Source organism: Phyllobates terribilis, unplaced genomic scaffold, assembly GCF_046119375.1.
Source record: "Phyllobates terribilis strain yellow unplaced genomic scaffold, ASM4611937v1 Scaffold_29__1_contigs__length_15306474, whole genome shotgun sequence".
NCBI classification, from domain to species: domain Eukaryota; kingdom Metazoa; phylum Chordata; class Amphibia; order Anura; family Dendrobatidae; genus Phyllobates; species Phyllobates terribilis.
The window spans coordinates 4,538,438-4,610,526 of NW_027362789.1; the positions used below are offsets into that span (position 1 = coordinate 4,538,438).

The 72,089-nt window shown below is 46.1% G+C and overlaps 2 protein-coding genes across 3 annotated transcripts; one reads left to right on the top strand and one right to left on the bottom strand.

Annotated features, from left to right (window-relative positions):
* Window positions 1–7,708: 7,708 nt before the first annotated feature.
* LOC141178684 (uncharacterized) lies at window positions 7,709–34,304 on the bottom strand. The gene is made up of 6 exons (XM_073660571.1): window positions 34,223–34,304; window positions 18,905–19,351; window positions 18,700–18,823; window positions 17,473–17,504; window positions 17,338–17,428; window positions 7,709–9,295 (listed from the first exon to the last, which is right to left on the bottom strand). Exons 2-6 carry the CDS (start codon window positions 19,145–19,147, stop codon window positions 7,767–7,769), a joined length of 2,019 nt encoding a protein of 672 aa, XP_073516672.1. The 5' UTR covers window positions 19,148–19,351; window positions 34,223–34,304; the 3' UTR covers window positions 7,709–7,766.
* Window positions 34,305–45,236: 10,932 nt separating this feature from the next.
* On the top strand, window positions 45,237–55,398 carry LOC141178657 (uncharacterized). 2 transcript variants are annotated; one of them, XM_073660547.1, is made up of 7 exons: window positions 45,237–45,323; window positions 50,802–50,957; window positions 51,087–51,188; window positions 51,263–51,386; window positions 51,470–51,558; window positions 51,755–51,845; window positions 54,397–55,398. In XM_073660547.1, exons 2-7 carry the CDS (start codon window positions 50,874–50,876, stop codon window positions 55,146–55,148), a joined length of 1,242 nt encoding a protein of 413 aa, XP_073516648.1. In that variant the 5' UTR covers window positions 45,237–45,323; window positions 50,802–50,873; the 3' UTR covers window positions 55,149–55,398. The 2 variants fall into 2 exon arrangements, with proteins under 2 accessions (XP_073516648.1, XP_073516649.1); XM_073660548.1 differs by lacking the exons at window positions 45,237–45,323; window positions 50,802–50,957 and having other exon boundaries at window positions 51,096–51,188; window positions 51,274–51,386.
* Window positions 55,399–72,089: the final 16,691 nt, after the last annotated feature.

The window sequence follows — 72,089 nt, forward strand, 5'->3', positions numbered from 1 at the left end:
AAAGTTTGAAAATTGTGAAACTTTCTCCAAATTTCTGATATTTTCACAAATAAAAGCAAAAAATATCGTCCTAAATTTACCACCACCAATTTGTCAAGAAAACTCAATCTCAGAATCAATGGGATCCGCTGAAGCTCCAGAGTTATTACCTCATAAAGTGATACTGCTCAGGAAGGTGAACAAACAGGCTCTGGGGAGAAAGGGTTAATAGGACTTACAGGAGGAACCGGTCCAGAAAGCAGAAGATCCATTAAGTACCTGCCACATACAGGATTCTGTGATAGAACTAGGAGATGAATAATGGCGTTGTGTGAGGACTTCTCTGGGCTTCTGTCCTTCATCCTGCAGTCGTCTGAATGGATCTAATGTGGACGGGAACCAGCTAAGCCGCATTCTGTCCACAGCTGTTACCTCACTGTTCACACCACACAGAGACCCCAAAAGAGTCTCCGTGCTGAAGGGGTTAATGCCCCCCCTGCGCCCAGTAATGGGGAATCTCCACATACCTCCACCTGCAGAACCGGTGGAGAAACTTCTCCGCAGTCAGTGACATTTCCGGCATTATTTGCCCCTCACTACTGACACAATTACCTAGTTTTATGTGCGGATTGTAACGTGGGATTTTCCTGCTTGGAGACAAACAGATGACACATGAGGTGATTATTACCAGTTACCGGATGTCTACTATATGGCGGCATATGATTGTGCTATCGACTTCATACCAGGAGCTAAAAGGCAAAAATATCATTTGTTTAACCTCTTCCAGGGAGGGAGGCCTTGAAAAACTATATTCAGAAGAGTCCGGCTAAGGGCTCATACCCATATGTGTGAAAAAAAAATTCTGTATTCTGGACCGATATACGCAGCAATACGCAGTATGCTGCGATTTTTTTCTCAGTCCGATTTCAGCTGAGAAAAAAAACACAGATGAGATGTACCTCACAGATTAACATTGGTCAGAGTGCAATCCGATTTATTATCGGATTGCTCTCGTCCGTTTTTCTTGCATAGGGCTCATACTCATCTCGTGAAAAATGGATGAGTGAAATCCGATAAAAAATCGGATTGCACTCTGACCAATGTTAATCTACGAGTCCCTGCTCATCTATGATTTTTTTCTCAGCTGGAATCTGGATGAGAAATAAATCGAAGCATGCTGCGTTTTGCCACATATATCGGACAAGACTCGCCAATGCAAGTCAATGAGTGCGAGAAAAAAAAAATGGCACACGGACCATCCATATGGCATCCAATTTTTACGGATACATTACCATTCTGTACCATAGAACACTGTAAATGGTCCTGTAAATGATTGTAGAATAATAGTTGCAGAGAAATAAAATGCATTGCATACGGATGTCATACGGATGCTAGGTGTGAAAAATCGCATTGTCCTCTCATGAAAATCGCATGACACATCCTATTTTTCGGTCCAGATATCGAAACGTTTTTTTCACACATATGGGTATGAGCCCTAAGGGTCATATACGGCCATCCACCTCTCCAGTCACAGAGGGGTGGGTGAAGATCTTAGGCAGCGCATTCAGGATGCTCAGGAAGGTTTACCTATGAACAAGCTTTATTTACTGCCCTCTTTACGTGTAGATCTTCTTAATGAAGAACAGGATTCTGTTTTAGCTGGGCACGCGGGTTCGTCTGCCACTTGGAGATCTCTTTCTAGGTCCTTTCGGTGGCAGAATGCTCTTAAGAATATTGGAGAGTATGTTTGGAAATGCAAAGTCTGTTCCAAGGCTAAAGCCTCTCATCAAGCTCAGTAGGTTATCTCTTCCCTAACGATGTTTCGTTGCAGCCCTGGACCCACTTGTCCATGGACTTTGTCAATGATTTGCTTAACTCTGGTGGTATTACTGTCGTGTGGGTGGTGGTGGAACGTTTGAGCAAAAAGGTTCTTTTGGTCCCGCTTCAAAAGTTGCCAACTGCTAGGATCTTAGCAACTTTGTTCATTTCTCATATCGTTAAATTTCATGGTGTTCCCAAAAACATAATTTTGGATTGAGGGGTTCAGTTTCTGGCTAGTTTTTGCTCCAGATTTGATAGCATGCTGTTTTTTTCTCTCAGTCTATCATACCGAGACTAATGGTCAACCAGAAGGATGAACCAGGAAATAGAGCAGTATTAGTGATGTTTTGTCTCCTCTAATCAGGAAGACTGGGTGGAATTTCTGCCCCTTATAGAGTGTGCTCTAAATAACCGTTCCTCAAAAGCTACCGGGACCTTGCCCTTTTTTTTTAGCTGCTGTAGTTTTAATCCAGTGTTTGGGAATATTTCAGGATTACAATAATCCCTGGCAGAGGAGGAGAGATTTTGTCCCCAACTAATTAAGGTCTGGAGGGAAGACAAAGGGTATTTTTTGGTAGCTAGTGGCCAGGCCAAAAGTGGTGCTAACCACAGACGTAGGAATGCTTCTATCTTTAGGGTGGGGGATTTTGTGTGGTTGTCCTCAAAATATCTGCGCTTAAAGTTCACATCTAGAAAGTTTGAACTTAAATTTCTGAGGTTCTTATAAAATTATTACAAATTTAAATCCTGTGACAGTTAAGTTGCAACTTCTTATTACCTGAAAAATCATAATTCTTTCCACTCTTCTCTTTTAAAAAAAATTGAGGAGACCTCAAGACATAAATGAGGTTGATTTGGAAGGGTGTCAGGAGTATGAGGTAGAGCGAGTTCTTAGTTCCAGGTGGGTCAGGCGCTGTCTGCACTATCTCGTTAAGTGAAAAGATTATGGTCCTTACGGTTGCTCCCACATTAATATAGGGGATCTTCCTGCGATCAGATAAACAGATTATTGGGTGGGGCTGGGGAAAACCCAGCAGTCATGGTACACATTGGTTCCAATGACAAACTTAGAGGAAGGTGGAAGGTCACAGGGAATTAGGAGAGAAGCTGAAGTACAGGACCTCTAAGGTAGTGTTTGCAGAAATACAGCCGATTCCATTAGCGTCACTAGAAAGTTAGCGGGAACTTAAGGAGATAAATAAGTGGCAAGATAAAGGGTTTGGGTTCATGGAGAACTGGGCCTACTTCTGTCGGCTACAGGCTCTACGATAGGGACAGGCTTCACCTCAACTGGGAGGGTGCAGATGTGCTGCAGTGAAAAAATGGTCAGATGGATGGAGGAGCTTTTAAACTAGGATCTGGGGGGAGGGAGGGCAGTTGTGCAAATAAGGGGATAGACTAGACAGAAAGAGAGAGACAGTAGGGGTCAATGAGGATTTAGGGGGCTGGGACATTCAAGGAAAGTAAGGAGGCAAGTAGGAGTAATAAATAGTTAATAGTATTAATAGTATTAAATGTCTGCTGGCAAATGCAAGAGGTCTTGCAAACAAAATTAATGAATTAAGAGACTCTAATGTCAGCCACAGATTACGATGTGGTGGGCATTATGGAAACCTGGCTGGAAAGCCATGACTGAGTGACAAACATAGAGGATTACACTACATTCAAAAGGTTAGGAAAGAAAAAAAGGTAGAGGGGTGGGTATTTTCATTAAATCCAACTTAAGACCTCAAACTCAATGATGACATGGGGGGGAGCTTAGACAATGTAGAGTCAGTATGGGTAAATGTACATGGAAATGCCAATAATGTAACGCTGCTAATTGGAGTTTGCTACAAGCCTTCTAATATAGCTGAACATGTAGAGGATGAAATGCTGCAACAAAAACAAGTCATGGTCAAAGTGTTGGCTCCCTTGAAATTGATCCAGAAAATGAAGTAATTCTCCCAGAAAATTATTGCAATTACACATATTTTGTTATACATGTTTATTTCCTTTATATGTATGGGAACAACACAAAAAAAAACAGATAAAAAAAAGGCTAAGTGAACATAATTTCACACAAAACCACCAAAACTGGGCCGGTCAAAATTGTTGGCACCTTTTGTCAAAATTGTGGGGTGTGGGTAAACAACTTCATTTCAAGCATGTGAAACTCGTTCAAACTCAATTGTGGCAAGTAACAGGTGTGGGCAACATGAAAATCATACCTGAAACCAGATAAAAAGGGAGAAGCTGATTCAATCTTTGCATTGTGTTCATGCTTGTGCCACACTAAGCATGGAGAACAGAAAGAGAAGAGAACTGTTTGAGGACTTGAGAACTAAAATTGTTCTAATCTTGAAATTCTTGATATTTTTCAAGTCCATCTCCAGAGATCCGGATGTTTCTTTGGCCATGGTGCACAACATAATCAATACATTTACAACCCATGTCACTGTAGCTAATCTCCCTGGATGTGGACAGAAGAGAAAAATTGACGAAAGGTTGCAATGCAGGATAGTCCAGATGGTGAATAAGTAGCCCCACCAAAGTTCCAAAAAAATTCAAGCTGTCTTGCATGCTCAGGGTGCATCAGTACCAACATGAACTAACCGCTAACATTTGAATTAAATGAAACGCTATGGCAGGAGAATAAGGAGGACCCCACTGCTGACACAGAGGCATAAAAAAGCTACACTGCAGTTTGCCAAAATGTACATGAGTAAGCCGAAACCCTTCTGGGGAAGCGTCTTGTGGACAGAGGAGACCAATATAGAGCTTTTCGGTAAAGCACATCGTTCTACTGTTTAAACAGAATGAAGCATACAAAGAAAAGATCACAGTAACTACAGTGGAATATGGTGGAGGTTCAAAGATGTTTTGGAGTTGTTTTGCTGCCTCTGGCATTGGGTGCCTTCACTGTGTGCAAGTCATCATGAAATCTGAAGATTACCAAAGGATTTTGTGTGGCAATGTAGTGCCTAGTGTCAGAAAGCTGGGTTTGCGTTCTAGGTCATGGGTTGCCAGCATGGCAATGACCCCAAACATACATCAAGAAGCACCCAGAAATGGATGGAAACAAAGTGCTGGAGAGTTGTGAAGTGACCGCAAATGAGCTTGGATCTAAATCCCATTGAACACCTGTGGAGAGATCTTAAAATTGCTGTTTGGAGAAAAATATTAAAATTTGAGAGTCTCCAGTAGTTGATACCTTTGGCTAACTGAAAAGATGGTAACAAACTGCAAAATTTCAAGACTACTCAGGTCTCTTCTTCAGACATAGTATAACACATCATCTGAAGTGTCACATATTTATACACAACAGGGCACAGGAATAATGCAATAGATAAGACAAGTGGCGTGAAGCAGAACTATTAGTATGGGAGAGGGAGAAGCAGTTGTGGCCATGAATATTGGAACAGTTCATTGATAAGGAGTGTGAAAGTTTTATTGTCCTGTGATTGAGGTCTGGTCCATGATTGCGATGCCCCAAAACGGTCTGAGGAGCACATTCCTTAGTTAATGTAGAAAGACATAAATCCATGCGACACATTAACTCCTGATCTGTGAGTGTGTCAAAGATTGTCATAAGTTTGTAATTCCACATTTTTCTGTCTCTCTGAGATTTGAAGTTACCTTTTAATACAAGTAATTTCATGTCCATGATGCTGTGATCAGGGATAAAAAATGTTTGGCCACAGGTAGATCTAATCTTTTTTCTTTTATTATGTGGCGATGAGAATTCATCCTTGTTCTAAGTTTTAGCCCTGTCTCCCCTACATACAGACCCCAAGCTGGACATTTGGTACATATAATTAAGTAACTACATTAGATGTGATGCAGCTGAAAGTACCTGGGATCTTGTGGTTGTCTCCTGATTTGAGTTGGGAATCCTTATCTTGTCAGTGGTCATTATAAATAGACAGGTTTTACATTTTTTCTGGCTGCAGGGAAAAGTTCCTGTAGCTGTTGGAAAGGACAGGGAGTTTCTGATAATGATGCTTCTTAGATTTGTGGGCTGCCTAAATCACAGAAGTGGGGGGTCTGGAAATACAGATTGTAATCGGCATCTTTTTGTAATAATGGTTGTAATTTCCATGCAGCTCCCATTAGCATCTCCAGATTTGGATTGTAGGTGACTACTAGAGACTCCAGATTGCTTTCTTGTTTAGTTTTGAAATGTAGGAGATGATTCCATAATATTATGGTGGCTCTTGCAATCTGGTTTACAATTGTTCTTGTATGGTAGTCATTCAAAAAGGCCTTTCTGAGGCCACCAAGGTGTTAATTTCAGTACAGGAGTAGTTGAGTGTTAAGTTGATGGTGAGATGAAATTGATTAAAGTGTTCATGGAACGTCTTAAGCTGTTGCTGAGATTCTGTCCAGATGATTAAAATATCGTCAATGTAACGGTAGTAGGCAAGAGGCCTGATGGGACATGAGGACAAGAAGTCACTATAAAGCTTGGCCACAAAAAGATTTGCGTACTGTGGAGCCATTTTACTTCCCATTTCTGTACCAGTCTCCTATAGATAAATGTTATCAAATTCAAATAATTGTGGGTGAGGATGAATTTTGTAAGTTTCACCACAAAGGTGAAACAATCCTCCTTGTCTGTTTTCTTTCCCTCCCAGTACCTTTTCTTTCTTCCACGGTTAGGTTTCTGGGAAGTTATACTTATTACTTTTATTTTTGGTCCTCATTAGCTTGCCTTCTTTGCCCTATATGAAACATTCCAGGATTTGGGAATGTTTAGCTTGCAAAAAAGAAGACTGAGAGGAGACTTAATAGCTGTCTACAAATATGTCAAGGGCTGTCACATTGTAGAAGGATCATCTTTATTCTCATTTGCACAAGGAAAGACTAGAAGCAATGGGATGAAACTAAATGGGAGGAGACACAGATTAGATATTAGAAATAACTTTTTGACAGTTAGGGTGATTAATGAGTGGAACAGGCTGCCACGAGAGGTGGTGAGTTCCCCTTCAATGGACGTCTTCAAACAGAGGCTGGACAAACATCTGTCTGAGATGATCTAGTGAATCCTGCTTTGAGCAGGGGGTTGGACCAGATGACCCAGGAGGTCCCTTCCAACTCTACCATTCTATGATTCTATGATTCTCTTAGTTTCTCACTCAGGGTTTTCATATCTTCACACTTTTCTTTCCCCTTGTTGACAGTGTGTTGCTGCTCCCCCCCCCCCCCTCTGATTCCTCAGGAGGTAAGAGAAACTCCTCAACCGCCTATTAGGGATTTAGGTCTGAGGTGTTATTTTTAGTTGTGCAGCTAGGGCCTGTCTGCACAGAGACCAATTGGGTGTAGTTGCTGCATTCTTCCCTGTATGGGTTCTCTGGCGGCTATCAAGATGCGCTTTCTGGTTAAAAGATTTCCCAAATTTTGAACATGAAAAATGCTTCTCTGGCCGACTCTCCTAAATCTCTTTTGCTCTTTATGATCCCAACTAGTCTCACCAAATACAAAAGGTCTTTAGTAAGCTACCTTATACAGGCTGCTAAGAATATCATTCCTCGTCACTGGAAAAGTACTTCTCCACCTACTCTGGAGGAGTGGTTCTGTGACATAGCTCTTCTAAATAGGATGGAACATTTGATTGCCCGATCCCCCACTGATTGTGATAGATACTGTGAGACTTGGAGAGACTGGATTGAATTCCAGTAATCCAATGCCTACAGTCTTACATCACACTGATGTGACCCAACCTTTTCTCTGGTGCGTTTCTTCTCTGTCCGGATTGTGCTCTGCATTGCTTCGGGCCTGGCTGCACTATGTATAGTTTCCATTGGATTTTAGTAACTTCATAATTGTAATACTGTTGGCGTAAAATGTTCCCTTCCTTCCTTTTTCTTCCTATAACTTGATGTTTTATTGGACCTTATACTTATATTCTATGATATACTGATGCTGATATTGTCCTGGTTATTCTTTTTTTTTTTTTTTTTTGTTATTGAAAATTATTTAACCTTTCAATAAAAATTGAATTTTGAAAAAGGCTTCTCCCCTGTGTGACTTCTCTGATGTTTATTAAGAGTTGCTTTCCGTGTAAAATATTTCCCACATTCTGAACATGAAAATGGCTTCTCCTCTGTATGAGTTCTCTGGTGTCTAACAAGACTGCACTTCTGTTTAAAATGTTTACCACATTCCGAACATGAAAAAGGCTTCTCCCCTGTGTGAGTTCTGTAGTGTTCAACAAGATGGCATTTCTGTTTAAAATATTTCCCACATTCTGAACATGAAAAAGGCTTCTCCCCTGTGTGAGTTCTGTAGTGTTCAACAAGATGGCGTTTCCGTTTAAAACGTTTACCACATTCTGAACATGAAAAAGGCTTCTCCTCTGTATGAGTTCTCTGGTGTATAACAAGATTGTATTTCCATTTAAAATGTTTACCACATTCTGAACATAAAAAAGGCTTCTCCTCTGTATGAGTTCTCTGGTGTATAACAAGACTGTATTTCCATTTAAAATGTTTACCACATTCTGAACATAAAAAAGGCTTCTCCTCTGTATGAGTTCTCTGGTGTATAACAAGACTGTATTTCCATTTAAAATGTTTACCACATTCTGAACATAAAAAAGGCTTCTCCTCTGTATGAGTTCTCTGGTGTATAACAAGACTGTATTTCTGTTTAAAATGTTTACCACATTCTGAACATGAAAATGGCTTCTTCCCTGTGTGAGTTCTGTGGTGTTTAACAAGATGGCATTTCCGTTTAAAATGTTTACCACATTCTGAACATAAAAAAGGCTTCACCCCTGTGTGAGTTCTCTGGTGTATAACAAGACTGTATTTCCATTTAAAACATTTCCCACATTCTGAACATAAAAAAGGCTTCTCCTCTGTATGAGTTCTCTGGTGTATAACAAGACTGTATTTCCATTTAAAATGTTTACCACATTCTGAACATAAAAAAGGCTTCTCCTCTGTATGAGTTCTCTGGTGTATAACAAGACTGTATTTCTGTTTAAAATGTTTACCACATTCTGAACATGAAAATGGCTTCTCCCCTGTGTGAGTTCTGTGGTGTTTAACAAGATGGCATTTCTGTTTAAAATATTTCCCACATTCTGGACATGAAAAAGGCTTCACCCCTGTGTGAGTTCTCTGGTGTGTAACAAGATCTGATTTCTTGTTAAAATATTTCCCACACTTGGAACAAGAAAATCTATTCTCGGCGGTGTGAATTTTTTGATGTTTAGGAAGAGATTTTTTGAGAGGAAAACTATTTCCATATTCTAAAAAGGTCTTCTTTTCTTTAGGAGCAGTTTGTTTTTTAATGCTTAATTTGTGACTATGATTTTCCTTAGTAGTCGGTAATGAATCAGAAGACAGGACCTGTTTCAAAGGATCAGGTGACAGATCTTTGCTGTGAAGGGATGATGGTATATCTGGAGTAATGGCATTCACTTCAATTGTATCCTGTGGGATCTCAAGATCTTCTGATTTAAAGATTGAAGATGTCGGCCGTCCCTCTGATCTCCAGGTACAGTCATCTGCCAAGATAAAAATCTATTATTTTTCAATAAAATATCCTTGGATTTTATATTTTTTAAAATTTCTACTGTACTTAAACTGTCTATAATAATGGCAAGTTATGTAAATATATTGAATTAATTATTCACCAAGACACTGACATTTCACAATCTAATAGAAAACCTCATAGGATGAACCAGTAGAGTGTGGTTTTCAACTGTTTGTTCATTCTGCCTCCCAAATATGGAATAAAAAGCCAGCAAGTTATGTAGGCAACAATAATACCAATAAAAACTTCTACTCATCTCACAAACAACAAGCCCCACTCAGGTCCATCGTCTGTAAATAGAAAAAAATCATAGTTACCGGTAACAGGATTTTACAGAGCCCATGATAGCACCATCTGAGAGATGGTATCCGCCCACCAAGGACAGGAAACCTGCTTAATAAAAAAGGCGGTACCTCTCCTCCGCATCAGTTTTGTTTTAGAGGACCTCCAGACAGTATGCTAGTACACAACAACCACCAATAAAACATTTCTGACTATACACCCATATATAGAGAACACCATAAGTGATCAAAAAAGGGGGGGGGATATACAAGGGTGCTGTCATGGGCTCTGTAAAATCCCGTTACTGGTAGGTAACTATGATTTTTTTCCCCTTCTCCTATGACAGCACCACCTGAGATTTATATAGAACAGACACCTTAGGAATGGATCACCGCTTGCAACACCTTTCTCCCAAAGGATAGATCAGCAGATGAAGAAAGATCAAGCCGGTAATGGTAAGGTAAAAGGAGATTACCATGTTGCTGCCTTACATATGTTATCAATGGACACTTCCGCCTTCTCAGCCCAGGAGGCTGCACCAGCTCTGTGGAATGGCCCTTCAGGTTCTCTGAAACCGGCACATTACTAGGGGAATATGCTAAGCTAACGGCGTCCCTGATCCATCTAGCTATAGTTCCCCTTGTAACTTTAAGTCCCTTACTAGCTCCCTGGAAGGAGACAAATAAGGCATCACTTCTCCTCCAAGGCCTTGTTACCTCCAAATACTGAACCAAAACCAGTCTAACATCTAGAGTATGAAGCCTCTGTTCCTCTAAATCTTTTGGGTTAGGATACAATGAGGGGAGAATGATCTCCTGTGTTCTATGGAATTTGGAGGCCACCTTCGGAAAATAGGCAGGGTCTGGTATTAATGTAACTCCATCTACAGTGACCTGTGTAAAAGGATGATTTACTGACAGAGCTTGTAAGTCACTAACTCTACGGGCTGATGTTAGCGCTATCAGTATCACTGTGTTCAGAGTGAGAGTTCTTTCTGTCACGCTTCCTAAGTGCTCAAAAAGGAGACTTAGTCAGGGCTTCCAGGACCAGGTTTAGATCCCAGGGAGGCATTCTCGGGGTAGCAATAGGTCTGGATCTATTGCACGCCTTTTTAAACCTGATAACCCATCTATCTGCTGCCAAATTATAGTTATATAAAGCTCCAAGCGCTAATACTTGCACCTAAAGGGTACTGGTAGCCAACCCCATATCTAAGACTCTTTGAAGAAATTCCAGAATAGCTTTATAGGAATTTTAACCTTAGCTGACAAACGAAATAGATAGGAATTTTGACCATGTCCTACAATAGATCTTAGTCGTCACACTGCTTTTGAGCAGAGTAGTTACTAGACCTAGGGAAAATCCTTCCTGGATTAGTAACCACCTTTCAAACTCCAGGCCATCAAATGCCCAACCTCTGAAGATCGAAGCCTGGGCCTTGCTTGAGGAGATCTGGAGTATCTGGAAGGACCCATGGATCTGACTGGGACATCCTCTTTTTCCAGGTGAACCAGGGTCTCTTGGGCCAGAATGGGGCGATTAGTATGACCCTTGCCTGCTCCTCTCAGATCTTCCTCAAAATTGTTGGCAATAACATTAGTGGGGGGAAAGCATAGGCTAGGCCAAAGCTCCAGGGTATCTGTAATGCAACCAATGTTGCATTACAAATACTTTCTTTTGGATTTAAGGAGCAGAAGATCCTTGTTTTTCTGTTTCGTTTGTTTGCGAAAAGATCTATTTCTGATTGACCCCAGCGATCCACAATTTGCTGGAATACTGTTGGATTCAGCTCCCATTCGCCCTGCTTCAGTATATTCTGACTCAGAAAATCTGATCTTTAGTTTTCTTTGCCTCTTATTTGCAGAGCCGAGAGCATAAATTGATGTTGTTCTGCAAACTGTAGAATCTGCTCTTTCACGAACAGGAGAGGTCAGGATCTCGTGCCCCCTGATGATTGACATAGGCGACTGTTGTCCTGTTGTCTGACATAATTCGGATGTGTTGTCCCTGTAGTTGGGAACTGAACTTCATTACTGCATTCTTTACCGCCGACAGCTCCTTCATGTTTTGAGAAGGCTTTCTCGCTGTCCGACCAGATTCCTTGTATTACACGATCTCCCAGATGTGCTCCCAGCCATCTGAGCTGGAGTCCGCTGTAATTATGTCCCTGACCTGATACGACCAGGGAACTCTCTGTGACAGGTTCTCCCGATCCAGCCACCATGCGATTGAGCTGATGGCTGTATTGGAAAGTGTCATCTTCCTGTCCAAGTGTCCCCTGAGTTGTTTCTCCGCTGCTAGGATATCTTGCTGCAGATATCGGGAGTGTATCTGAGCCCACTGGACTGCTGGGATACATGATGTCATTGTACCTAAAAGAGACATTGCTTTCCTTAGGGTCATGGATGGATTCCTGACTACTCCTGAGGCTAGGGACGTAATTTTGTTTTTCTTGTCTTCCGGTAGCAGACAAGTCTATCCCTCGGAATCCAAGATAAGCCCTATAAAAGACGGAACCTTCCGAGGCTCCAGGCTTGACTTCTCTAGATTCAGTATCCATCCAAGATTGATCAGGCTGGCTCTGACTCTTGTCAATGCGAGTTTTCAATGCTCTCTTGATCTGCATACTACCAGGAAGTCGTCCAGATAAGGGACAACTAGAGTATCTTGTTCTCTCAAATGCGCCATGACCTCCAGAAAGATCTTCGTAAAGATTCTCGGAGCCATGGAGAGGCCGAAGGGCAGAGCTGTGAACTGAAATTGCCTCACACGATTGATGATATACACAGCTACTCTCAGATACTGCTGGTATCCTGTATGGATTGGTACGTGGTAATAGGCGTCCTTCAGGTCGAGGACACTCATAACAACCCGGGAACAACACCTTTATGGCTAATATTATAGATTCCATTTTGAAGGGTCTGTAGATTAGAAAGTTGTTTAGGCCCTTCAAGTTGATTATGGTTCTAAAGGAGCCATCCGGCTTCTTTATCAGAAACAGGGGCGAATAGAATCCTTTCCCCTGCTCGCTTATTAGTCTCTCTCAGAACCTTCTTTTCCACTAGGTTTAATACCTCTTGCTCCAGGGATGTTTGCTCTCTGGGCCTCCTGGGAGACGAAATCCTGAAGGTCTGCAGGGGAATGGATCTGAATTCCAGTCTCAGTCCTGTCTTTATATTCCCTAATATCCAGGCACTGGATGTAATTTTTTCCCAGGTAGGCAGGAAGTGGGACAGTCTTCCTCCTACCTGGGGAGGCCCATCACTTAGGGGTTTTTCTGTTCTCAAAGGAAGGACCTCCGAACATGAAGCCTCCACTCCTTGTCCTTCCATCTGCCCTGGTCTCTGGAAAATTTACCTATGCTATGCTTCCTTTTACAAAAGGAAGTCTTGTACTAAGGCATCAACACACTGGAAAACCTGTGTTTCTTATCTGTGGCTTTATCCAGTATGTCATCCAGAGCTTTGCCAAAAAGAAACTCCCCTTCACACGGGATTGAACACAGTTTCATCTTAGACTGTACACCACCTGACCAGCTCTTGAGCCACAGAGCTCTGGGAGCTGCGATGGATAAATTCACTGATCTGGCGGCCAGCCTTACTGAATCTGCCGACGCGTCCACGAGGAAGGCAGCCGCCCCCTGCATTAGCGGAAGACTGGCCAGGATTTTTTCCCTTGGAATGTCCCCTTTAATCTGGTCTTCTAGATGCTGAAACCAGACCATCATTGACCTGGCTGTGCAAGTGGCTGCGACTTCCGGTTTCAATTCTCCCGCTGGACACTCCCAGGTTTGTTTTAATAAGGTTTCCGCTTTCTTATCAAGAGGATCCTTGAAAGCTCCTAAATCCTCAAACGGCAGGGTGGATTTTTTTTAGAGAATTTTGATACTGTCACGTCAATTTTTGGGGTTTTATCTCACCTGGTTGATTCTTCTTCCTCAAACGGGTATCTTCTCTTTGAAGGTGATGGTAACTGCCCTCTCCTATCAGGTCTTTTCTATTCCCTGTCGATAAACTATCCTCTCATTGACAGGGAATGTGCGCCTCTTCTTCTGATCCAGACCCCCAAATATGATGTCCTGAACAGTACTAGGGGTCTTGGTATTGTCTATGCCCATAGTTGTTCTGATGGCTTTAATCAGCTTATCCGTGTTTTGCACTGGAAAACACGGCCTACCTCCTGTATCGCTATCTGAGGAAGATGATGATGATGAGGATGACGAGTAGGTAGGAGAGGAAATAGACTTCCCCTTGCCCTGGAATACTACAGATTCTTCTGAGTCTGATGTATGACGTCTCAGCTTCCTACTCTTTTTAAATGTAGCCAACGTCTTTAGTGAGTCCCTAACCTCCGTCTGGATTAAAGATTTTAAATCCATAGCAAAATTAGGTGTTTCCTCTGATATGGTTTCTTGGATACAACTCGGGCTAAGCTTTTTAGTATAAGTGCAGGGAAAATTAACCCCGCACAGCGCACACTCCTTGTTATTCCTCTTGGCACTACACTTTTTGGGTTTTTCCTAGTAGAAAAAATACATAGAAAAAAGGGACCCATCTACTATGGTGAACTTTCACATAGATCACTCACTACTCTGCCGTTCAGGGTACCAGAGATTGAGGCTGGATCAATTCATATGATCGCTCCCGGCTGGAGATGGTGGACTCGCTACCTGCCCTGCTCCTCTGGCTGGTCTTGCTGCCGCTTGTCCGACTGACACTGCTGCGGCCTTGATGGAGCTGCTGAGGCTGCTTTGGTGGCTTCTGCTGCTGCTACTCTGGTGACTGCGGCTCTTGCCGTAGGGCGCTTCACTTCCTGACACACGCTCTGCGTGTGCGCAACCCCATGGCCCAGCATTCCGGCGCGCAACGTCAGCAGGGTGCGGCGTAAACTAACATGCGCCCTGCGTGTGTGTAGTCCTGGTCCCGGCATTCCGGCACACTACGTCAGCAGGGCGCGCCGGAACCTCTTGACACGTGCCCTGCATGTGCACAGCCCCGGAAGTCCCACTTGCCAGCGCGCTTAGCCACAGGGTGCATAATACCACTGCACTCCCGCGTGTACCCTTGGTGGGCGGATACCCTCTTTCAGGTGGTGCTGTCATGGAAGAAGGAAAAAAAAACAGAGGTTTCCATAAAGGCTCTTGAAAAGTAACATGGCTTCCATAACCCAATCCAGCAATATCCGATCTCCCAAAGTCAAATCTCCCCCTTGCTTCTGAGCCTTGCAGTGTGCCCAAACCACATTTAGCATCTATGTATTTGACATTACTATAGTGAGAAGAACCCACTTAATTGATGGTGTGTGTCTCCTGGAGCACAATCTGGGCACTATGTGTTGGGCAATGAAATGGCATAATTGCAATTTTCACTCTCCAACATCCACTGCGTGCTAATATCCGGAAAGTGCCAGTAGAATCAAAATAGTCACTACCCCTTTAGATTAATTCCCTGAGGGTTAAAAATTACACAATGGAGTCACTTTATGTGGATTTCACCGTGCTGCCCTGCTTAGGGCAGCATGATAGCTCAGTGGTTCGTACTGCAGCCTGGGGTCCTGGGCTCAAAACCCACCAAGGACAACATCTGCAAGGAGTTTGTATGTTCTCCCAGTGTTTCTCTGGTTTCCTCCCACACTTCATAGACATACTACTGAGAGGGAATTTAGATTGTGAGCCCCAATGGGGACAGCGATGATAATGTATGTAAAGCGCTGAGGAATATGTTGGCGCTATATATATAAAGAAAATAAAGATTATTACTGCTCTGGTTTTCTGTTATTATGTCATATTAACGCTTCTGCAAATGGTGGGTCCCATCTCCTCTGGGATCTGCTCCTGCGACGTCTGGTTCTGTCACCAGGAGCCGCCTTATTCATTCTGCAGGCGGCGCTGGTGATGGAGGAGACGTCAGAATCAGAAGCTCTGGGCGGCGCAGGCTCTGTCCAGCCACTAAGATTAGGGTGCCTGGGACCTGTAGTACTATCCAGTCTTGCAGTATGGGTGTGTGTGCTGTCCAGCTGGAGTAATCTGCTCCCAGCTTCAGCCAACTGGAAAGCACCACACCCTACTAAAGCTGGAAGCATATTGCCGGAAGCTGCCAGATACAGCCTTGTCCTCCTCTGGTTCAGTCCTCTGTGCTCAGCTCCCGGCTTGTGTATTTGTTTCCTGTTGGGACCTCGGCCCGTTTACTGACTACTCTTGTGTCTTCTGAGTTTGTATTTTCTCTGCCTTCCTGGTCCTGTCCCAACTAGCTGACTATTCTTCTTGCCATCTCACACCATAGAACAGCAGATAGCACCATGGCCCAAGCCTAGGGGTGTCTGTGTAAGTCCAGATTCATGTAGAGGGGTTAAAGGATGATGAGCAAAACTGTGAGTATAGACAATAACACATCAGCAGTAAAAAATGAGTAACTAATGGTGAAACCTCTCTGGGGTAATTATAGTATGCGGCTTGGTGGCTCTTGGCCATCTAAATTATTGTAATGTCTAATAAATATTTTCTATCACATGAGATTCAAGAAAAAAATATACTTTTATTAAAGAGAACTATTTATAATAGTGCAGAGCTGAAAATGTCTTAATTTTAGATCTCGGGCATCTGGGAGAGTCAATGGAGACCTTCTTTTTAAAGACTACCAGGGAGTTACAGACTGACATAAGTGAGGCCGTACGATCCAAACACAATCAAACTATCATACAGAATGGACATGGAAAAAATAACTTATTTTTTTATTCTATGTTACATCCTCAACAGCAATGTATGTATGAGAGGAGAACTACAAACTAAATAGGAGTCACACTCATTTATGGTGGACCATTGGAGCTACTATGAGTCCTGAGCAGGAGAGTAGAGAAAGTATTAGCGCCCCCATTTCAGGAGAGATTGTGCAGTAATCTGAATTCCTTAGAATTGAAAACATAATGGAATTTATGACGTGGAGTGAATCCATGAAACCAGGGCTGGAGCCAACACATCTCCGGCAGGTGTGAATAAATGTATATTACAGCCATCAGCCACGCACAGCTTAGAGATATATCATGGCACAGGTGTAATGTTTTCTGTATAGTTTATCACAATCTTGTTTGAAGTTAGTTGGTTTTAAAAGAAATTGAAAAGTCAGGATAAAGGGAAACTCTGTTGTTATTGTACAGAAATTCACACTTGGCCCTCACTGCACATTTAATGTTGTCTATCATAAAAGTAAAGTTCGGCCAGAAAGACTGGACCTGGTCCTGTAGGGACCATATGAGGACATTCAGCAGCACAGAATGGAGAGAAGGTAGATTCATCCAATAAGATATCAGGGATCTAGGAAGCCAACACCATCATTACCCTCCGCTTTCTCTTACAGGCCCATCATAATATTTTTCTTCAAGTGATTTTCTCACTTGTCAGCACATTCTACGTACGCTGTCATTTGGCTTTGTAGTTAATAATAATAATCTTTTTATTTATTTATTTTTTGCAGTTTACAGATCTGGGCAGGTCACGGTCAGCGTCTACTAATCCCAGGAGGTAGGTGGATTGTCAAGGTTATAACCTCTATAGAAAAGGGCTTTCAATGTCCAAAATGATTTGAATAGTTTTGGGTGGGGGAGAATGTTGTGATCTAGAGGCAAAATGGTGATCACACGATTGTGATACGACCGGACTACACCACTGATAAAGCAGCCACAGCCGGTGACTGAGAAGAATCTGTGACTTCTCTGCATTTAGTGGTTACTACTCACCTGGGTAGTCATATGTAGGAATCTCCTCTTTACTCCACTCATCACCCCTCACATATGTCTCTGTAGTATTAATATGGGTCAGATCTTCACCCTGAAACAAATATTGTAAAAGTTACAGACAGATGGAGAAGTCACATCTATGATCAGCTCTAATCCTGCCATCTCGACTGTTCTCATTACAATAGTCTATAATATAACCGGGGATGCGCGTCTCTGTCTGAAGCCTCGATAGACTGCGCATGCGCGACGCGCAGTCTGGCTCCAGACAGAATCACCCATCCAGCCGTTACAGGTAAGAGGAGTGTATGGCGCCGGAGATCACAGTACGCGTAGGCACTGAACGTATACCGCAATCTCCGGCGCCATACTTACCTGATCGGGAGAAGCGTTGCAGCGGCGCCTCTTCGTCGGAGATGGGGCAGGAGTGAGGCGTCGGATCGGCGCATGCGCATAGCGCTATCTGGCGCCGTTTTACTGAAGACACATTTACAGTGTGTGTTCAGCAAAAATGGCGTCGGACAGCGCAGTGCTCCGGCGACACACTCCTCCCCCGGCCTCCGGCAGAACAGGGCGCAGAAGCGCTGGAGCACAGAAAAGAAAGGCGAGTATAACTGTTTATTTTTTTGTATGTGTGTACAGTGTGAAAGGAATGAGGGGGCCACACATACCAGGATTGGGGGGTGAGGGGGCCACACATATCAGGATTGGGGGGTGAGGGGACCATGCATACCAGGATTGTGGGATAAGGGGATCATGCATACCATGATAAGGGGTACCACACATACCAGGATTGCGGGGTGAGAGGACCATGCATACCAGGATTGGGGGGTGAGGGGTACCATGCATACCAGGATTGGGGGGTGAGGGGTGCCATGCATACCAGGATTGGGGGTGAGGAGTGCCATGCATACCAGGATTTGGGGGTGAGGGGTGCCATGCATACCAGGATAGGATGGTGGGGACAGGATGGGGGCAGCACAAATACCAGGAGGGGGGCAGCACATACCAGCATGGGAGACCATATAGCAATAAAAATGCTCGCCACCTGGGCGTAAAATGGGTTCAATAGCTAGTATAAAACATATAATACTGGTGGATAAAACAAGACTGAGCACAAGACCTTCACAGCCATCTACACATCATAGGGGAGATCTCATGACACCTTCTCTCCATCTACCTGATGATTTTGAGGAACATTGGGATCTTCTTGTTTACAGTCCTGTGGAAGAAGAGGACGGGGACATCTCTCTGGTGTTGTCCTCTTACTGGATATATATATCTGGAGGAAACACATACAGGGACTGAATTCATTCTTTACATACAGATAATTATAGGCTGTGTGTATTCAGTCCTGTCTATTACCTGGTGATGTGAGGGGCTGGGGAACCTCCATCATGACGTCCTTGTACAGATCTTTGTGTCCTTCTAAATACTCCCACTCCTCCATGGAGAAATAGACGGCGACATCCTGACACCTTATAGGAACCTGACACATACAATGATACCGTCATCCCTGATCCCTTCATAGCGTTACTGTATAATATCCCAGCATTTCCAGCAGTGTCACCTCTCCAGTAAGCAGCTCAATCATCTTGTAGGCGAGTTCTAGGATCTTCTGGTCATTGATGTCCTCATGTATAAGGGGGTGAGGTGGAGGGCTGAGTAGTCTTCCCCATCCCTCAGACACAGGGCCCTGACAGAACTCACTAGAGGTCTTCTTCACTACTGTGTAATTCTGGTTATGGAGAGACACATTAATAAATCTAACTCTAGACATTTCCAGAGTCCTCACCTCTCCAGTTCTGTCCATCTGTTATTCCCATAGATAAGAATGAAGTAATGTGACGTCATCAGAATCTCTCACCTCTCCAGTAAGCCGGAAGAGGATCTCTAGGGTGAGGTGTAATATCCTCTCCGCCATCTTGTCTCTGTCCATATCCATCCTTGATGGGTAAATCAGGAAAATTCTCTTATATAGAAGATCTTCACTGAGGGGATCCGATATTGTAGGCACCTGAATGAGAAGATGATGAGCCGATGTAACATCATAAAAATCCTGTGTAATAATACAATTACTGGAGATAATAAGGGGAAATGTGGTGGGCCACTGAGGAGGCCCCAGATGTTGCAGAAGGGCCAGCTGGGGTATGTAGTCTCAAAGGCAGCAGATAATGATGTCACAGTAGTTGAAGTGGACCCCTAAACACTTCCTTAGTGTCCACAACAATTGTCGGGAGGTGGCACTTGTGGATGGGATAGGACCCCCAGGGGGCACTCCTGTAGTTGTGGTGTCTGGGTGCAAGTTTGGAGTGCCCGTGATGTTTGTGCAATCACAAGCAGCCAGACACGCAGGTGAACTTGTAAACATAACAATTTTACTGAAGGAGGTAACGGGGTACAGTCTCTCTTGAAGGCAAAGTTTACAGTATTTTGTGCATATGAAAGTAATGGTTCTCTCCTCATAAGACAAGCGAGGTTATGGCCTCTCAGGGCGGCTGGAGCAGAGTTCTTTTCACTTGCTGGTAGAGGAAATGCTATGCGCAGTCTAAGAAATATTACACTGATGGAGGGACCTTCATAGATTGGCTCTCCGTGGAAACACACTAAAGTCTGGGTGTGCTCACAGTTTTTAGCCCACCGTTCCCTTTCGCAGGGGGTAGTTGATGGTGTGGCAGCCACGTGGATCTGGTCCGGCTAGAAGCAAACAGGATAACCAGCGTGCAGGAGAGCACATGAACAGAGTTCTCTCTCCTGACTGGAAGACGCTTGTCTTTTTGGGAAGGAGATTATGTGGAGAAAAATGTCCCCCCAGCGTGGACTGGCATGGAAACTCTTCTGTGAGAAATAGTGTCTGTCTCCTATATCTTCATTAGGCAGCTTGAACCGCCCACTACTGATTTGTACCAGTGCTCAGTCAGTGTGCGAGCCCTGAGCTGGGAGACTCCTCACAGCCATTTCTATGGCAGCTTATTGTGAGGAGAATCACTTACCTTTCATATACACACATTGGCCAGTAGATGGCAGGAAAGTCCAATTTACAATGCAAAGTATTATATCTCCTAACTCACAGTGCCCACACTGGAACAAGTCTACTATCACACTACAACTGTCTCATTTAGCAGCAGTAGAATGGGTACCGGGATGACACAGAAACATATGAGGAGATATATTATTTTACAGTACCATATTTTTTGGACTATAAGATGCACCTAGGTTTTAGAGGAAGAAAATAGAAAAAAAAATTTTAAGCAAAAAATGTGTTGACATTGCTGACACTGGTATAGGGGTAATGTCCTCCAATTCTAACAATATCCCCCATCTTGGTTTATATGCCCCCCTTCCTGGTATGCCTGGCATCCCTCCATTCAGGTATGCATGGCACCCCTCCATCCTGGTATGCATGGCACCCCTCATCCCTATCCTGGCATGCATGGCACCCCCCATCCCTATCCTGGTATGCATGGCACCCCCCATTCCTGCCCTGGCATGCATGTCACCCCTCATCCCTGTCCTGGCATGCATGTCACCCCTCATCCCTGTCCTGGCATGCATGGCACCCCCCATACCTGTCCTGGCATGCATGGCACCCCCCATCCCTATCCTGGCATGCATGGCACCCCCCTCATCCCTGTCCTGGCATGCATGGCACCCCCCTCATCCCTGTCCTGGCATGCATGGCACCCCCCTCATCCCTGTCCTGGCATGCATGGCACCCCCCTCATCCCTGTCCTGGCATGCATGACACCCCCCATCCCTATCCTGGCATGCATGGCACCCCCCTCATCCCTATCCTGGCATGCATGGCACCCCCCATCCCTATCCTGGCATGCATGGCACCCCCCTCATCCCTGTCCTGGTATGCATGGCACCCCCCTCATCCCTGTCCTGGTATGCATGGCACCCCCCTCATCCCTGTCCTGGTATGCATGGCACCCCCCTCATCCCTGTCCTGGTATGCATGGCACCCCCCTCATCCCTGTCCTGGTATGCATGGCACCCCCCTCATCCCTGTCCTGGTATGCATGGCACCCCCCTCATCCCTGTCCTGGTATGCATAGCACCCCCCTCATCCCTGTCCTGATATGCATGGCACCCCTCATCCCTGTCCTGATATGCATGGCACCCCTCATCCCTGTCCTGATATGCATGGCACCCCTCATCCCTGTCCTGATATGCATGGCACCCCTCATCCCTGTCCTGATATGCATGGCACCCCTCATCCCTGTCCTGATATGTATGGCCCCCTCATCCTGGTATGTATGGCCCCCTCATCCTTATCCTGGTATGTATGGTCCCCCTCATCCCCATCATGCTGCACATAAAATAAAAAATAAACACTCCTACTCCCCTTTCTTCTCTCCTCCAGCGCTGCGTCCTGTCTGCCCCACGGATCTTGTCATGTGAGCCACGCCTGGCGTCACTACCATGCGCGGCTCACAAGGAGAGATCAGCTCCCGGAAGTCACAGTGACTTCATGCTCCTTAATAGCCAGCACACAGCTGCAGAACAGCTCCTGCTGGGAGATCGTGTGTGCAAGCTATTAAAGGGCATGAATATTCGCCCCCTCTCCACGACCATGAGCATAGAGACAGGTTAAATATTCATTCACGCTCCCATGGGCGTGGGGAGCACTAAATATTAATTTTCTTTAGCAGCGGGGATAGTGTAGGCTGCTGCCTCCTGTGTCCCACTTCTCCGCCGCTACCCCCACACATCATATATATACCCCCTCATCCCCCAACATTCGGACTATAAGACGCATCTCCTATTTTCCTCCAAAACTTTGGAGGAAAATAGTGCGTCTTATAGTCCGAAAAATACGGTATTTAGTTTTCTTCTTTACATCTAGTAATAAAACATATATATTTTAGGCCACAGACAACAAGCAGTTTCTTCCTTGGAGTCTGCAGCTGAACACGTTTCTCAAAGACTCATCTTCCATAAAGCTAATTCTCGTCTCATTTACCGACACTGGAAAGGACATTATCAATAATGCAGGAGATATTCATTACACGTGACATGAGGAATAACTACTTCATCATGAGGACGACATCTTCATCTTCTACTACAGCTCTAGAAACATATTTAGCCAGAGTCCGTCACGGACTACATCACCACTAGCCGTCTATATGAATGTTTCCCGTCTTCCCTGCACTGTAATCTTCTATCAAATTAGATCTCATGTCTGATTCACACACAGAAGTTTGAGGCTTTGACACATGGTAAAGTTTTTAATATTAGACAGAGTAGGACTATCCCGAATAGGTTCACCTTGCCATGGTAGCTTTCATGCTATTTTTGATCAAAAACAGTGTTACTAAGAACCCTATTTTATTTAAATGCACTTTTGCTTTTTATTTATTTATTTATTTATTTATTTACAGCAGGGTTTATGATCATTTTTCTTCTTGTAGTTTTTTCTGATTAATGGCCATAGTAAGCATGCATTTATGTGCTGCATGTATACCAATTTAAACCAAGCTCAAATTCTTGTTTTTCTCATGGGCACAATAGTGGCCGGGTGGGCTGCCGCTATGGATAATACGCCTCTAACTATCCAACTATGATGTAGTAAAAATCTCATAGGTTCTGGATTTATTAGTATCTGCACCAAGAATGGGGCTAAGTGAGTATTTATTAATCAGCACTGGGGTAGTCGGTGGAGTGGATGAAACCATATTGTGGGTGTAGGGGGCAGTACTGTGGGAAAACCTCCCTAAAGTAAAATCTTAAACATTTATTAAATATATGCATTAAAAACTGGACTAACAGCACATATGTTCTTAAAACTAGCAAAATTACAAGCTGAATGGCTTGTTGTGGATGTATATAAACAGATCTAACCAATGATGCTGCTAAATAATTGACACAGTCACTACCTTACCCTATCCTGTACCTAAACAAAGCTTATACTGCCTAGCCGACGAGGTTGGCACCCTCAACAATGGTGACCCCGCTCACTGGTGGCTGTACCTCAGAAGCCCTTGTGATCCCTTGCTGTTTTTGTAAGTTTGCCCACTGACAAAGACATGAACAGTCTATAATTTTAAGAGTAGGTTAATTTTAACATTGAGAGATAGAATATCCAAAAAAAAAGTCAAGAAAATCACATTGTATAAATTAGATAAATTTATTTGCATTTTGCAGTGAGAAATAAGTATTTGATCCCCTACAAACCATTATGAGTTCTGGATCCTACAGGCCAGTTAGACGCTCCTAATCAACTCATTAAAAACAGCTGTCTTACATAGTCACCTGTATAAAAGACTCCTGTCCACAGACTCAGTCAGTCAGACTCTAACCTCTACAACATGGGCAAGACCAAAGAGCTTTCTAAGGATGTCAGTGACAAGATCATAGACCTGCAGAAAGCTGGAATGGGCTACAAAACCGTAAGTAAGACGCTGGGTGAGAAGGAGACAACTGTTGGTGCAATAGTAAGAAAATGGAAGAAATACAAAATGACTGTCAATCGACATCTATCTTGGGCACCATTCAAAATCTCACCTTGTGGGGTATCCTTGATCATGAGGAAGGTGAGAAATCAGCCTAAAACTACACAGGTGAACTTGTTAATGATCTCCAAGAAAACCATTGGTAACACATTACGCCTTAATGGTTTAAAATCTAGCAGTGCCCGCAAGGTCCCCCTGCTCAAGGAGGCACATGGCAAACTTCAGACGAACCTGCACAATGAACACCTGGATGATTCTGTGAGTTATTGGGAGAAGGTGCTGTGGTCAGATGAGACAAAAATTGAGCTCTTTGGCATTAACTCAACTCGGTGTGTTTGGAGGAAGAGAAATGCTGCCTATGACCCAAAGAACACCGTCCCCACTGTCAAGCATGGAGGTGGAAACATTATGTTCTGGGGGTGTTTCTCTGCTAAGGGCACAGGACTACTTCACCGCATCAATGGGAGAATGGATGGAGCCATGTGCCATAAAATCCTGAGTGACAACCTCTTTCCCTCTGCCAGGACATTAAAAATGAGTCGTGGCTGGGTCTTCCATCAAGACAATGACCCAAAACATACAGCCAAGGCAACAAAGGAGTGGCTTAAAAAGAAGCACATTAAGGTCATGGAGTGGCCTAGCCAGTCTCCAGACCTTAATCTCATTGAGAACTTATGGAGGGAGTTGACGCTCCGAGTTGCCAAGTGACAGCCTCAAAATCTGAATGGTTTAGAGATGATCTGCAAAGAGGAGTGGACCAAAATTCCTCCTTACATGTGAGCAAACCTCATCATCAACTACAAAAAAAGTCTGACTGCTGTGCTTGCCAACAAGGGTTTTGCCACCAAGTACTAAGTGTTGTTTGCAAGAGGAATCAAATACTTACTTGTCACTACAAAATGAAAATAAATTTATCTAATTTATACAATGTGATTTTTTTGATTTTTTTTGGATATTCTATCTCTCAATGTTAAAATTAACCTACCCTTAAAATTACAGACTGTTCATGTCTTTGTCAGTGGGCAAACTTACAAAAACAGCAAGGGATCAAATAATTATTTCCTTCACTGTATGCACGTTTTTCTCAATATCTGAAATTAAATCAGAATAAACCTTTCCCATTTTAGGTCAATTAGGATTACCATAATTTTTAATATTTGTCAAATGCCAGAATAATGAGAGAGAGAGAATGTTTTAAGGCATATTTATTACTTACTGCAAAGTCAAAAGTTTACATATACTAAGATTATTATGCCTTTAAACAATTTTGGACTGCCCATATGATCATACTTGTTACGGGTCCGGGTGGTGGAACCTCTGTGCTGAGATATGAGGAGGGACCAGAGGGGCGTAACTGGACCCTGGCTACACGGCGGCTTAATCGACTCCGTGAACCAAGGAGGGACGGAGAAGGTGGAACAGGTGCCACACTGGGACCGACCTACAGTGAGAGCAGGCGACTCCCACGGGACTGATGGCCAAAGCCAAGAGGCACGACAGATGAGCATGGCTGATAGACAATGCAGGTAAACGGGCAGGCTTGGCAGGCAGACTGACAGGCGGACACGGCTGATAGACAGGCAGGCAGCACTGGGACCTGAGGGCTGGAAAGAGTGTTTAGAACACAAACCACAACTTTGCACAGGTACCTCCATTTTTGAGGAGGTGCTTTAAATAGGGGCAGTCCTCCGGCCATTGGCCAGGGACTTTTTAGGACGGCGCGCGCGGCCCCTTTAAGAATACAGTGCCCGGGGGGATCTGCGCGCGGTGCACGCACCCTGGGATGACGCTGCGGTGAGACCAGAGGAAATAGCGGGGAACGCCGAACCATAGCCACGGTGATGAGTGGATCGACGTCTCTGCCGCGCAGGAGGCAGAGTCGCCGACACTACACATATCACATGTTTGGAAGCTTCCGTTTTTTTGGCAACATCTTAGTTATTTAGAGACACACGTATGGATGTATTTTAATACACACCTGACACACACTGCTTCTTTGTGTAGCATCATGCGAAAGTCTAAAGAAATCAGCCAAGATACCAGGAAGAGAATTGTGGACTTGCACAAGTCCAGCTCATCCTTGGGTACAATTTCAAGATACCTGAAGGTGCCTCATTCATCTGTACAAACAATTATATGCAAGTACAAACAAGATGGGAATGTCCAGCCATCATACCGCTCAGGAAGTAGGCGGGTTCTGTGTCCCAGAGATGAACGTGCTTTTGGTCCAACATGTGCATATCAACCCAAGGACAAAAGCAAGAGACCTTGTGAAGATGATGGCGGAAGCTGGTAAGACTGTGTCAATATCCACAGTGAAACGAGTGCTGTATCAACATGGGCTGAAAGGCCACTCTGCCAAGAAGAAGCCATTACTCCAAAAGAAACCTAAAAAAGCCAGATTAATGTTGGCAAATGCACACAGGAACAAAGACCTTAATTTTTGGAGGCATGTCCTGTGGTTTGATTAAACTAAAATTTTGGGCATAATTACCATTGTTACATTTGGAGGAAAAAGGGAGAAGCTTGGAAGCCTAAGAACACCATCCCAACTGTGAAACACGGGGGTGACAGCATCATGTTGTGGAGTCGTCTTGCTGCAGGAGGGACTGATGCACTTCACAAAATAGATGGCATAATGAGAAAAGAATATTATTTGGCAATACTGAAGCAACATCTCAAGACATTAGCCATGAAGTTAAAGCATGGGCAAAAAGGGTCTTCCAAAATGGACAATGACCCGAAGCATACTGCCAAAATGGTAACAAAGTGGATTAAGGATAACAAAGTCAATGTTTTGGAGTGGCCATCACAAAGCCCTGATCTCAGTCCTATTGAAAATTTATGGGCAAAGCTGAAAAGGCTGCGAGCAAGGCGACCTACAAACCTGGATCAATTTCACCAGTTTTGTCAGGAGCATTGGGCCCAAATTCCGACCGAACTATTGTGAGAAGCTTGTGGAAGGATATCCCAAACGTTTGACCCAAATCATTCAGTTTAACCCCTTTACCCCCCAGGGTGGTTTGCACGTTAATGACCAGGACAATTTTTACAATTCTGACCACTGTCACTTTATGAGGTAAGAACTCTGGAATGCTTCAATGGATTCCCCTGATTCCGAGAATGTTTTTTGTGACATATTGTACTTCATGACTGTGGTAAAATTTCTTCGATATCACTTGCGTTTATTTGTGAAAAAAATGGAAATTTGGGGAAAGTTTTGAAAGTTTCACAATTTTCAAACTTTGAACTTTCACGCCCTTACATCAGAGAGATATGTCACACAAAATAGTTAATAAATAACATTTCCCATATGTCTACTTTACATCAGCACAATTTTGGAAACAATTTTTTTTTTTTAGGGAGCTATAAGGGTTAAAAGTTGACCAGCGATTTCTCATTTTTACAACAAAGTTTACAAACCATTTTTTGGGGGTCCCCGTCACATTTGAAGTCACTTTGAGGGGTCTTTATGACAGAAAATATCCAAAAGTGACACCATTCTAACAACTGCACCCCTCAAGGTGCTCAAAACCACATTCAAGAAGTTTATTAACCCTTCACATGCTTCACAGCAATTAATTGAACGAGAAAGGAAAAAATGAACATTTAACTTTTTTTCACTAAAATTTTACTTTAACCCCCAATTTTTTTTATTTTTACAAGAGTACCAGGAGAAATTGGAAACCAAAAGTTATTGTGCAATTTCTCCTGAGTATGCCGATACCCCATATGTGGGGGAAAGCCATTGTTTGGGCGCACGGCAGGGCTTGGAAGGGAAGGAGCGCCATTTGACGTTTTCAATGCAAAATTTGCTGGAATTGACAGCGGACCCCATGTGCCTAAACAGTGGAAACCCCCCACAAGTGACCCCATTTTAGAAACTAGACCCCTTAAGGAACTTATTTAGAAGTGTGGTGAGCACTTTGGACCCCCAAGCGTTCCGCAAAAGTTTATGACGTAGAGTCATGAAAAAAAAATCTTTTTTTTTTCCACAAAAACAATCTTTCAGCCTAAATTTTTTTATTTTCCCAAGGGTACCAGGAGAAAGTGGACCTCAAAATCTGTTGTCCAATTCCTCCTGAGTATGCTGATACCCCATGTGTTGGAGAAAACTACTGTTTGGGTGCACGTCAGGGCTAGGAAGCGAAGGAGTGACGCTTTGGAATGCAGACTTTGATGGAATAGTCTGCGGGCATCATGTCACGTTCTCAGAGCCCCTAATGTGCCTAAACAGTGGAAATGGCCAACAAGTGCCCCCTTTTTGGAACGGATACCCGATTTGTGAATCTTATAATGTAGTGTCATACGTCAGTTGTGTAGTGTTCGTCAGGTTGTCATACGTCAGAAATTAATTTAGTAGTCCATGGAAGTATGGTACTTTTTGAAGCATTCTTTCATGCACAGGCCAGGTTTGTCGGGGCAGGTGTCACACTGATAAATGGTGTCCTTGCGTATTCACCTTTTATAAACACACTCGGCACTTCTTTTGTGACCTTTTTTTCCGCTGTGAGGCATCTGCCCTGGGAAATGCTGGTCTGGTACAATTCGAGGACCTTCAGTTCCGGAAGTACTGGGGCCCGCTCCGTCACCACTGCAAAATATCAGGGCCTTGATAACAACCTCCTGGAACTGAAGGTACAACGTAGAAGTCTGGCCTGCACATTGTGATAGAAGGAAAGAATTGTGCATTGCCATCTGTACAATGTGCATGGCCAACTTTTTGTACCACACCCTGGCCTTTCTCAAAGCACTGAACGGCAGGAGGACTTGATCAGAGAGATCAACTCCCCCCATGTACTTGTTGTACCCCACTACACAGTCTGGTTTGACGACCTGTGTAGTGGGACCTTGTACAGTGCTGAGAGTGCTGCCATCACCATGTATGGTGGTCAAGAAAAGGACATCCCTCTTGTCCTTGTACTTGACCACCAGAAGGTGGTCACTACATTGGGCTCTGCTCTCACCCCTTCTGAGCAGCTGCCCAATTAGCGTCTTTGGGAGGCCTCTCTATTTTTGCGGACAGTATCGCAGGCTGCGGTACGTCGCACAGAGAGGGACTTGAAGAGAGGGACACTGGTATAAAAGTTATCCAAGTACAAGTGATAACCTTTATCCAGCAGTGTGCGCAACAAGTCCCACACAATTTTCCCACTCACTCCCAGAACAGGGGGGCATTCAGGGGATTTAATCCGGGAGTCCTTCCCTTCATAAACTCTAAACTTGTGAGTGTACCCTGAGGTACTCTCACAAAGTTTATACAGCTTGATTCCGAACCTGGCCTTCTTATTGGGCAGGTGCTGCCGGAATCCAAGCAGCTCCATAAAAGCCATTAAGGACTCATCCACGCAGATGTCCCTTTGGAGCACGTACACTTCAGCAAACTTGTTGTTGAACTGGTCGATGACCGGTCGAACTTTGAAAAGATGATCAAAGTTCGGGTCATCGCGTGCAGGACACCTTGCATTATCGTTGTAATGCAAGAACTTGTGATGGCCTGAAAACTTTTCCGGGTCATGACCTTTTGGAACACTGGAGTGTTATACAAAACGTCAACACTCCAATATTGCCAAAGTTCTGGCTTCTTCATGATCCCATATGAAGGACAAGGCCCCAAAACTTCATTATTTCTACTGCGTGTACAGGAGACCAGTTAGAAAATGATGAAGAGGGGTTTTGTTCCAAAAATTGATGAGCGTATAAAGCCCACCATGAGGTTTACAAGATCCTCAGAGAAAAAGACTTTGAAAAAGTCTAGTTCTGTGAGGCCGGTGGTGTCAAACTTGATTCCTGATTCCGCCACAAAATCAGGAATCAGTGGCTCATAATTTTGGGGGGGGCGAGGTCCACACGGGGTCAGTAGTGGGGGGAGGGCGCTGGTTCATCTTTTCTCCTGGGGTGTCTGAGTGGCGGTTCAGCAGCACCTGAAGGACTCCCGCTTTCCCGGCTCCATGTTTTAAAATTGTAAAGAATAAAGGATCTTCATATTCAATCGCTTGCTGGAGTGCCACCTTCTAGCTGCTAACAGGATATCAAATGAAAAATCTTTCTTTGGGCAGAGCACCTGCTGATTAGCGATGCCAGGCTATTTGTGACTGACGCTCACTGGACGGCAAAAAGGTATGCGATTGGAATAAGATCTGTGGTCACTGATCAGCGCTCGGCCGCTGCACGAAACGCAAAAAAAAAAGAAAAACAGACAACAGTCGAGCGATGAAGTGATGATCAGCACTTGGAGGCAGAAAGGGGTATGGGAAGGGGGAGAGGGGGATTGGGGTGGATAAGGAGGGATCAAAAAATCCTACTTACAGTTGTTGTCTTTCAGATGTCGTCTATCAGATGTCTTCTGTAAGATGTCTTCTGGAGCAGGCTTCTGTGGCCCAGCACGGCACACAATCGGACAGCGGGACCGCCCTCTAGGAAAAAAAAAGGTTAGTTGAAAAAAAAGGTAAAGTAGCGAGCACGAGTGCTGATCGGTGGCTGCTGGATGTAAGCACGGAGGTGGTGCAAAGTGAGGGGGGAGGAGAAATAAAGTGACAGGGATGAAATAACATCATGAAATGCAGCGAGCTTGGACGTTGTTCAGTGACGTAGTCACTGGTCAGCACTCGGCCGCTGCAGGACGCACAAAACAAACAAACAAACTGGGGGCAGGGTGGGTAAAAAGGAGTGGTTTGGGGTGGATGAGGGGAGAACAGAGATGGACTTACCAAAGTCTTCTCTGTTCTTCTTTCAGCAGCAGGTCCAGGAGTAAGATCTGCAGCAGCAGGACATGGAGCAGGAGACCCAGGACCCAGAAGACCGCAGCAGGACGCCAGAGCAGCAGCAACTGGAGCAGGTGAGAAAGTCTTGTGGTGTCACAGGTGCTTCTGTGGCAACACAAGGCCCAGCACAGAGGTGATCAAACGTGACCGCTCCGTAGAAATCCTCACCAAGTGTGAGGAACTGCAGGGTGGTCACAGGGGGAATGATAGAGTGGTGACAGCCAGGTCACAGGCCAATCACCTCCCGGTCAGGAACTCTGATTGGTGCGATCGATGATGACATCGATTACACCAATCAGAGATGGCTGGGGCCTGGGCAGCATCACAGGGGGTCACAGGGAGGTGACAGGCAGGTGACAAGTCAGTCACCGCCCTGTGACCGCCTTGTCACCTGTGTTCAGGTACTCTGATTGGAGCGATCGATGTCATCATTGATCGCTCCAATCAGAGCTGTCTGAGGCCTCTGCTGACATCACAAGGGGTCATGGGGCGGTGACAGGTAGGTTACAAGCCGGTCACCACCCCGTGACCGCCCAGTCACCGCGCGGTGGCGCTATGATCGGTGCGATCGATGTGATTGGCGATCACACCGATCACAGCGGGTGGGGGAGAGGGCTGGGGTCTCTTTGCAAGAGCCTAGGATCGATGCTCTTATGAGCACCGATCCCAGGCTGCAATCTGATTGCCAGAAACAGTGAGAAATGCTGTGATTGGCTGTCCAGAATTGTAAACTAAACGGTCCCTAATTGACCGACACTTTCTGAAAGTTATTGTGGGAGTAGATCACACGGCACTCCCAGGTCCAGGTTGACTACAAGTACACCCTAGTGTTTTCTGAGGATATTAAAGATATGGTCACTCTGATTGTCCTAAGTTCCTATTACTCATGTTATCCCATCTTTTTCTTGGTCTCTTGGTTAGGTATGAAGGAGTGTCTGTACCCTTGTCCTATGAATCTGGTGTTCATGTCTATTGCCCGTATATTAAAATCTGTGACATTAGAGCAGTTTCTTCTCAACCATAAAAATTGACCCATGGATATAGTTTTTTTTTTTTGTTTTGTTTATTTTTTTAGGGGGATGGGGTGGTGGCTATCCCACTTCAATAGTTTACTAGTGTTTGTAAGTATTTTGTAGATAAGTGTCCCTAGGGTCCCATCCTGCTATATCTTATTTAGAACATCCAGGAAAGGCAACTGGTAATAATTAACCTCTGATGTAAATCTAAGGCCCACTCTATTGATGTTGAGTTCCCTGACAAATTCAAGAAACTTTTCACTCGTCCCCGAGCAAGAATGTCGTCAATATATCTATTCTATGTCCCAGTATATGGATGCCACCACTTATGATCATCCCCGAATATTGTGGTTTTCTCCCACTAGCCCAGGAATAGGTTAGCATACGAGGGGGCACAGGGGCTCCCCATCACAGTACCGCTGAGTTAGGGGAAAGTACTTCCTGTCAAAAAGGAAGAAATTATGAGTAAAAGTGAATTTTAGAAGATCCTCCATGAAGTCATTATGTCTGCTACACTCTATTGATCTCGATTTCAAGAAACGTCTTACTCCTCTGATACCATCCTCATGTGGTATATTACTGTACAAAGCGTCAATATCTAGTAAGGCCGGCTCCCCTACATCCATGTATACATACTCGAGGGTCTACATGTAGGGGAGCAGGGAAAGGGAAGACCATTTTCCAGAAAGTTTATTCCAACCTCAGGCGGTACTGTGGGAAGATTATACTGTGTGGGGGGCATTATACATACTGCATAAGGGGCATAATGGGGGCATCATATATACATTACACTTTGTGGGGGTGTCATACATACTACATAAGGGGGGCATTACAGTGTGTGGGGGCATCATACATACTGCATAAGGGGCATAATGGGGGCATTACACTGTGTGAGGGCATCATACATCCTGCATAAGAGGCATAATGGGGGCATTACACTGTGTGGGGGGCATCATACATACTGCATAAGGGGCATAATGGGGGCATTACACTGCGTGGGGGGCATCATACATACTGCATAAGGAGCATAATAGGGACATTACACTGTGTGGGGGCATCATACAGCCTGCATAAGGGGCATAATGGGGGCATTACACTGTGTGGGGGCATCATACATACTGCATAAGGGGCATAATAGGGACATTACACTGTGTGGGGGCATCATACAGCCTGCATAAGGGGCATAATGGGGGCATTACACTGTGTGGGGGCATCATACATCCTGCATAAGGGGCATTACACTGCGTGGGGGCATCATACATCCTGTATAAGGGGCATAATGGGGGCATTACACTGTGTGGGGGGCATCATACATACTGCATAAGGGGCATAATGGGGGCATTACACTGCGTGGGGGGCATCATACATACTGCATAAGGAGCATAATAGGGACATTACACTGTGTGGGGGCATCATACAGCCTGCATAAGGGGCATAATGGGGGCATTACACTGTGTGGGGGCATCATACATACTGCATAAGGGGCATAATAGGGACATTACACTGTGTGGGGGCATCATACAGCCTGCATAAGGGGCATAATGGGGGCATTACACTGTGTGGGGGCATCATACATCCTGCATAAGGGGCATTACACTGCGTGGGGGCATCATACATCCTGTATAAGGGGCATAATGGGGGCATTACACTGTGTGGGGGCATCATACATCCTGCATAAGGGGCATTACACTGCGTGGGGGCATCATACATCCTGTATAAGGGGCATAATGGGGGCATTACACTGTGTGGGGGGCATCATACATACTGCATAAGGGGCATAATGGGGGCATTACACTGCGTGGGGGGCATCATACATACTGCATAAGGAGCATAATAGGGACATTACACTGTGTGGGGGCATCATACAGCCTGCATAAGGGGCATAATGGGGGCATTACACTGTGTGGGGGCATCATACATACTGCATAAGGGGCATAATAGGGACATTACACTGTGTGGGGGCATCATACAGCCTGCATAAGGGGCATAATGGGGGCATTACACTGTGTGGGGGCATCATACATCCTGCATAAGGGGCATTACACTGCGTGGGGGCATCATACATCCTGTATAAGGGGCATAATGGGGGCATTACACTGTGTGGGGGCATCATACATCCTGCATAAGGGGCATTACACTGTGTGGGGGCATCATACATCCTGTATAAGGGGCATAATGGGGGCATTACACTGTGTGGGGGCATCATACATCCTGCATAAGGGGCATAATGGGGGCATTACACTGTGGGGGGCATCATACATCCTGTATAAGGGGCATAATGGGGGCATTACACTGTGGGGGGCATCATACATCCTGCATAAGGGGCATAATGGGGGCATTACACTGTGGGGGGCATCATACACCCTGAATAAGGGGCATAATGGCGGCATTACACTGTGGGGGGCATCATACATCCTGCATAAGGGGCATAATGGGGGCATTACACTGTGGGGCCAGTAAAGGGGTTCTGTACTATGAGAACAATACGTTTCCTCCCTTCCTGTCTCCATAGTTGGGTCGTATGTATCTATTACAGGAAACAGAACAAAAACCTTATGATTCTTATAAAGGGGCAACACAAGACCCCAAAAGAGTCCCCGTGCTGAAGGGGTTACTGCCCCCTGCGCCCAGTAATGGGGTCTCCACATACCTCCACCTGCAGAGCCGCCACCACATATATGGCTGCTCTGTGCGCACAGGAGCTGTGATGAGGTCACAGGAGGGGAGGAGTCAGGGGTCACATGATCAGGGGCCTCAGTGGATGCAGGACTCTGCTGTGCTGGTTGTCATGGTGCTGGATGAGCTGAAGTTTATGTGTGGGGTCAGGAGGGGTTTACAGTGTGGATGTAGCAGAGCCGCGTGTGTACGAGGTGTACGGAGCGGAGCCGCGCGTGTACGAGGTGTACGGAGCGGAGCCGTGTGTGTACGAGGTGTACGGAGCGGAACCGCGTGTGTACGAGGTGTGGATGTAGCAGAGCCGCGTGTGTACGAGGTGTACGGAGCAGAGCCGCGTGTGTACGAGGTGTACGGAGCGGAACCGCGTGTGTACGAGGTGTACGGAGCGGAGCCGCGTGTGTACGAGGTGTACGGAGCGGAGCCGCGTGTGTACGAGGTGTACGGAGCGGAGCCGCGCGTGTACGAGGCGTACGGAGCTTTAGCCGCGCGTGCACGAGGCGTACGGAGCTTTAGCCGCGCGTGCACGAGGCGTACGGAGCTTTAGCCGCGCGTGCACGAGGCGTACGGAGCTTTAGCCGCGCGTGCACGAGGCGTACGGAGCTTTAGCCGCGCGTGTACGAGGCGTACGGAGTTGAGCCGCGCGTGTACGAGGTGAACGGAGCTGAGCCGAGCGTGTACGAGGCGTACGGAGCTGAGCCGCGCGTGTACGAGGCGTACGGAGCTGAGCCGCGCGTGTACGAGGCGTACGGAGCTTTAGCCGCGCGTGTACGAGGCGTACGGAGCTTTAGCCGCGCGTGTACGAGGCGTACGGAGCTTTAGCCGCGCGTGTACGAGGCGTACGGAGCTTTAGCCGCGCGTGTACGAGGCGTGCGGAGCCGCGCGTGTACGAGGCGTACGGAGCTGAGCCGCGCGTGTACGAGGCGTACGGAACTGAGCCGCGCGTGTACGAAGCGTACGGAGCTGAGCCGCGTGTGTACGAGGCGTACGGAGCTGAGCCGCGTGTGTACGAGGCGTACAGAGCTTTAGCCGCTCGTGTATGAGGCGTACGGAGCAGAGCCGCGTGTGTACGAGGCGTACGGAGCAGAGCCGCGTGTGTACGAGGTGTACGGAGCAGAGCCGCGTGTGTACGAGGCGTACGGAGCAGAGCCGCGCGTGTACGAGGTGTACGGAGCTTTAGCCGCGCGTGTACGGAGCTTTAGCCGCGCGTGTACGAGGTGTACGGAGCGGAGCCGCGCGTGTACGAGGTGTAGGGAGCGGAGCCACGCGTGTACGATGTGTACGGAGCGAAGCCGCGCGGATCTGTGTGTACGAGGTGTACGGAGATGAGCCGTGTGTATGAGGTGTACAGAGCAGAGACATGTGGAGCAGAGCCGCACGTGTACAAGCTGTAGGAAGAGGAGCCGCGTGTTTACGAGGTGTAGAGATCGGAGCTGTGTGTATGGAGCGGAGCCATGTGTGTGCGAGGTTGTGCGAGGTGTACGGAACGGCCAATAGCAAAGCCCTCGAAGTGTGATGAACATACGACCTCCTAAAATGACCCCATTTCGGATACTGCACCCACCAGGGAAGAGGGTGTAATGGGCGTTCTTACGTTCTTATCCCACAGGTGTCTCACTGATTTCTTTACCGCTCGTTTGTGTGTAAATAATATTACATTTGCTCAGAGCCGCAGCGAGGGGTTCAGCCAGGGGTGGACACACCGCCGATGCACCCGGGCCCAGAGGTGAAGGGGGGCCCATGCAGGAAGGGGCTTAGTGCTCAGGCAGTAGACCACGCATCTGCTATGGAGCCCCTTGACTGAGGGCTGATGCTGCTTAACCCCGTCCACTCCCACCCGTAATGATTTTTAATACCCTGGGCAGAGTGAGGCCATTGAAAAAGGGGGTATGTCATGCAGGAGAGAGGCCGCTGGCCAATGAACTCTTCCCCATCAGACTGATAAGAGCGCTCATTGGCTGCTGTGTCTGTCCTCCTGCAGGGTCTCACAGTGGGTCTTCTGCCTCCTGCTGTTCCTTTCCCAGTAGAATTTCCTCTAAGAGTAGGGGGTTGGGGAGGAGAGTCCATAGCATCTGACAGCACGCAGGGGCAGGAAGCTGAAATCAGTCCTGTCTGAGCTGTGTTCCTTCCTCCACAGTGGGTTCCGCAGCCCTCTCCAGAAGACAGCAATATCATATAAGATTAGTATATGAGTGTATGTATATGTCTGCAGGGCTGGCACCAGGAATTTCAGGCCCCATACTGGCAAAAACCTTTTAGGCACCCTGGAGACCCGCCCAGGCTCCACCTCCACTCCTCGAACCTTCCACAGTCACACCGCCCACTCTTGGAAAAACTCCACTTCTGCACCACATCCTTATCAATCACACATTAAGGGTATGTGCCCACGCTCAGGAGGTGCCTGCGGCCCCAAAGCTGCGGGATAGACGTGCGGCTTCTGCCCTCATTTTATGCAATTGAGTGGTGCAATTTTTTTTTTTTTGTATATGTGGAGTTTCCTCATAGAAGTTAGACTGTGGAGAAAGTCCACATGTAGACCTGCAAGAGAAATTGACATGATGCGGGTCTGAAAGATGCGACGCATGCCAGTTTTCGTGGGTGATCCATAGGTCCACAGAGTTGCATAGTGGACATGGAATTTCTAGAAATCCTATACACTATGCTGTAACACCTGCCGCTGCAGGTTTGTTGCTGCATAAGCTGCAGTGTCAAACCCACAGCGGCTCCTGACCATGTGCACATACCCTGACAGTTCCCATAGAACACCAGATCACATACTGTGCCTTATGAAAGTATTTGGCCCCCTTGAACTTTTCTACCTTTTGCCACATTTCTGGCTTCAAACATAAAGATATAAAATTCTAATTTTTTCAGAAGAATCAACAAAAAGTGGGACGAAATTTATTGGATATTTTAAACTTTTTAAAAAATTAAAAAAGTGGGGTGTGCAATATTATTCGGCCCCTTTACTTTCAGAGCAGCAAACTCACTCCAGAAGTTCAGTGAGGATCTCTGAATGATCCAATGCTGTCCTAAATGACTGGTAATGATAAATAGAATCCACCTTGTGTAATCAAGTCTCCGTATAAATGCACCTGCTCTGTGATAGTCTCAGGGTTCTGTTTCAAGTGCAGAGAGCATCATGAAGACCAAGGAACACACCAGGCAGGTCCGAGATACTGTTGTGGCGAAGTTTAAAGCCGGATTTGGATACAAAAAGATTTCCCAAGTTTGAGGCTGTGTGCCCACGTAGCATTTTTCAAGCGTTTTTGATGCGGAATTTCCGCAGCGTAAACGCTTGAAAAACGCTTGGTAACACGCACCCCATGGTCCCCAATGGGATTCCGCAAGTTCTATGCACATGCTGCGGATTTTTCCGCAGTGTTTATGCTGCGTTCAAAAATCCGCAGCATGTCATTTAATTTTGCGTTTCCGCAAGCAGAATTGCCTTTGTTCAATGCATAAAAAACGCAAGGCAATTCCGCATGTGGAAAACGCGTGATAAACGCGCGAAAAAAGCGCGATAAACGCGTGCGGAATTCCGCATGCGTTTTTCCGGGAGAGGACTTGCATTTATGCAGCAGAAATTTTCTGCTTCATAAATGCAACGTGGGCACATAGCCTTAAACATCTCAAGGAGCACTGTGCAAGCGATCATATTGAAATGGAAGGAGTATCAGACCACTGCAAATCTACCAAGACCCGGCCGTCCCTCTAAACTTTCATCTCGAACAAGGAGAAGACTGATCAGAGATGCAGCCAAAAGGCCCATGATCACTCTAGATGAACAGCAGAGATCTACAGCTGAGGTGGGAGAGTCTGTCCATAGGATAACAATCAGTCGTACACTGCACAAATCTGGCCTTTATGGAAGAGTGGCAAAAAGAAAGCCATTTCTCAAAGATATCCATAAAAAGTCTCGTTTGAAGTTTGCCACAAGCCACCTGGGAGACACACCAAACATGTGGAATAAGGTGCTCTGGTCAGATGAAACCAAAATCAAACTTTTTTGGCCACAATGCAAAATGATATGTTTGGCGTAAAAGCAACACAGCTCATCACCTTCAAAACACCATCCTCACTGTCAGCATCATGGTTTGGGCCTGCTTTTCTTCAGCACGGACAGGGAAGATGGTTAAAATTGATGGGAAGATGGACGGAGCCAAATACAGGACCATTCTGGAAGAAAACCTGTTGGAGTCTGCAAAAGACCTGAGACTGGGAAGGAGATTTATCTTCCAACAAGACAATGATCCCAAACATAAAGCAAAATCTACAATGGAATGGTTCAAAAATAAACGTATCCAGGTGTTAGAATGGCCAAGTCAAAGTCCAGACCTGAATCCAATCGAGAATCTGTGGAAAGAGATGAAAACTGCTGTTCATAAACGCCCTCCATCCAACCTCAATGAGCTCGAGCTGATTTGCAAAGAAGAATGGGCAAGAATTTCAGCCTCTCGATGTTCAAAACTGATAGAGACATACCCCAGGTGACTTGCAGCTGTAATCGCAGCAAAAGGTGGAGCTACAAAGTATTAACTCAAAGGAGCTGAATAATATTGCACGCCACACTTTTCAGTTTTTAATTTTTTTAAAAAGTTTAAAATATCCAATAAATTTCGTTCGACTTCACGATTGTGTCCCACTTGTTGGTTCTTTCCCCAAAAATTAGAATTTTATATTTTTATGTTTGAAGCCAGAAATGTGGCAAAAGGTAGAAAAGTTCAAGGGGGGCAAATACTTTCACAAGGCACTGTACATAGCAGCAGCTTTTGTTTTGGCCAAAGATTTTGTAAGCTGCTGCCACGACAAGGTAGACTCTTCTGGCAGGGCCCTACTCTACTCTAACCTATTAAACATTTCTTAAAATATCCAGTACTCTATTTAGGTATATTTTTCTTTATTTTTCTTTAAGGGAATGTGTCACATACATTTTTTCAATTAATATCACATACAAAGGGACAAAAACCGTCACACTGTGACCGGACGACATATAACCACCACATAGTGACCGAACACCACATACAAGGAACAAATACCACCACACCATGACCAGACCACATATTACTACATACAAGTAATACTATATACAAGGAACACAGAATTAAAGCTCATACTCTTGTTCATGCATATTTGTATCCCACCCTGTATATAAACTGTCTATTGCAGGAAATTTGCGTGAAAACCACCGATGTTAGGAAATACACCCACATCTGATCTGGTGCAAAGCATAATATCCTGGCAAAGGATCATAGAGTCGCAGATATACCGAGCATTATCAATCATATCAACGGGAGGCAAATAGATGCATCATTGTAAAACAGACGAAAACAAGTATGTACAAAACACTGCTGAGATTACTGTAGAACATTGCAATGGTGAATCAGATTAGATGGAGCGTACAAATCCATGCTATCCAGGAGTTGGATGTATAACAGAGCAATTGCAATGGGATACGTCAAAATAGAGTCTGATGGAAAACTTGATCGTGAGGCTATAGGTATAGCATTTCTTTCTGTATCAATGAAAAACAGATTGTCATGGAAATATTGAAAATCTTTTCTTCTCCCCTGTCATAGATATTAAGAAGTCTCTCTCCCAGACTCCTCTTCCCTCCTCCCCTATAGTAATTGTCCACGGTAGAAGAGCTGACACTTTGGCCAGTTGCCTCTATGCAAATCAACACACACATGAGAAGTACTTGTAAGCAAATGCTGGCCCAAAAGGTGCTACCAAACCCAATTAACACAGGCTTGTGATAGATTTACAGCTAACTGAGAAGGTTATATTCCCAGTGCTTCAAAGAGAATGTAACAAAGGCCTGCAGACGGCCCAAAGCCAATATGGAATAACTAAAGTTCCATATGTCCGATAATAATGGGGCCTATATTTTGGATGGCAGGGTCAGCTAAGGAATAATATGGATATTTTCCCGTCTCTGTAAGCCTCTCTGGGGAGCTGTGCTGCAAAAGTAACAAAATAGACGGCAGCTATACCGTGTGTGGTCTCTGGGGAAAGGTAAAATCATAACAGAACATATGGAGTCACTTTTGGGCCTCTACGATCAACCCACAATAAGTTATCGCAAAAAAAACAGATATCTAATAAAAATATAGAGGCTATAATGTCACTGGTGATCCCTGTATTACCTGTACACTGACAGTATATACAGAGCTCCTGTGTATAATGTCACTGGTGATCCCTGTATTACCTGTAAACTGACACTATATACAGAGCTCCTGTGTATAATGTCACTGGTGATCCCTGTATTACCTTTACACTGACACTATATACAGAGCTCCTGTGTATAATGTCACCGGTGATCCCTGTATTATCTGTACTCTGACACTATATACAGAGCTCCTGTGTATAATGTCACTGGAGATCACTATATTACCTGTACACTGACACTATATGTACAGAGCTCCTGTGTATAATGTCACTGGTGATCCCTGTATTACCTGTACACTGACACTATACACTGTATACTATGTAAAGAGCTCCTGTGTATAATGGCACTTATGGTAATATTAGTATTGTTTTTTTTTATCAATGATCAGTATTGTAGTATTCGGTCACTATGTGGTGGTAATATGTGGTCTGGTAATGTTGTGGCGATATTTGTCCCTTGTACATGGTATTATTCGGTGACTATGAGGTGGTAATATATACTCCAGTCATGGTGTGGCGATATTTGTTCTTTTTATGTGGTATTATTGGGTCACTATTTTGTGGTAATATGTCCTCCGGCCATGGTTTGGTGGTATTTGCTCCTTGTATGTAGTATTATTCGGTCACTATGGGGTGGTAATATGTGGTCTAGTCATGGTGTGGCGGTATTCTTTGTATGTGGTAATATTTGGCCACTATGTGGTCCGGCCATAGTGTGAAGGTATTTGTCCCTTGTATGTATTATTATTGGTCATTTTAAAAAACGTGACACATTCCCTTAAAGAAAAATAACTAAAAATATACCTAAAAAGAGTACAGGATATTTCAAGAAATGTTTAATAGGCTAGAGTAGAGCAGGGTCCGGCCAGAAGAGTCCACCTTGTCATGTTGTTGGCTTACAAAATCTTTTGACCAAAACAAAAGCTGCTGGCTATGTACAGAGAGGTCCATATATATTTGGACAGAGACAATATTTTTCTAATTTTGGCTGCTTTCAGACCAGCAGCATGTCAATTTGACTTGTGGGTCCACATGTGGACTTTCTCCACAGACTTTACCTTTATGAGGAAAGTCTGCAATGTACAAAAAAAAATAATTGTGCCACTCATTTGCATAAAATGAGGGCAGAAGTCATGCGGCTATCCCGCAGGCGGCTCCTGACCGTGGGCACATACCCTTAATGTGTGATTGGTGAGGATGTGGTGCAGAAGTGGAGTTTTTCCAACAGTGGGTGGTGTGACTGTGGAAGGTTCGAGGAGTGAAGGTGGAGCTGGGGTGGAGCCTGGGCGGAGTCTCAGGGGGCCAGAAAATTTTGCCAGTATGGGACCTGAAATTCCTGGTGGCAGCCCTGCACACATATACATACACTCATATACTAATGTTTTATGCTATTGGGGTCTTCTGGAGAGGGCTGCAGAACGCACTGTGGAGGGTACACAGCAGACAGGACTGATTGCCCCAGCGTGTGGTCCGATGCTGTGGACTCTCTTCCCCCTCCCTCTACTTTTTGAGGAAATGCTTCTGGGAAAGGAACAGCAGGAGGCAGAAGACCCATTGCAAGTCCCTGCAGGAGGACAGACACAGCAGTCAATGAGCGCTCTCATCAGTCTGATGGGGAAGCGTTCATTGGCCACCGGCCTCTCTCCTGCATGACATGCCCCCTTTTTCAATGCCCTCACTCTGCCCAGGGTATCAAAAATCATGACGGGTGGGAGTGGACGGGGATAAGCAGCATCAGCCCTCAGTCAAGGGGCCCCATAGCAGCTGCGTGGTCTACTGCCTGAGCACTACGCCCCTTCCTGCATGGGCCCCCCTTCACCTCTGGGCCCGGGTGCATCGGTGGTGTGTCCACCCCTGGCTGAACCCCTCACTGCGGCTCTGAGCAAATGTAATATTATTTACACACAAACGAGAGGTAAAGAAATCAGTGAGACACCTGTGGGATAAAAACGTAAGAACGCCCATTACACCCTCAGATGACTTCCCTTGTGGGTGCAGTGTCCGAAATGGGGTCACTTTAGGGGGTTGTATGTTCTTCACACCTCGAGGGCTTTGCTATTGGCCCTCACAAGTGAGGACTGACAAACACACACGGCTCTGCTCCGTACACCTTGTACACGCGCAGCTCCGCCCTGTACACCTCGTACACATGCGGTTCCGCTCCATACACCTCATACACACGTGGCTCTGCTCCGTACACCTCGTACACGCGTGGCTCTGCTCCGTACACCTCGTACACGCGCGGCTCTGCTCCGTACACCTCGTACACGCGCGGCTCTGCTCCGTACACCTCGTACACGCGCGGCTCCGCTCCTTACACCTCGTACACGCGCGGCTCTGCTCCGTACACCTCGTAACACACGTGGCTCCCGCTCCGTACACCTCGTACACGCACGGCTCCGCTCCGTACACCTCGTACACGCGGCTCCGCTCCGTACACCTCGTACACGCGCGGCTCCGCTCCGTACACCTCGTATACGCGCGGCTCCGCTCCGCACACCTCGTACACGCGCGGCTCTGCTCCGTACAGCTCGTACACGCGCGGCTCTGCTCCGTACAGCTCGTACACGTGCGGCTCTGCTCCGTACAGCTCGTACACGTGCGGCTCTGCTCTGTACACCTCGTACACGCGCGGCTCTGCTCTGTACACCTCGTACACGCGCGGCTCTGCTCCGTACACCTCGTACACACGCGGCTCTGCTCCGTACACCTCGTACACACGCGGCTCCGCTCCGTACGCCTCGTACACATGCGGCTCCGCTCCGTACACCTTGTACATACGCGGCTCCGCACACCTCGTACACATAAGGCTCCGCACACCTCGTACACACGCGGTTCCGCTCCACACACCTCGTACACGCGCGGCTCCGCTCCATACACCTCGTACACGCGTGGCTCCGCTCCATACACCTCGTACACGCGTGGCTCCGCTCCATACACCTCGTACATGCGCGGCTCCGCTCCGTACGCCTCGTACACGCGCGGCTCCGCTCCGTACACCTGGCACACACGCGGCTCCGCTCCGTACGCCTCGTACACGCGCGGCTCTGCTCCGTACACCTCGTACACACGCGGCTCCGCTCCGTACACCTCGTACACATGCGGCTCCGCTCCGTACACCTCGTACACACGCAGCTCCGCTCCGTACACCTCGTACACGCGCGGCACCGTTCCGTACACCTCGTACACACGGCTCCGCTCCGTGCGCCTCGTACAGACGGCTCTGCTCCGTACGCCTCGTACACACGCGGCTCTGCTCCGTACGCCTCGTACACACGCGGCTCCGCTCCGTACACCTCGTACACGCGCGGCTCTGCTCCGTACACCTCGTACACGCGCGGCTCTGCTCCGTACACCTCGTACACGCGCGGCTCTGCTCCGTACACCTCGTACATGCGCGGCTCCGCTCCGTACACCTCGTACACACGCGGCTCCGCTCCGTACACCTCGTACACACGCGGCTCCGCTCCGTACGCCTCGTACACACGCGGCTCTGCTCCGTACGCCTCGTACACGCGCGGCTCTGCTCCGTACACCTCGTACACACGCGGCTCCGCTCCGTACACCTCTTACACACGCGGCTCCGCTCCGTACACCTCGTACACACGCGGCTCCGCTCCGTACACCTCGTACACGTGCGGCTCTGCTCCGTACAGCTCGTACACGTGCGGCTCTGCTCTGTACACCTCGTACACGCGCGGCTCTGCTCTGTACACCTCGTACACGCGCGGCTCTGCTCCGTACACCTCGTACACACGTGGCTCTGCTCCGTACACCTCGTACACACGCGGCTCCGCTCCGTACGCCTCGTACACATGCGGCTCCGCTCCGTACACCTTGTACATACGCGGCTCCGCACACCTCGTACACATAAGGCTCCGCACACCTCGTACACACGCGGTTCCGCTCCACACACCTCGTACATGCGCGGCTCCGCTCCATACACCTCGTACACGCGTGGCTCCGCTCCATACACCTCGTACATGCGCGGCTCCGCTCCGTACGCCTCGTACACGCGCGGCTCTGCTCCGTACACCTGGCACACACGCGGCTCCGCACGCCTCGTACACGCGCGGCTCCGCTCCGTACACCTCGTACACGCGCGGCTCTGCTCCGTACACCTCGTACACACGCGGCTCTGCTCCGTACACCTCGTACACACGCGGCTCCGCTCCGTACACCTCGTACACATGCGGCTCTGCTCCGTACACCTCGTACACACGCGGCTCCGCTCCCTACACCTCGTACACGCGCGGCACCGCTCCGTACACCTCGTACACACGCCTCCGCTCCGTGCGCCTCGTACAGACGGCTCTGCTCCGTACGCCTCGTACACACGCGGCTCTGCTCCGTACGCCTCGTACACACGCGGCTCCGCTCCGTACACCTCGTACACGCGCGGCTCTGCTCCGTACACCTCGTACATGCGCGGCTCCGCTCCGTACACCTCGTACACACGCGGCTCCGCTCCGTACACCTCGTACACACGCGGCTCCGCTCCGTACGCCTCGTACACACGCGGCTCTGCTCCGTACGCCTCGTACACGCGCGGCTCTGCTCCGTACACCTCGTACACACGCGGCTCCGCTCCGTACACCTCTTACACACGCGGCTCCGCTCCGTACACCTCGTACACACGCGGCTCCGCTCCGTACACCTCGTACACACGCGGCTCCGCTCCGTACGCCTCGTACACACACGGCTCTGCTACATCCACACTGTAAACCCCTCCTGACCCCACACATAAACTTCAGCTCATCCAGCACCATGACAACCAGCACAGCAGAGTCCTGCATCCACTGAGGCCCCTGATCATGTGACTCCTGACTCCTCCCCTCCTGTGACCTCATCACAGCTCCTGTGCGCACAGAGCAGCCATATATGTGGTGGCGGCTCTGCAGGTGGAGGTATGTGGAGACCCCATTACTGGGCGCAGGGGACATTAACCCCTTCAGCACGGAGACTCTTTTGGGGTCTTGTGTTGCCCCTTTATAAGAATCATAAGGTTTTTGTTCTGTTTCCTGTAATAGATGCATACGACCCAACTATGGAGACAGGAAGGGAGGAAACGTATTGTTCTCATAGTACAGGACCCCTTTACTGGCCCCACAGTGTAATGCCCCCATTATGCCCCTTATGCAGGATGTATGATGCATGATGCCCCCCACAGTGTAATGCCCCCATTATGCCCCTTATGCAGGATGTATGATGCCCCCCACAGTGTAATGCCCCCATTATGCCCCTTATGCACGATGTATGATGCCCCCCACACAGTGTAATGCCCCCATTATGCCCCTTATGCAGGATGTATGATGCCCCACAGTGTAATGCCCCCATTATGCCCCTTATGCAGGATGTATGATGCCCCCACACAGTGTAATGCCCCTTATGCAGGATGTATGATGCCCCCACACAGTGTAATGCCCCCATTATGCCCCTTATGCAGTATGTATGATGCCCCACACAATGTAATGCCCCCATTATGCCCCTTATGCAGTATGTATGATGCCCCACACAGTGTAATGCCCCCATTATGCCCCTTATGCAGGATGTATGATGCCCCCACAGTGTAATGCCCCCATTATGCCCCTTATGCAGGATGTATGATGTCCCCACACAGTGTAATGCCTCCTTTATGCCCCTTATGCTGGATGTATGATGCCCCCACACAGTGTAATGCCCCCATTATGTCCCTTATGCAGTATGTATGATGCCCCCCACAGTGTAATGCCCCCATTATGCCCCTTATCCAGGATGTATGATGCCCCCCACAGTGTAATGCCCCCATTATGCCCCTTATGTAGTATGTATGATGCCCCCCACAGTGTAATGCCCCCATTATGCCCCTTATACAGTATGTATGATGCCCCCACACAGTGTAATGCCCCCATTATGCCCCTTATGCAGTATGTATGATGCCCCCCACAGTGTAATGCCCCCATTATGCCCCTTATGTAGTATGTATGATGCCCCCACACAATGTAATGCCCCCATTATGCCCCTTATGCAGTATGTATGATGCCCCCACACAGTGTAATGCTCCCATTATACCCCTTATGCAGAATGTATGATGCCCCCCACACAATTTAATACCCCCATTATGCCCCTTATGCAGTATGATGCCCCCCACACAGTGTAATGCCCCCATTATTCCCCTTATGCAGTGTGTATGATGCCCCCACACAGTGTAATGTCCCCATTATGCCCCATATGCAGTATGTATGATGCCCCCACACAGTGTAATGTCCCAATTATGCCCCTTATGCAGGATGTATGATGCCCCCACACAGTGTAATGCCCCCATTATGCCCCATATGCAGTATGTATGATGCCCCCACACAGTGTAATGCCCCCATTATGCCCCTTAGGCAGTATTTATGATGTGTAATGTTCCCACAGTACCGCCTGAGGTTTTATAGTTGGAATAATTCCTCTGGAAAATGGTTTTCCCTTTGCCTGCTCCCCTACATGTAGACCCTTGAGCATGTATACTTGCATGTAGGGGAGCAGGCCTTACTAGATATCGAGGCTTTGTACAGTAATATACCGCATGAGGATGGTATCAGAGGAGTAAGACATTTCTTGAAATCGAGGTCAATAGAGTGTAGCAGACATAATGACTTCATGGAGGATCTTCTAAAATTCGCTATTACTCATAACTTCTTTCTTTTTGACAGGAAATACTTCCACCAGCTCAGGGGTACTGCGATGGGGAGCCCCTGTGCACCATCACATGCTAAAGTATTGCTGAGCTGGTGGGAGGAAACCACAATGTTCAGGGATGATCATAAGTGGTGGCATCCATATATTGGGGTATGGTACAAATATATTTACGACATTTTTATTATCTGGTCAGGGACGAGTGAACAATCTTTTGAATTTGTCAGGGAACTCAACAGGGAACTCAACATCAATAGAGACTACCTGAGATTTACATCTGAATTTAATTATTACCAGTTGCCATTCCTGGATGTACTAATCAAGAAAGATTGCAATGGGACCCTAGGAACACTCATCTATCATAAACCTTCAAGTACTAATAAACTATTGAAGTTGGATATCCACCAACCCAACCTCATAAAAAGAGGAATACCCAAGGGACAATTTTTACTGTTGAGAGGGTACTGCTCTAATGTCACAGATTTTAATATACAGGCAATAGACCTGAACATCAGATTAAGGGAAAAAGTGTACTCGTGGTACATTTTGGATTCCACATCATCGTTTGCAGAAAAATGGGAGAGACAGACACTCCTCCATACCTATCCAAGAGACCAAGAAAAAGATAGAACAACACAAGTAAGAAAAACTTACGACAATTAGAGTGACTGTATCTTTCATATCCTCAGAAAACACTGGGATATACTTGTGGCTGACCCGGACCTGAGGGTTCTGTGGGATCTACTCCTACAATAACTTTCAGAAAGGTTCAGTCAATTAGGGACCTTTTAGTGCATAGTTTCTGTCAGGGAAATATTGAGAAAGTATTAACAAATTCTCTGTCCCTGAAACCCCTCTTCATCCCTCCCTTATCCACCATTTGTCTCCAGAGGAGAGCTGACACTCCACGCAGCTGTCGGTATGCAAATAACAGTACAAGGAGCTCAGTAGCCTATTCTACATACAAATGCATCTCCTCTTAGCACAGACCTGGGATAGGTTGACACCTTCCAGCATAGGGGCAGAGATGGAAGGAAAGAGGAAATGGCTCGTTTAGGCTCAAAAGGGGTTTAACAAAGACTGCAGGATCTTCGGAGTCAAAACGAAATATGGAATAACTAAAGTTTCATAATTCTGAAAATGAAGGGACCCATATTTTTAGTGACCGGGTCAGCTAGGGAATGATATGGATATTTTCGTGTCTCTGTAGGTTCCTCTGGGGGCTGTGGCGCAAAAGTCCCAAAATAACAAATCGCAGCTATACCGTGTGAGGTCTCTGGAGAAAGGTAAAATCATAGCGGAGAAAATTTTATCACTTTCGGGCCTCTACGATCAACCCACAATAAGTTATCACAAAAACCAGATATCTAATAAAGATATGAAAGCTGGAGACCAGCCCCCGTAATGTCATCCCAGGGGGTATGTGGGCAGGTCTTTCCCTTCAGCCGCATCTGCTGAGGTTGGTAGTATTTATTGCGGGAGTATATATTTATTATAGCAACGGATCCTGTTGAGTATCTCCCCTCCACCTACAGTACAGACCAAAAGTTTGGACACACCTTCTCATTTAAAGATTTTTCTGTATTTTCATGACTATGAAAATTGTACATTCACACTGAAGGCATCAAAACTATGAATTAACACATGTGGAATTATATACTTAACAAAAAAGTGTGAAACAACTGAAAATATGTCTTATATTCTAGGTTCTTCAAAGTAGCCACCTTTTGCTTAAGATGAACACCACACCTGAGGCCTCAGGACCTACTGCAGCCATTCTTTTTGTGGGTGGGGCGGTTGACAGGGCCCGGGAAAACTCACAGCCCGTTACTGTTGACCTTAAGAACACTGGCGCAGAATGTACCCTCATCCACCCTGAGTTCATGTTACCAGAGGAACGCATTCCTGGGAAGACCCTGACTGTCACGGGGTTTGGGGGTGTTTGACCACCCTCCCAGATCTGATATGGCATGTAATGCCACTGTCAATAATGTCAATGACAAGCATAATAAAAATTTATGTTGTGTTAAAGGTAGTTCAGCCACCTCATCTTGCGGGGTGATGCTGCTGAGGATCCCCTAAATTGAGCCAGCATAAGTGCTATGTGCAAAGGGAGCAGGCATGGACACCAGGAAGCAGGTTGTCCCGTGTGAGTGACCACTGTCACGCCAGATAGTGACATGGTCAATGGTAGCTGCCCCATGACTAGCACAGCTCCAGAGGTGATGAGCAGGGAAGGGGAGAAACATGGGGATCATAATGAATATCTCCTGCAGTATTGCTAATTCCAATTCCATTGTCGGAAAATGAGACGAGAATTAGCGTTATAGAAGGTGCCATGAACTCACAAAGAGGCGACATCGGGGAGATCACATTATCTCTCACCATAGTCGTCACTCTGTAGGGATATGTGTATATGCCCCCGTACGGTCACTGTCAGCTTCACGATAACCCAATTATTATTATTCGCTGCCACCACCGTCCAGATTTGAAATATAATACAGGCCTGGTCGGACGCCTGCGTTCTAGTAGCGTATATGGCTTCGGGGGAGGGAACGATTACAGAGCAACAGAAACAGGACTATTACATTTTATATTTAATCCAAAAGGAAGGCAATGTTATGAAAAATATACAAGGATTTTACAAAGGGGACAATACAGTACAGAATATACAGTTACATAATATAAACGGGATTAAAGAAGACTTGCGTGATAGACAGATCGCAGAGACAATTCTGTTTAGCTGGAGGGGGGCGCCCCACTTATTGATTTGACGGTTATCGAACAAGATCCGTTTATTATAGTCTTTATACCCCCCTGGCAATGAATACTCATCCATCCTCCTTGGATTCTTTTATGCCTAAGGGGAGACCTGCCCACACAGCACCTGGGATGACATTACGTGGGCTGGATACCAGCCTCCATATTTTTATTAGAATATCTGGCTTTTGCGATAACTTATCGTTGGTTAATCGCAGAAGCCCGGAAGTAATACCATTTTTTCCGTTATGAATTTACCTTCCTTTAGAGACCACGCATGACATAGTTGTGGTCTGTTATTTTGTTACTTTTGCACCCCAGATACCTGGAGGGGCTCACAGGTACGAAAAAATAAGCATATTGTTCCTTGGCTGACCCTGCCACTAAAAATATGGGTCCCATTATTAGCGGAGTTATGGAACTTCCAATATTCCATATTTGGTATCAGCTCCGGACATCCTGGAGTTTGTGTTAAACCCCTTTGAAGCCTAAATGAGTTTTTCTTCAATCTCTGCCCCTGCTGGAAGGTGTCAGTCTATCCCAGGTTTGTGCTAAGGGGAGATGCATTCGTATGTTAAGTGGGTCAGTAGCACCTTTTGTGCTGCATTTGTCTACAAGTGACTTCTGCTGTGTGTGTTAAATTGCATGGAAACAGTTGGTTTGGTCCAAATGGTGGATAAGGGAGGGGTGAGAGGGAAAAGAGGTTTGGGAGACATTGTTAATATTTTCTCAATATTTCCCTTACAGTGAGTCTATGAGAAATGTATTCAGCTGCAGACTCTGAGGAAGAAACTGCTTGTTGTCTGTGGCCTAAAATATAAAGGTTTTATTACTAGATGTAAAGAAAAAACTAAATACTGTCAAATAATAAATCTCCTTATATGTTTCCCCTCGTTATCTCCAATAGTTGTATTATTACACAGGATTTTTATGATGTTCCATCGGCTTATTTTCTTCTCATTCAGGTCTCTACAATATCAGATCCTCTCAGTGAAGATCTTCTATATAACAAAATTTTCCTGATTTACCCATCAAAGATGGATATGGACAGGGACAAGATGGAGATGGTGGAGAGGATATTACACCTCACCCTAGAGATCCTCTTTCGGCTTACTGGAGAGGTGAGAGATTCTGATGACATCGCATTTAATTATTCTTTTATATGGGAATAACAGATGGACAGAACTGGAGAGGTGAGGACTCTGGAAATGTCTGGAGTGAGATTTATTAATGTGTCTCTCCATAACCAGATATTAATCACGGGGCCTCCACCTCACCCCCTGATACATGAGGACATCAATGACCAGATCCTAGAACTCGCCTACAAGATGATTGAGCTTCTGACTGGAGAGGTGACATTGCTGGGACATTATACAGTAACACTATGAAGGGATCGGGGGGATGACTGTATCATTGTATTTGTCAGGTTCTTATAAGGTGTCAGGATTTCGCTGTATATTTCTCCATGGAGGAGTGGGAGTATTTAGAAGGACACAAAGATCTGTACAGGAACATCTTGTTGGAGGTTCCCCAGTCCCTCACATCACCAGGTAATAGACAGGACTAAATACACATGGCCTATAATTATCTGTATTTAAAGAATGAATTCAGCCCCTGTATGTGTTTCCTCCAGATCTATCCAGTAAGAGGACAACACCAGAGAGATGTCCCCGTCATCTTCTTCTACAGGACTATAAACAAGAAGATCCCAATGTTCCTCAGGTAGATACAGATAACATGTCATGAGATTTCCCCTATGATGTGTAGACGGCTGTAAAGGTTTTTTGTTCAGTCTTGTTTTATCCACCAGTATTATGATTTATATTTGTGTAGTGAGAACGGTGGAGATGGCAGGATTAGAGCTGATCATAGATGTGACTTCTCCATCTGTCTTTGACTTTTATAATATTTATTTAAGGGTGAAAATCTGACCCATATTAATACTACAGAGACATATGTGAGGGGTGATGAGCGGTGTAAGGAAGAGATTCCTACATATGACTACCCAGGTGAGTACTGACCACTGAATACAGAGAAGTCACAGATTCTTCTCAGTCACCGGCTGTGGCTGCTTTATCAGTGGTGTAGTCCGGCCGTGTCACAATCGTGTGATCACCATTTTGCCGCTAGACCACAACATTCTCCTCAGTCCGAAAATATTCAATTTACTTTGGGAAATTGTGAAAGCCCTTTTCTACACAACTTACTACCTGGAAGATCCACCTACCCCCTGGGATTAGGAGATGCTTTTACTTGCTCAGATCTGTAAACTACAAAGCCAAATGACAGCGTACGTAGAATGTGTTGACAAATTAAAAAATCACTTGAAGAAAAATATTATGATGGGTCTGTAAGAGAAAGCGGAGGGTAATGATGCTGTTGGCTTCCTAGATCCCTGATATCTTATTGGATGAATCTACCTTCTCTGCCTTCTGTGCTGCTAAATGTGCTCTTTTGGTCCCTACAAGACCAGGTCCAGTCTTTCTGACCAAACTTCGCTTTTATGATCGACAACATTAAATGTCCAGTGAGGGCCAAGTGTGAATTTCTTTTAACATATCAAGAGTTTCCCTTTATCCTGACTTTTCAATATCTTTTAAAACCAATTAACTTCAAAAAGGATTGCATTAAACTATACAAAAAACATTACACCTGTGCCATGATATATCTCTAAGCTGTGCGTGGCTGATGGCTGTAATATACATTTGTTCACGTCTGCAGGAGATGTGTTGGCTCCAGCCCTGGTTTCATGGAGTCACTCAACGTCATAAATTACATTATGTTTTCAATCCTAAGGAATTAGATTACTGCACAATCTCTTTTGAAATGGGGGCGCTAATACTTTCTCTACTCTTTTGGTCAGAACTCATAGTTGCTCCAATGGTCCACCATAAATGAGTATAACTCCGGTTTAGTGTTGGATTTCTCCCCTCATACATACGTTGTTGTTGGGGATGTTACATGTTTTTATATTCTTTCTTTTTTCACAAGTTCATTCTGTATGATAGTTTCATTGTGGTTGGATCGGCCTCCCTCACTTATGTGACTCTGTAACTCCCTGATAGTCTTTCAGAAAGGTCTCCATTACCTCCTCCAAATGCCCGAGATCTAAATTTAAGACACCTCAGCTCTGCAGTATTATAAAAAGTTCTCTTTAAATGTCTAATATTTCTTCTTGAAACTCATCAGAAAGAAAATATTGTCCCTTACGATAGTTTAGATTCCCAAGAGCCACCGAGCCCCATACTCTAATTACCCCAGAGAGGTTTCACCACTAGTTACTCATTTTTCTCTGATGAAGACTGTTGAGTTTGATCATTTCAGTAGATGTGTTATTGTCTATACTCACTGTTTTTGACTTCAGTAATCCTCTGATTTAACCCCTTCCTGCAGCCAGTTTTGTGTTTCTAATCAGGCCCATTTTTCAAATCACTTTATATGGTGATAACTTTGAAATTCTTCACAAAGGATAATAGGAAACAAATGGACCTTACAAATTATTTTCCAACTTCTTTTGAATCTGACAATACCCTATATACGGTTGTACACTACTGTCTGGGCACATGGCAGGTTAAGAAGGGAAGGAGCGCCATTTAGCTATTCTAATGCAGATCTTGCTGTTTGCAGACACAATGTATTGGGGGCACTGTTTATGGTCACCTGGAAGCTCAAAAGATGGCCACCACGAACAGGCTTGCCTTATCTACCCCGTTTCTAGATTTAAAAAATTACTTTGCTCATCACCCTTTAACCCCTCTACATGGATCTGGACTTACACAGAGACCCCTAGGCTTGGGCCACGGTGTTACCTGCTGTTCTGTGGAGTGAGATGGGAAGAAGAATAGTCAGGTAGCCGGGTCAGAACCAGGAGGGCAGAGAAAATACAAAATCAGAAGACACAAAAGTAGTCAGTAAACGGGCCGGGGTCACAACAGGAAACAAATACACAAGCCGGGAGCTGAGCACAGAGGACTGAACCAGAGGAGGACAAGGCTGTATCTGGCAGCTTCCGGCAATATGCTTCCAGCTTTAGTAGGGTGCGGTGCTTTCCAAATGGCTGAAGCAGGGAGCAGATTACTCCAGCTGGACAGCACACACACCCATACTGCCAGACTGGATGGTACTACAGGTCCCAGGCACCCTAATCTTAGTGGCTGGACAGAGCCTGTGCCTCGCAGAGCTTCTGGTTCTGACGTCTCTTCCATCACCAGTGCCGCCTGCAGAATGAATAAGGAGGCGCCTGGTGACAGAAGCAGACGTTACACAAGTCGAAGCAGGAGGAGAAGTAGACGTCCCAGACGAGATGGGACACACCTTTTGCAGAAACCCTAATATAACAAAATGGCAGAAAACCAGAGCAGAATTGTAAATATTCCTCTATTTTTTAGATTTGTGTCTAATAAAATTGATTTTTAAGCTTGAGCATATATCTCTTCATTTCCCTGGATTAGCATGTAGCCCAGGGATGTGTTTGTTTAGACATTTTAAGTAGAAATGTTCAAAAATATAAATTTCAAGGATATTTTATTCTAAATTAATAATTGTTTTTTTTCTTGGCAGATGACTGTACCAAAAGATCAGATGGACAGGAGATTTTTAAATCTGACGATCTTGAGATCCCACAGGATACAATTGAAGTGAATGCCATTACTCCAGATATACCATCATCCCTTCACAGCAAACATCAATCATCTGATCCTATGAAACAGGTCCTATCTTCTGATTCATTACCGACTACTAAGGAAAATCAAAATAAAATAAGCATTAAAAAACGAACTGCTCCTAAAGCAAAGAAATCATTTTCACGTTCAGAAAATGGAAATAGTTTTACCCTCGAAAAGTCTATTCTTAAACATCAAAAAATACACACAGTGGACAACAGATTTTTTTGTTCCAAATGTGGAAAATATTTTAACCAGAAATCAGTTTTTGTTGATCACCAGAGAACCCACACAGGGAAGAAGCCTTTTTCATGTTCAGAATGTGGGAAATGTTTTAACCGGAAATGCCATCTTGATAGCCACCAGAGAACCCACACAGGGGAGAAGCCCTTTTCCTGTTCCGAATGTGGGAAATGTTTTAACCAGAAATCAGGTTTGATTAACCACCAGAGAACCCACACAGGGGAGAAGCCCTTTTCATGTTCAGAATGTGGGAAATGTTTTAACCATAAATCAGCTTTGGTTAAGCACCAGAGAACCCACACAGGGGAGAAGCCTTTTTCATGTTCAGATTGTGGGAAATGTTTTAACCAGACATCCAATTTGATTAGGCACCAGAGAACCCACACGGGGGAGAAGCCTTTTTTCTAATCTTTTTTTTTAATCCAATATATTTTTATTGAGATTTTCTTACTTATTTTTTTTGACAAAACAAGAAACCAGTACATACAATAATAAAATAACATACCATAGGAATCACATATATGCATCTCTCCTGTATATCCTTTCAGCTTGCCCATTACCGTCTCATAACTTGCAGTTACTATATCCTACAATTAACATTCCACATTCTTGAAATATTTTATATAACCATAATATTGTAATAAATATTATAATCCTATACACATATAGGTGTGCTATATTACCCATACCACATGTTAAGGAATTCCAATACACATTACAATGTGCCAATACCCCCCTTCCCCTATAAGTCAAATTGTCTCTCCAACAATATCCCCCTTGCTGGCATTCCAGGTGTATCCAACCATAAACCCCATATTTTCTCAAATTTATTCATTGAGTTTTGTTTTTTATATACCCCTTTTTCTAATCTGATAATGTTATTTATCCTATTTTTTAGTTCACTAATTTCTGGAGGTGAGGGGTTAATCCATTTGGATGCAATATGTTTCCTAGCTTGAAATAAAATATGTGAAATCCCTATTGAAATTGGGTCAAATTCCATATCATCCTCTAATATACCTAATAGGCATTTTTTGGGTCTGGTTGAATATCTATTTTATATACCCTCTTTATAATAGACAGAACTTCTTTCCAGTATTTGCCTATCTCCCGGCATTCCCATAGAGGATGTAATAGGCCCGCAGCATCCATGTTACATCCTGGACATTCAGCAGCAGTCCGGTATCCTATGTTACATAGGAATCTAGGCGTCTTATATTTCCTGTGTATTAATATGATCTGGGGAAATCTCTGAGCCTCATGTAAAGATAATTGGGGAACCAGTTCTAATACCGCTCTCCATTGATCCTCAGAAATTGGACCTATATCTCCATCCATTTTTGTCTAGCTGGAGAAGGAAATATTTTTAAATAATTATCTAGAAGGACTCAGTAAATATCAGAAATACGACCCTTAGGATTTCCCTTCTCTAATACCAACTTAACAAAAGTATTATTTTCTACCCAAAAGGGCGTCCATCTTGATTGTGCATTAAATGAATGCCGAAACTGTAGAGATTTATACAAATTCCCCCTTTAATTGATCAAAGGACTTAAGTTTCCCTTCAGACAATGTTTTATATCGTATATATTCCTTTATCCACCCAACTCCGGAATCCCTCTAATTTATAGACCTCTGCATATTTATTATTAAACCATATAGGTGTATATTCATTGCAGTCTCCTATTTCCATTATATCTTTACCCCTATCCCAGACCTTGTAGAGTAGAGCAAGTGTAGGGTATAGTGATTTCTTGTGTGTGAGGTCATTCAGTTCCACTATATGAATAGGAATATTCCACCGTGTCCTGAGGTAATTAACCCCTTAATACTATTTGGGTTTGCAGCGCTATGCCACCCACCCAAATGTTCCAATTGCACTGCAATATAATATATTAGTGTTAAAAAAACAACCACAAATACTACCGCGCTAAGTACGCTCAGAGTGTGGCTCTGACTAGATGGCTGTAGATAAATACAAAAAAAGGAAAATGAAAATGCAACCCAAATGGATATCTTGCTTCTAACTCTATCCTCAGTGAGGATACACACAGATCCTAGCTATAATCAACAATAGCTCTATGAGAAAGAAACAGAGAAGGAAAAGTGGCAGCACTTACTCTGAGAAGTGTGAGCTGCTTCCATAGAAAGGTGTATTGATTAGGCAGGCTTTGCAGGATCACCTCCATCAGCTGTTGGTTGTGGTGTGGAAGTCCTCAGCCTGCCAGACCGAGCACAGTGGTTCAGCAGTTGATGTGCGCTGTTACCATACGTCCTGCTGGGTCTGTACTGATGAGCCGGCGGGGTAAAGCGGGAGCGTCCTCCCGAAAAGGTGCTTCTTACCCACTCTGTAATGCTGGTACAAACGCGGTGTGCTCCGGCCGGAAGCTTGGCCGCGTGAGTGCAGAGCTGGAGAGGGCGTGGCACTGTGACGTCACACCCCAAGGTACAAGATGTACAGGGGGCCCCAAAAAAACCGACAGCTCACACTTCTCAGAGTAAGTGCTGCCACTTTTCCTTCTCTGTTTCTTTCTCATAGAGCTATTGTTGATTATAGCTAGGATCTGTGTGTATCCTCACTGAGGATAGAGTTAGAAGTAAGATATCCATTTGGGTTGCATTTTCAATCTCCTTTTTTTGTATTTATCTGCATCCATCTAGTCAGAGCCACCAGCTCTGAGCGTACTTAGCGCGGTAGTATTTGTGGTTGTTTTTTTATTAATTATTATTATTATTATTATTATTATTACATTGTGCAGGCAGATACACACAGAGCCTGCTTACTACCAACAGCTTTTATATCCTGTGTGAAGCACCAGTGTGTTTTTTAGTTTTTTTATAATATATTGGTGCATTAGGAATCGCCAATCCACCAGATTCCTTGTCACTTTGTAGATATTCACATTTTATCCTAGACGATTTCTTTTTCCATATAAGAGAATGAAACGTGCTATGAATTTTCTGAAAATGGGAATTATGGATCCAAATAGGGGCATTATGCAGAATGTATGAGAGTTGGGGCATCAATATCATTTTTAATAAGTTCCCTCTTCCTACAGCTGATAATGGTAATCTCCACCACGCATCGATTATCTTTTTAATCTTTTCCAGAAGAAGATATAGAATCAGTACAATGTAATCCGGAGATCTTATTGTTATACTTATACTCGGTATTAGAATTTCTCAACCGTTTGTATTCGTGTATGTTCTAATATGCTGGAATTAGGGATATCATCAAATGGTAGAATAACCGATTTATCCCGATTAATGGACAGTCCTGACCATTCACCAAACTCTCCAATAATGTTCAGAATAGGATCAGTAGACTTCTGGATATCTCCTACAGTAGAAACCAGAAGTTTCCATACACTATATAATAAGACACATCTGATGTTTTTCTCAATATCTGACATGAAATCAGAATAAATCTTTCCCGTTTTAGGTCAGTTAGGATTATACCATAATTTATAATATTTGCCAAATGCCAGAATAATGAGAGAGAGAGAATGGTTTATGGCGTTACACATCTCTATAGGCTTTTCCCCTCCAGTATTCCTATGTCGGGGGTGATGTGCAGACGTGGGGCTCTGTCACCGCTGTAGATGTGGAGGGCAGTGATTGTGCTGCTTTCCTCAGATGACCGGACATTGCTCTGTTATTCCCAATGCTGATATGAATGACAGAGGGCAGTGCTGGGGCAGATACTGACAGCCAATGAGTGTGCAGAGGGCAGTGCTGGGGCAGATACTGACAGCCAATGAGTGTGCAGAGGGCGGTGCTGGGGCAGATACTGACAGCCAATGAGTGTGCAGAGGGCGGTGCTGGGGCAGAGACTGACAGCCAATGAGTGTGCAGAGGGCAGTGCTGGGGCAGATACTGACAGCCAATGACTGTGCAGAGGGCGGTGCTGGGGCAGATACTGACAGCCAATGACTGTGCAGAGGGCAGTGCTGGGGCAGATACTGACAGCCAATGAGTGTGCAGAGGGCGGTGCTGGGGCAGAGACTGACAGCCAATGAGTGTGCAGAGGGCGGTGCTGGGGCAGATACTGACAGCCAATGAGTGTGCAGAGGGCGGTGCTGGGGCAGATACTGACAGCCAATGAGTGCGCAGAGGTCAGTGCTGGGGCAGATACTGACAGCCAATGAGTGCGCAGAGGTCAGTGCTGGGGCAGATACTGACAGCCAATGAGTGCGCAGAGGTCAGTGCTGGGGCAGATACTGACAGCCAATGAGTGTGCAGAGGGCGGTGCTGGGGCAGATACTGTCAGCCAATGAGTGTGCAGAGTGCGGTGCTGGGGCAGATACTAACAGCCAATGAGTGTGCAGAGGGCGGTGCTGGGGCAGATACTGACAGCCAATGAGTGTGCAGAGGGCGGTGCTGGGGCAGATACTGACAGCCAATGAGTGTGCAGAGGGCGGTGCTGGGGCAGATACTGACAGCCAATGAGTGCGCAGAGGTCGGTGCTGGGGCAGATACTGACAGCCAATGAGTGCGCAGAGGTCAGTGCTGGGGCAGATACTGACAGCCAATGAGTGTGCAGAGGGCAGTGCTGGGGCAGATACTGACAGCCAATGAGTGTGCAGAGGGCGGTGCTGGGGCAGAGACTGACAGCCAATGAGTGTGCAGAGGGCGGTGCTGGGGCAGATACTGACAGCCAATGAGTGTGCAGAGGGCGGTGCTGGGGCAGATACTGACAGCCAATGAGTGTGCAGAGGGCGGTGCTGGGGCAGATACTGACAGCCAATGAGTGTGCAGAGGGCGGTGCTGGGGCAGATACTGACAGCCAATGAGTGCGCAGAGGTCGGTGCTGGGGCAGATACTGACAGCCAATGAGTGCGCAGAGGTCGGTGCTGGGGCAGATACTAACAGCCAATGAGTGTGCAGAGGTCAGTGCTGGGGCAGATACTGACAGCCAATGAGTGTGCAGAGGGCGGTGCTGGGGCAGATACTGACAGCCAATGAGTGTGCAGAGGGTGGTGCTGGGGCAGATACTGACAGCCAATGAGTGTGCAGAGGTCAGTGCTGGGGCAGATACTGACAGCCAATGAGTGTGCAGAGGGCGGTGCTGGACACTGAGGCCAGCTCTGGCTGTGAGGTTAGATAACACAGCACATGGAGCTATCAAGTTTGATAGAGGTGCAGGGATTAAACAAACTGGGTGCAGGGAATAAAGCTGTAGGGTCAGTGTGTTAATATACTACGTTACTGCCGTCTTCTCCTGTATCCAGCGCCGTTCTGCTCCTCTTCTCAGTTACCTGATATTAAATATACTTATTTTGTATATTTATATATATACAGTGCCTACAAGTAGTATTCAACCCCCTGCAGATTTAGCTGGTTTGCAAATAAGTTAGAGCCTTCAAACTGCAAACGAGAGTAGGATTTATGAACAGAAGCATAAATCTTACAAACCAAAAAGTTATGTTGCTCAGTTGAATTTTATTAAATTTTAAACATAAAAGTGTGGGTCAATTATTATACAACCCCTATGTTTAATATTTTGTGGAATAACCCTTGTTTGCAATTACAGCTAATAATCGTCTTTTATAAGACCTGATCAGGCCGGCACAGGTCTGTGGAGTTATCTTGGCCCACTCCTCCATGCAGATCTTCTCCAAGTTATCTAGGTTCTTTGGGTGTCTCATGTGGACTTTATTCTTGAGCTCCTTCCACAAGTTTTCAATTGGGTTAAGGTCAGGAGACTGACTAGGCCACTCCAACACCTTGACTTTTTCCCTCTTGAACCAGGCCTTGGTTTTCTTGGCTGTGTGCTTTGGGTCGTTGTCTTGTTGGAAGATGAAATTACGACCCATCTTAAGATCCTTGATGGAGGAGCGGAGGTTCTTGGCCAAAATCTCCAGGTAGGCCGTGCTATCCATCTTCCCATGGATGCGGACCAGATGGCCAGGCCCTTTGGCAGAGAAACAGCCCCACAGCATGATGCTGCCACCACCATGCTTGACTGTAGGGATGGTATTCTTGGGGTCTTATGCAGTGCCATCCAGTCTCCAAACGTCACGTGTGTGGTTGGCACCAAAGATCTCGATCTTGGTCTCATCAGACCATAGAACCTTGAACCAGTCTGTCTCAGAGTCCTCCAAGTGATCATGAGCAAACTGTAGACGAGCCTTGACATGACGCTTTGAAAGTAAAGGTACCTTACGGGCTCGTCTGGAACGGAGACCATTGCGGTGGAGTACGTTACTTATGGTATTGACTGAAACCAATGTCCCCACTGCCATGAGATCTTCCCGGAGCTCCTTCCTTGTTGTCCTTGGGTTAGCCTTGACTCTTCGGACAAGCCTGGCCTCGGCACGGGAGGACACTTTCAAAGGCTGTCCAGGCCGTGGAAGGCTAACAGTAGTTCCATAAGCCTTCCACTTACGGATGATGCTCCCAACAGTGGAGACAGGTAGGCCCAACTCCTTGGAAAGGGTTTTGTACCCCTTGCCAGCCTTGTGACCCTCCACGATCTTGTCTCTGATAGCCTTGGAATGCTCCTTTGTCTTTCCCATGTTGACCATGTCTGAGTGCTGTTCACAAGTTTGGGGAGGGTCTTAAATAGTCAGAAAAGGCTGGCAAAATAGATCTTTAATCCACACATGTGAAGCTCATTATTCTTGCTGCCTGAACTACTTCTTAATACGTTAGGGGGACCAAACAGAATTCTTGTGGTTTGAGGGGTTGAATAATAAATGACACTCTGAATTAACTTTTAGCGTTTTAAAAAAAAAAAAAGTTGCTGCAGTGCATTTCCCACTTCCAGGTTGAGCTACAGTACAAAAGTCACAATGCCAAGTTAATTCCGCATGTGTCAACCAGCTAAATCTGCAGGGGGTTGAACACTACTTGTAGGCACTGTATATATAGGACTGTTTACCAGATGCGACTGTTCAAAGAATATATCACGATATTCTAATAAAAAAAAGTAGCTGTTTATTCTTGGATTGTCCATTAAAAAGAATAATTGCAGCAGTTACAAAGTGATTGATTCATGAGTGTCCATCTTTACCTGGATCCTGAATGGTATTTCGTGTCTTTGTCAAGCACATGTCCGGATGGACCATGCGTCTGGACCTACATCGTCAGCTGTTTTCCTCAACACGTAGATCCTCCGTCTGGTGTAGTGTGAAGTAGCAAACGAGAGAGCCCCCTCCCTGTGTCTCACATGGGTTATATATGGGTTATATAGGGCCCTCATAGCATCTGTTATCTATATATGGCATTAACCATTTACCCTGAGCTAAGTATAAGAATAGCACGTCGTGTCAGTTCAACCATACCACGAGGCTGACGCAATCTATAGAAATAAAAGTATAAAATGAATACGTACAGTACAAACCAAAAGTTTGGACACACCTTCTCATTTAAAGATTTTACTGTATTTTCTTGACTATGAAAATTGTACATTCACACTGAAGGAATCAAAACTATGAATTGACACATGTGGAATTATATACTTAACAAAAAAGTGTGAAACAACTGAAAATATGTCTTATATTCTAGGTTCTTCAAAGTAGCCACCTTTTGCTTTGATGACTGCTTTGCACACTCTTGGCATTCTCTTCATGAGCTTCAAGAGGTAGTCACCAGAAATGGTCTTCCAACAATCTTGAAGGAGTTCCCAGAGATGCTTAGCACTTGTTGGCCCTTTTGCCTTCACTCTGCGGTCCAGCTCACCTCAAACCATCTCGATTGGGTTCAGGTCTGGTGACTGTGGAGGCCAGGTCATCTGGCGTAGCACCCCATCACTCGCCTTCTTGGTCAAATAGCCCTTACACAGCCTGGAGGTGTGTTTGGGGTCATTGTCCTGTTGAAAAATAAATGATGGTCCAACTAAACGCAAACCGGATGGAATAGCTTGCCGCTGCAAGATGCTGTGGTAGCCATGCTGGTTCAGTATGCCTTCAATTTTGAATAAATCCCCAACACTGTCACCAGCAAAGCACCCCCACACCATCACACCTCCTCCTCCATGCTTCACGGTGGGAATCAGGCATGTAGAGTCCATCCGTTCACCTTTTCTGCGTCGCACAAAGACACGGTGGTTGGAACCAAAGATCTCAAATTTGGACTCATCCGACCAAAGCACAGATTTCCATTGGTCTAATGTCCATTCCTTGTGTTCTTTAGCCCAAACAAGTCTCTTCTGCTTGTTGCCTGTCCTTAGCAGTGGTTTCCTAGCAGCTATTTTACCATGAAGTCCTGCTGCACAAAGTCTCCTCTTAACAGTTGTTGAAGAGATGTGTCTGCTGCTAGAACTCTGTGTGGCATTGACCTGGTCTCTAATCTGAGCTGCTGTTTACCTGCGATTTCTGAGGCTTGTGACTCGGATAAACTTATCCTCAGAAGCAGAGGTGACTCTTGGTCTTCCTTTCCTGGGGCGGTCCTCATGTGAGCCAGTTTCTTTGTAGCGCTTGATGGTTTTTGCAACTGCACTTGGGGACACTTTCAAAGTTTTCCCAATTTTTCGCACTGACTGACCTTCATTTCTTAAAGTAATGATGGCCACTCGTTTTTCTTTACTTAGCTGCTTTTTTCTTGCCATAATACAAATTCTAACAGTCTATTCAGTAGAACTATCAGCTGTGTATCCATCAGACTTCTGCACAACACAACGGATGATGCCAACCCCATTTATAAGGCAAGAAATCGCACTTATTAAACCTGACAGGGCACACCTGTGAAGTGAAAACCATTTCCGGTGACTACCTCTTGATGCTCATCAAGAGAATGCAAAGAGTGTGCAAAGCAGTCATCAAAGCAAAAGGTGGCTACTCTGAAGAACCTAGAATATAAGACATATTTTCAGTTGTTTCACACTTTTTTGTTAAGTATATAATTCCACATGTGTCAATTCATAGTTTTGATGCCTTCAGTGTGAATGTACAATTTTTCCCCTCCCCCATGACAGCACACCTTGAGAGAGGATCCGCCCCACCAAGGACAGGAAACCGTCTGAAATAAAAGGGCGGTACCTCTCCCTCGCTTCAGTTGGTTTCCTGTCCTTGATGGGGAACCTGTCTGGAAGAAAGAAGACTTACCTGGGGCTGTCCCGGTGTGGAAGAGCGGGCACTGGCCTGTGCACCGGGTTCAGTATCCCAGAAGCGCCGTCCGCAGCTTCCCCTGGGGTCTCTGCGCCGAGCGGGGCGCACGCGGTGAGGCAGGCTCTGTCCTCCCGGAGACCGCGGCGCCGTCCTCCCCCTGCAGTGTGGAACACTTCCGGGTGTGACGCGCCTGACGTCACGGCGCAGGGCATGCTGGGAGCGGCGCGCTGGGTGACGTCAGGAGGCGGCGCCAATCCAAGATGGCGGTGCCCATCGGAGCGTCCCAGGCCGGTTTTTTTTTTTTTTTTTTTTTTTTCCAAAGGAGCTCCGGCCTGAGGAAGGGGGAGGGCCCACAGACCGGAGGAGGCTGGATGGCCCTATATTTAAGGGGGGGGGGGGAGCTATCCTGGAAGCGTGGTGCGCTTCTGAGACATGGCTGATCCAGATAGCCAGGAGCAGCAGCAGCTTACCCCCCCACCTCAGCAGCAGAAAAAGCAGAGGGATGCATCGTATACAGACAGCCGCTCGAGTAATCGTAGTGGCAGCCGCAGGAGTAAGGCTTCAAGTGCCTCGGGACCATCCAGAATGGAATCATCGGTTCCGCGACAGCCTCCGAATCCGGTACCCGTTTGTGACCTCCGAGGGTGAGTGAGCTTCGTGAATGTCGCTGGTTAATAACGGGAAGTCTCTTATGTGCTTCCTTTTTTTAGAAGCCTAAGAAGAGTAGTGCCAAGCAAAAGCATAAAATGTGTGCCCTTTGCCAAGCTTCTCTCTCAGTAGAGTGGCAGAAACCACTTTGCCAGGGCTGTGTGACCAAAACCGTAGCTGAGAATTCTCGGGATTTTGCTGCAGATTTAAAGTCCATAGTACATGCAGAAGTTCAGGGGTCCCTGAAAGGGTTCCTTAGAGGGAAGAAAAGGCCCCGTAGAGAGGTTTCCCCCGTCTCTGATTCCTCCCAGTCCGAGGAGCAGTGGGATTCATCGTCCTCTTCCTCATCGGGGGGCGGTAGACCCTGCTTCCCCATTGAGAATACAGACAGACTGGTTAGGGCAGTAAGATCAACCATGGGTCTGGAGGAAGAGAGCGCATCTAAATCCCGGGAGGACATCATGTTTGCGGGCTTGGGAGAGAAGAAGAGACGCTCATTTCCGGTTAACAGTAAGATTCAGGGCCTCATTGACCGGGAGTGGAGGAGACCTGAGAGATCAGGGGCTTTACCCTCCTTCTCCAAAAGAAGGTACCCCTTCGAAGAGAAGGATGCGGAACCTTGGGATAAGATCCCCAAGGTGGACGGGACTGTGGCAAGGTCATCGAAAAGATCTTCCCTGCCCTTGGAGGACTCTGCGTCCTAAAAGATGCCCTGGATAAAAGAGCTGACTCCTTCCTGCGCCACACGTGGGAGGCGGCGGCAGGTGGCCTAAAACCAGCGGTGGCTAGCACCTGTGTGGCGAGGTCCTTGATGGTGTGGCTCCAACAGCTGGAAGACCAGCTTAAAGATAAAAAGGTTTCCAGACAGGCAATACTTGCAGAGCTACCTCTAATACAAACAGCATCGGCCTTCCTGGCCGACTCTTCAACTGACTCGGTTAGACTGTCAGCTAGGGCAGCGGGACTATCCAACGCAGCCAGGCGGGCCTTGTGGCTCAAAGGTTGCCCAGGCGACCTACCTTCGAAACAGAAACTGTGCTCCCTCCCATGTGATGGTAGACTCCTGTTTGGCCAAAAGTTAGAAGACCTGTTGGAAAAAGCAGGCGATAAAACCAAAGGGTTACCGGGATTTTCGGGGGAACCAAGAAGATTTAGTTTTCGGAGGAGAAAATTTAACCGGGGTCGTCCTCCGGGAGACAAAAAGAAATGGGAAGCCAAGTCCAAAAAAGAATCGGGCTACATGTTTGGAGGACCATCCTCGAGTTTGAAGAGATCCTCCCAATGACGCCAGGCTGGAAGTGGGTGGAAGGCTTTCCCACTTTCTTCCAGCTTGGGATGTGATAACAGCAAACCCCTGGATTCTGAAAATTATCAGTGGGGGCCTGAAGATCCGGTTCAGCCAGACCCCCTGGCGGACCTTTGTGGTTACGCCCCTACGAAAGGTCCAGGAAGAACAATTAGCCCTGGAAACAGAAGTGTTAGAGTTAGTAGGAAAGCAGGTCCTTCTCGAAGTACCAGCAACACAGAGAGGGAGGGGGTTCTATTCCCCACTATTCATGATAAAAAAACCAAACGGGTCCTTAAGGACCATCATCAACCTCAGGAGTCTGAACCAAGTAGTAGAAAACCAGACTTTCAAGATGGAGTCAGTAAGCTCGGCAGTGAAGCTCTTACATCGCAACTGCTTTATGGCTGTAATAGACTTGAAGGACGCATATTATCACGTCCCAATCCATCCGGAGTATCAGAAGTATCTGAGAGTAGCCCTGTTTATTCAGGGGAAGCTGAGGCATTTTCAGTTTGCTGCCCTACCCTTTGGCCTCTCCATTGCCCCGAGAATATTTACGAAACTAATAGCAGAAGTGACAGCCTTCCTACGGATCAAGAATGTAGTGATCGTGCCATATTTAGACGACTTCTTGATAATAGGGAAAACAGAAGCCCACTGCTCCAGTCAGCTCCTAGTGGTCACGGAAGTGTTGCATCAGCTGGGGTGGTTAGTAAATTTCCAAAAATCAAGACTAACCCCCTCCAGGACTCAGACCTTTCTGGGTCTAATCCTAGACTCTCGTCGCCAAACCTGCTTCCTCCCAGAGGACAAAATCTGCAGGTTGATTGCATTAGTCTCGAAGGCCATTCAAGCTCCAGAGATGTCTCTGAGAGAGGCAATGTCCCTCCTGGGTTCTATGATGGCCTGTCTCCCAGCAGTAATGTGGGCCCAGGGGCATATGAGGCGGCTTCAGTGGGAGGTCCTGTCAGCACAGAGGTCCTGCAACGGGCATTTAGAAGGCAGGCTCTCTCTCTCCCCACAAGTAGTAGATTCCCTTTTGTGGTGGACAGTCAGGGGAAATCTAACCGCAGGCGTTCAATGGTCCAGACCAGTAGATCGGGTAATTACGACCGATGCAAGCAGTTCCGGATGGGGGGGTCATCTGGCAGAACTCGCAATACAGGGTCACTGGGCTTACCACAAGGGGGGAGCATCCTCAAACTTAAAGGAGCTTTGGGCCGTAGAAAGATCCCTCAGGGCCTTCCTCCCTCACATCCAAAATCACCATGTCCAGGTCAGGTCCGACAACCGGACAGCAGTAGCCTATGTGAATCACCAAGGAGGGACAAGGTCACGCCCTCTGATGGTGGTGGCAGACAGGATCCTTGGTCTAGCAGAGCGAAACCTCCTATCCCTCAGCGCCCTTCACATAAAGGGGATAGAAAACGTGAAAGCAGATTTTCTAAGCCGCCATACCCTAAGACAGGGGGAGTGGGGGTTGAACCCGGAGGTCTTCCATCAGATTGTCCAGTTATGGGGGCAGCCAGACATAGACCTGTTCGCCACAAGGGCAAACAGAAAGGTGCAGAGATTTTGCTCCCTAAATCCGGCAGAAAATCCCCATGCCGTAGATGCCCTCCAGATTCCTTGGGGGTTCAGGAAGGCCTATGCCTTTCCGCCATTAGTGATGATTCCAGTAGTGGTGAGGAAGATCCGGGAGGAAGGCGCCAGGGTGATTTTGATAGCCCCTTTTTGGCCCAAGAGGCCTTGGTTCTCTCTGCTTCGGCTAATGTCGGTGTCAGATCCCTGGATTCTACCAGAGAGGCCGGACCTTCTCATGCAGGGACCAGTATTCCATGCCCAGGCCAGGGGGTTCCATCTTTCGGCATGGAATTTGAGAGGTCGCTATTGAGTAGCAAGGGGTTTTCACCAGGCTTAGTTTCTACTTTATTGGGGAGCAGAAAACCAATTACAACTAAGATTTATAGCAGGGTTTGGGGTAAATTCCTAGAGTTTATAGATATCCCGCTATCGAGCAAACCTCCGATCAGAGGGATCCTGGAATTTCTGCAAAAGGGGCGGGACCTGGGTCTAGCTACAGGGACCCTTAAGGTTCAAGTTTCAGCTTTGGGAGCACTCTACAATTGTAATCTGGCTGGGAATAGGTGGATCTCGAGGTTTATCAAGTCCTGTGCCAGAGCAGGACCGGTTAGATCCTTGGGTGTTCCTCCTTGGGACCTGAACTTAGTCTTGAACGCTCTTACTAGTGAACCATTTGAACCTCTACACAAGGTTTCTCCAAAAATTCTCACCCTTAAGACCATCCTCCTAGTGGCCTTAACGTCAGCCCGTAGGGTGGGTGATCTGCAGGCCCTTTCGGTTAATCCTCCTTACACACAAATCTTTGAGGATAGGGTCACCTTGCGGCCAGATCCAGCATACCTTCCCAAGGTGGTATCTAGATTTCACCGTAGTCAGGAGATTGTGCTACCCTCGTTCTGCAGCAATCCCAAGAACCCAGGGGAAGTCAGGTTCCATAGCCTAGATGTTAGGAGGTCCCTGCTACAGTACATTCACATGACTAGTCTGTGGAGGAAAGACGGTTCTCTGTTCCTGGCCTTTCAAGGGTGTAGGAAAGGTCACGGGGTGTCCAAGGGTACCATCTCTAGGTGGCTCAGGGAGGCCATTTGCTTAGCCTATACGTCCACAGGGGTTCCAGCCCCGGACAATGTGAGGGCTCATTCCACCAGAGCCGTTGCAACCTCCTGGGCAGAGAGAGCAGACGTCTCGATCGAGCAGATATGTAGGGCTGCTACTTGGTCTACACCATCCACCTTCTTTAAGCACTATCGGTTGGATCTATCCTCTTCTGATCTCACCTTTGGGAGAAGGGTGCTTCAGGCGGTGGTCCCTCCCTAGGGTGCTCATAAATTCTCCAAAATTCTCTCAAGGTGTGCTGTCATGGGGGAGGGGAAAACACCAAGGTTACTTGCCGGTTTTTCCTGAGCCCATGACAGCACCCGTAGTTTCCCCCCCTTATTTTTTCTATGTTTCTCACACCCTGGTGTGCACTGTTTGGGGTGGTGTGTATATGTATATTGTGGTGTTGGTTATGTGCCTAATCTGTTTAGGGAGGTCCTCTCAATGCTCTGTAAACAACTGAAGCGAGGGAGAGGTACCGCCCTTTTATTTCAGACGGTTTCCTGTCCTTGGTGGGGCGGATCCTCTCTCAAGGTGTGCTGTCATGGGCTCAGGAAAAACCGGCTACCGGTAAGTAACCTTGGTGTTTCAGAGTCATGAAAATACAGAAAAATCTTTAAATGAGGTGTGTCCAAACTTTTGGTCTGTACTGTATGTATAATTATCAAGTATATAATTACTATTTAACAATTCCTCAGGGTGAGTGTGACAGACATCAATTGGAATCCTCAAAGTAGATAGGTTCATCATTAGGATAACAGGATCTTCTTTCTTTTCTTCTTCTTTGGCAATATAATTTAATGTCCATAATAATAATAGTAATACAATTTATCAATATCGGATTATTGTTAGAATTCAATAGCATAATGATGTGGATTCATGTTATGGTAAGCCGTGACTAATATTCATATAAAATGTATAATTATTCTTCCCTGAATCTAAATTAACGCAATCACTGGTCCAGGCGTCATCATTTTTGTCATCTGCTCTTCATCCCATCATTTTCTTGGTTCTTTTATAACACAGTCTTTAGATGAAAACTCCTCTGAAATAAATGATAGCGTGTAGATATTGTACAGTTCATAATTGTGTTCATTATTGTTCAGTCCATAAACTGTTCTATTTATTAGAAAATCATGTGTCAATCAGAGTCCATACATTAAATGTTAATAACAAAACAAAGTCCATGGATGAAATGTAGCTTTAATATCTGTGCAGTGTCACCTGGACTTAAGTTGGATTGTCTTTGGATAATTCTGGAATCCTCCGTGTCATCTGCACTGGTCTCGTGTCACTTTTGGAACAGATGTGACGTCTTTGGCCAGCAAAGCAAGGGTTAACTTGACACTTCCCTGCTTTATATAGCACCATATCCAGTACTTAGTCTTTAATGCACAAGACATACAGTTAGGTCCAGAAATATTTGGACATTGACCGTATCTTCATGATTTGGGCTCTGCAGGCCACTGCTTTTGATTTAAAATTAAACAACTGATATGCAATTCAATTCTAGAAAACACTTCGGCCATCATAGTAAAAGTCACGGATAGGGAGTGTGGAGACCATACAATTCACACCCCATAGCCGTGTATTATGGCCTGCTCAGAAAGATATTTGTAAACACAGAGCAAAACGAGTATAGCAGCATATAAAGGCTTTATTAATAAAAATTATTAGTATACAATATCACAAAAGTCAGAATGTCATTACTAAAGTATGCAAATATGCAGAGCAAAAAACCCCACCATATATCCAAGCCCAAAATAAGGCAGGAAGAAAGGGGTAGAGAGACTAAATGCAAAAGAACATGAAAGGTTAGGCAAGGAATTGTCCCAAAAATTTCTAGAAGCACCATAAGATAATAATGAAAACTCAAGTCGATGTGTGTCTCACATATGTAGCTGGACAAGCATGATCCTTAATATAAAGAGAGACGGGCAACTCAGCGTATGACGCTCACAATGTATAAATAGGGACAAGATGAAAAAAACCAAGGTAAGGGGCAAAGGAAGGTGGCACAAGCGAACCTCACAATGAGACAGCAGGTGGACATAAGATAGTCAATCAAAGTCACTAATCAACTAGTAAGTCCCCACCGTACAATACACAGATGAAGGTAACTCACCCAAAAGTATCAGGATGTCGCCAGGTGTAGAGGGACAGCGAGGAATAGGCAGCTGTACCAAGAGTATCAGGATGTCGCCAGGTGTAGAGGGACAGCGAGGAATAGGCAGCTGTACCAAGAGTATCAGGATGTCGCCAGGTGTAGAGGGACAGCGAGGAATAGACAGCTGTACCAAGAGTATCAGGATGTCGCAAGGTGTAGAGGGACAGCGAGGAATAGGCAGCTGTACCAAGAGTATCAGGATGTCGCCAGGTGTAGAGGGACAGCGAGGAATAGGCAGCTGTACCAAGAGTATCAGGATGTCGCAAGGTGTAGAGGGACTGCGAGGTATAGGCAGCTGTACCAAGAGTATCAGGATGTCGCAAGGTGTAGAGGGACTGCGAGGAATAGGCAGCTGTACCAAGAGTATCAGGATGTCGCAAGGTGTAGAGGGACAGCGAGGAATAGGCAGCTGTACCAAGAGTATCGGGATGTCGCAAGGTGTAGAGGGACAGCGAGGAATAGGCAGCTGTACCAAGAGTATCGGGATGTCGCAAGGTGTAGAGGGACAGCGAGGAATAGGCAGCTGTACCAAGAGTATCGGGATGTCGCAAGGTGTAGAGGGACAACGAGGAATAGGCAGCTGTACCAAGAGTATCGGGATGTCGCAAGGTGTAGAGGGACAGAGAGGAATAGGCAGCTGTACCAAGAGTATCGGGATGTCGCAAGGTGTAGAGGGACAGCGAGGAATAGGCAGCTGTACCAAGAGTATCAGGATGTCGCAAGGTGTAGAGGGACAGCGAGGAATAGGCAGCTGTACCAAGAGTATCAGGATGTCGCAAGGTGTAGAGGGACTGCGAGGAATAGGCAGCTGTACCAAGAGTATCAGGATGTCGCAAGGTGTAGAGGGACAGCGAGGAATAGGCAGCTGTACCAAGAGTATCAGGATGTCGCCAGGTGTAGAGGGACAGCGAGGAATAGGCAGCTGTACCAAGAGTATCAGGATGTCGCAAGGTGTAGAGGGACAGCGAGGAATAGGCAGCTGTACCAAGAGTATCAGGATGTCGCAAGGTGTAGAGGGACAGCGAGGAATAGGCAGCTGTACCAAGAGTATCAGGATGTCGCAAGGTGTAGAGGGACAGCGAGGAATAGGCAGCTGTACCAAGAGTATCAGGATGTCGCAAGGTGTAGAGGGACAGCGAGGAATAGGCAGCTGTACCAAGAGTATCAGGATGTCGCAAGGTGTAGAGGGACAGCGAGGAATAGGCAGCTGTACCAAGAGTATCAGGATGTCGCAAGTTGTAGAGGGACAGCGAGGAATAGGCAGCTGTACCAAGAGTATCAGGATGTCGCAAGGTGTAGAGGGACTGCGAGGAATAGGCAGCTGTACCAAGAGTATCAGGATGTCGCAAGGTGTAGAGGGACAGCGAGGAATAGGCAGCTGTACCAAGAGTATCAGGATGTCGCAAGGTGTAGAGGGACTGCGAGGAATAGGCAGCTGTACCAAGAGTATCAGGATGTCGCAAGGTGTAGAGGGACTGCGAGGAATAGGCAGCTGTACCAAGAGTATCAGGATG

What these genes read in the sequence shown, in the direction of transcription:
- LOC141178684 (XM_073660571.1), bottom strand. Translation starts at nt 19,147, where the DNA reads ATGGACAGAACTGGAGAGGTGAGGACTCTGGAAATGTCTAGAGTTAGA. An exon ending in CCAGCCCCTCACATCACCAG is followed by an intron (nt 17,505 to 18,699) that starts GTAATAGACAGG and finishes TAATGAGAACAG; the next exon opens with TCGAGATGGCAGGATTAGAG. An exon ending in TCCTACATATGACTACCCAG is followed by an intron (nt 9,296 to 17,337) that starts GTGAGTAGTAAC and finishes TTATCTTGGCAG; the next exon opens with ATGACTGTACCTGGAGATCA.
- LOC141178657 (XM_073660547.1), top strand. Translation starts at nt 50,874, where the DNA reads ATGGATATGGACAGGGACAAGATGGAGATGGTGGAGAGGATATTACAC. An exon ending in CCAGTCCCTCACATCACCAG is followed by an intron (nt 51,387 to 51,469) that starts GTAATAGACAGG and finishes TGTTTCCTCCAG; the next exon opens with ATCTATCCAGTAAGAGGACA. An exon ending in AAGATCCCAATGTTCCTCAG is followed by an intron (nt 51,559 to 51,754) that starts GTAGATACAGAT and finishes TATTTATTTAAG; the next exon opens with GGTGAAAATCTGACCCATAT.